At 33.3% G+C, this 72,089-nt stretch overlaps 4 protein-coding genes and 1 pseudogene across 4 annotated transcripts in view; 1 reads left to right on the top strand and 4 right to left on the bottom strand.

The window, feature by feature from the left end:
* The window catches only part of LOC18596355 (probable LRR receptor-like serine/threonine-protein kinase At1g56140), a 16,852-nt gene extending 14,272 nt beyond the window's left edge, over nucleotides 1-2,580 (bottom strand). Inside the window, exon 1 of the mRNA XM_018122837.1 lies at nucleotides 2,460-2,580. Coding sequence (XP_017978326.1) covers nucleotides 2,460-2,580 — 121 coding nt within the window. The remainder of the gene's footprint in view (nucleotides 1-2,459) is intronic.
* LOC18596356 lies at nucleotides 6,002-6,698 on the top strand. The gene is made up of 3 exons (XM_018123075.1): nucleotides 6,002-6,129; nucleotides 6,365-6,519; nucleotides 6,608-6,698. The coding sequence occupies exons 1-3, from the start codon at nucleotides 6,009-6,011 to the stop codon at nucleotides 6,647-6,649; spliced, it is 318 nt and encodes a 105-aa protein (XP_017978564.1). The 5' UTR covers nucleotides 6,002-6,008; the 3' UTR covers nucleotides 6,650-6,698.
* On the bottom strand, nucleotides 6,517-17,062 carry LOC18596357 (probable LRR receptor-like serine/threonine-protein kinase At1g56140). The gene is made up of 24 exons (XM_018123077.1): nucleotides 16,851-17,062; nucleotides 15,426-15,615; nucleotides 14,816-14,887; nucleotides 14,515-14,586; nucleotides 13,963-14,034; nucleotides 12,477-12,548; nucleotides 12,292-12,363; nucleotides 12,099-12,173; nucleotides 11,904-11,975; nucleotides 11,707-11,778; nucleotides 11,504-11,575; nucleotides 11,338-11,409; nucleotides 11,126-11,191; nucleotides 10,766-10,828; nucleotides 10,463-10,507; nucleotides 10,248-10,309; nucleotides 9,743-10,122; nucleotides 9,420-9,615; nucleotides 9,176-9,340; nucleotides 8,428-8,546; nucleotides 8,102-8,312; nucleotides 7,563-7,794; nucleotides 7,000-7,150; nucleotides 6,517-6,893 (listed from the first exon to the last, which is right to left on the bottom strand). Exons 1-24 carry the CDS (start codon nucleotides 16,996-16,998, stop codon nucleotides 6,546-6,548), a joined length of 3,099 nt encoding a protein of 1,032 aa, XP_017978566.1. The 5' UTR covers nucleotides 16,999-17,062; the 3' UTR covers nucleotides 6,517-6,545.
* On the bottom strand, nucleotides 36,392-48,756 carry LOC108662454 (annotated as a pseudogene).
* LOC18596354 (probable LRR receptor-like serine/threonine-protein kinase At1g56130) lies at nucleotides 54,432-65,896 on the bottom strand. Its single transcript, XM_018123076.1, has 24 exons — nucleotides 65,568-65,896; nucleotides 62,642-62,831; nucleotides 62,051-62,122; nucleotides 61,752-61,823; nucleotides 61,077-61,148; nucleotides 60,238-60,309; nucleotides 60,061-60,132; nucleotides 59,869-59,943; nucleotides 59,689-59,760; nucleotides 59,489-59,560; nucleotides 59,336-59,407; nucleotides 59,170-59,241; nucleotides 58,958-59,023; nucleotides 58,594-58,656; nucleotides 58,297-58,341; nucleotides 58,088-58,149; nucleotides 57,583-57,962; nucleotides 57,261-57,456; nucleotides 57,020-57,181; nucleotides 56,592-56,710; nucleotides 56,266-56,476; nucleotides 55,728-55,959; nucleotides 55,166-55,316; nucleotides 54,432-55,063 (listed from the first exon to the last, which is right to left on the bottom strand). Exons 1-24 carry the CDS (start codon nucleotides 65,749-65,751, stop codon nucleotides 54,680-54,682), a joined length of 3,168 nt encoding a protein of 1,055 aa, XP_017978565.1. The 5' UTR covers nucleotides 65,752-65,896; the 3' UTR covers nucleotides 54,432-54,679.

Below are 72,089 nucleotides of genomic sequence, written 5' to 3'. Positions count from 1 at the left end.
GATTGTATAAAATAGTTTTATGTACTTTACGTTTTATATTTAGTTTAAAAGAAATTATTTTTGAGTATTTAGTCTTTAAATAGTTTTATATTACGTTTTTTATTATTCTTATAATCGTACTTAATTATATATATTTTATACATTTTTCTTTTTTGTCTTTGGCTTTTTAGTAAAAGTTGGTTAGCTCACTTCTGAGTGTCAATGATGAAAATATTTCTATTCACCTTATTAAGTAGGGCTCAAATTAAAAATTTAGAAAACGACAATAATAGTTCCGCATCTGCCCAATATATATATATTTTTGCTTTGCTGAGAAGGTAATGACAACAAGGATAGGATTAAAAGGACAACTTTTTTACGTATAATGTTTAAACTTATAAATTATAATTCTGATGGTTTTATATTAATTTCTAGTTATTAATATAATAACTACCCTTAATTTGATGAAACTCAAAATATAATTTCAAATGATATTCAGAGTTTTATTGAGAAAAAATGTATCAATGTATTTTATTAAAAAAAGTTAAATGTTCTAACTCATTCGGATATTTTAATTATGGAAACCAAAGTACATGTTGTTTCATCAAGAATTATTTGTTAACATGTTAGGTTAACAAATTAATTGTGTAATGATGTAGACACCATAAGCTCAAAGGCATAATATCTAATGAAAATTTTGAATTATTTTGAAAATTTTAAATAAATTTTTATTCATTTATTACTCAATTAAATATTTGTATTTTTATTTTTGACTAAATAAGTTTTTATAATTAATAGTTGATTAATTGTTATTAATAAATAATATCACTTCTTATTTTTATATCACATGATGCTGACGTGATTATATGATATTTTTTACTTTTCATATTAAAGTCACATTAACGTCACATGAATTTAAAATAATAAGTGATTGATTAATGACAATTATAAGAGTTTATTTAATTTAAAATAAAAACATAAAATCATAATTAAATGTAATAAAAAATACATATTTATTTAAAATTTTTAAATAATTTAACGATTTTAAAACATTATATTAATTTTAAATAATAAATTTAGATACTTATCCGTTCATACTTATCTTTAAAAAAAAAGATAATTATACATTAACCAATTATATGCAAAAGAAAGTAACACTTTCCATCTATTAACCGTTAGATAACCAAAATTTCTCAGAGGTGCAATCTTGATAGGTTTAAAGAAATAAAGGCTCTGTGATGTCATTTTTTGTGTCTGGCATTCGTTGATATATGCTTTAGATGATTATGTCTCATACTGTGTGTGTTGCGGTGGAGCTGCCCTCTCTTGATGTTTATGTTTTGGTTTGAGCTGGATGGAGGGCTCTCATGGAGAAGGTGCGGCTTCGGGTGCTGGTTTACTTTTGTGTTAGACATGGACTGATTAGTTCCCTGTGTTGGTTCTGTTTCATCCCTCTATGTTGATTGGTGAATGGCTGCTTAGTTTTTGTACAGCATGTAAGATGGGTTTTTGACTGAAATTAGGATGATTGTATAACATGTTTGTTGGAAACTTTGTGTTGGCGTGAATCTGATTACGATTGTATAGTGATTACTTTTATAAAGGGAAAAATATGTTGTTTTTGTACAGGGGAGTGAGCAGGATGGGCAGAACATTTTGTTTGGCTCTTGTTTGGAAGGGTTATTTATTTTTGACAATTTGTGTATTCTTGTCTTAATCATATCATGTAAATATAAAGTATTAAATATTATTTAGATAAATATAAATACGACACAATTAATGAATCGTATCAAGATCTTAAATATATATATATAGATACGTTTAATAATCATGTAATACGATACAATACAGTTAACACGTTTATTAAATATATCGGATTAATTTTCATACGATATGATACAATTAAAATTATTATAATTTATAATATATTTATACGATTAACACGAATAATATAATTAAAATACGATTAACATGATTAATATACGATTAACACATTTATAATACATTATAAAAAAATTGTAAATTAAAAATTCAAGTAATGATTTCAATCACTCCAAGAGAAAGATCACTTGATGACTCCAAGTTTCAATTCTTACCATATCCGGTAAAAACCATTAGTACCTCCCCAATGACAAACAACATAACGGAAATGAAATGAAGAAGCAGAGCTGATCAACTATATTTAAACACAAAGGTTAAAGATCTAAACCAAATTCCGATTTCAATTCAGAAGCCAAATGAGTTCACTTTCTGGTGGAGATTAAATTTAAAGATAATCTTGGTACGGTACTGTTCTTTTATTTCTTTCTCTTTTTTTTTTTTTGTTTAAGCTCTTTTATTTCTTTGTATTTTCTTTCCATTTCTTTTTTTCGACTTACGTGCATGAATTTTTTCGACTTACATGCATGAAGTTGAAGATGTTCAGGCACGCCTAAGATTTTGCAAAGATGCAGAAATATAGTGGGAGAGAAAGAGACTACCTTCAGATGGATCCGTGGTAGCATTTTGAGTCTGGGCGTTGGATATGCTGAAAACAACAAAGAAAATCACGAAGAAGAAGAAGAAGCATTTGGAAGAAGATGGCGTCGTCTTTGTACTCATAATCATTTTTTTCCTTTCGTTCAAGAATAGAGAAATGGGAATATATGCACTTAGTGCCCACATTTAAAGTAGCATCTTCCGTTGCACCTTAGCTCAGAGCAACGACTAGGAAGGAGCTTGGTCAATTATAGACAATATCAACTGGTACTATATAGTAGTTAATTTTTGCCGTGTTGGTTGGTAAGGCCCTTTAGAGTCTTGCAAGAGGCCAGACAAAAACGCAAGGGAATATATGTTTTATATGCCCGTTGGTTTTTACCTGCTGGCCTTTTCGGATGGGAATAAGCGTGAACCAAGTTGGTGCATCATCCATGTTAAAATAATTGTGTAATTATTTTAACAATCCAAATTCCATTGGTTCGTAGAATTTTTAAGTGTTGGGTCACCGACGATCAGTGCTATATTGCTTTCGAGGTGATTTTTATATGAAAGTTTCTGCAAGTTAGGTGGATGATCCCAAATGAAAGTGCAGCCACCAGATTTGGGTGGTTAAGCCAAATAAAATAAAAAAAGTAGAAAAGAAAAGACAGGCCTTGGCAGATGCAGGGGTCAACGTTAGTGAATATTCTCCTCTTCAAGGACAGTTTCCAAGAAACAACAACCATCATCAACAACAACAAATAAAAGATTTCAATTTCTTTTTTTCCCTTCGTGGGTTACTTCTATAAAAGCTCCTCCTTGCTTTGCTTCTTGTGAAATTTTTTTGTATTTCTTTTTACCTTTCAAATTCAAATTCTTTTACTTTTTTTTCATCAAATTTTTAAGAGGAAAATGAACAGATATCTATTTTTTAAAAAGGTATTTGTGTTTTAAAATTGTTTATGTGGTATTGAGTTTTATTTTTTTTAATTGTACTAACATTATTAACAATTAAAGGAACAAAAACAGTTTTTTAAAACAAGAGGGTCAAAGTTTCATTTTAAAATAATTTAAGGAGGACTTTTGAATTTTACCTCTTTAGACTGCATAAAGTTGAACATTACGATGTAGAGGGATAACATGATATTTTATACTTTGAAAACTAATCCCTAATATTTATGATTATACATCAATAATCCAACGACCACAAGACTTTGTGCTCCGAAACTCAAAATATTGCCAACGTATGTTACAAGACAACTCACTCTATACATGTGCAGAAAGTATAGTTTCTAGGACCACAAAATAAGCAGTGGGAGAAACAACAAATAGGAAAGATATCTAGTTCTGTTTATAACATAGCGACATGATATTATCAGCATGGAACAAACAACTATACCTTCTTTCTCCAATAATATCAGTGAATTCAGTAACATTTACTAAAGAGAGAGAGAAAGAGAGAGAGAGAGAGAGCATTGGTTCTTTCCTTGGAATATTCTTGTTCTTAGTACCTTTGATGTCGCTATGATCGGATGCAATGGATGTTTGTGTTTCTTCATTCACGAATGCGTTTTATATCCTTAAAATCCCAGTTAGTTGTTTGTGGACCTAGGATAAAGACCACTAATTGAGCCATATGAATCTGACTCAGGGCCAGATGAATTGCACAGTATGGCCTACCCGTCCCACGCAGTTGCACCTGACACAGGCCCATCTGGTTCAATCCATGACAGATAGGCTCAAGCTAGCTCATTCCAAGACAACCAGCCCCATGAGGATCCATCCCCCGCTAACCCATTTTTCGATGGGCAATCACGACCGGCCCTAATCCATGATAGGCCACCACAAGGTGGATGACTTTAGAACCCATCAGATGTTGGGTTGACACAAATAGATCGAGGAGTTTAGATTGTTTTGACCATCAGACAGCCCACCCCGAAAACCCGATCTTGGTCTAAACAGGGGATGTCCGTGACACCAGCAGCCCAGATTTTGGGCACAAATTCCCGAATTTCAGCTCAGCCACCACAAAGCCTTCAACACCAAGAAACCACGGAGGGTGACATGGATGTTCCTATTGACACATGAATCGCGGATTTATTCATCAAGGGAGTAAAGACAAGGGACACAAAGAGATTCCGAAGGCTAACCACTACAAAGCCCTCAACACCAAGAAACCACGGAGAGTGACATGGATGTTCCTATTGACACATGAATCGCGGATTTATTCATCAAGGGAGTAAAGACAAGGGACACAAAGAGATTCCGAAGGCTAAGGAAGAAAGGAATCAAGGGCTTGAACAAGAAAATCTTCTCTTCCAATTCCAAGAGTTCGGCTGTGAATACATCGATCTCTGATGGTGACATTATCAATCGTGCTGAGAAAATTTCAAGGAAAGCACAAGACATTTGGTGCTTGGTCACTCACTTGGGATTTTCTCCAAAGGGCCTCGAGAAGCAAGTCTTGAGCAAATTGAAGGAAATGGAGAGACACGTTCGGAGAAGCAAGCGAAAATGAGTTTCCAGATTCTTTTGCAACCGATGTAGCTCATCGTTATGGGTTGCATATGTTTTCTACACATGTGCTAGTACTACGCTTTACCATTTCTCATTTATTGGGCAGATTGTATATGATTGGCTTTTACTTTCATCTGTTGGGATTATTTTAATGTTATTCGGGTCTAGTGGATTTTCTTTGCTTGCAGCATCAAAACTTTTTTGTTTGGCTATGTGGTGATTTTTGGGATATTATATTAGTCTTGTGGAATTTGTGGACTAAAGGTCCCCTGTTGCTTTGGTGTCATTACTGAAATCTCTCTCTATCGTTCATTGATTGCGCTAGTATGGTCCTTGCTGTTGCTTCTCATTACTGCAGGTGTTAAATTGGAGCCTTCATCATGGAATTTAAGGGGCTTAGGAAGCTCAGCCAAAACTAGAACAGTACGGCAAATGGTTTAGATAAGTGATTACAGGGGAAGCACAACATATTTGGTGCATGGGTAAGAATTTGGGTTTCTCTGCAAAATGCCCAGAGAAGAAGATCCTGGATAAATTGGAGGTTATGAAGAAAATGTTAGGAAAATGCCAGCTAAATGACGCTAGACACATATTGGCAGACTAACTAATTCCTTTCAGGTCGCAATTATTTTGGGTAATGCTGTGGCATGGCTTCTGATTTCTCTTTGTTTATTCCGCTAAACAGTTTTGTCTCATGTGAGTATCTATCATAAGTGCAAAATCAGCTTGTAAATACCTCTGCTGAAGTCTTTTTACATCAGAGTTTTGATAGTTTTTGTCTCTTCCCATGATCATGCAGCTACAGTATCATGTTTGGTTTTCTCATGGTGGTTTATTGCAGTTCTAGTTACATGTTCGGTTTTCTCATGGTGATTTAATGCAACACCGTTTTGTGGTCTTGGGTTCGTGTTGAGCTTATTATTGAAGGGTCTTTCTGATGTTGTGCACTTACTATTATTGGGTCTCTTTTTGCCTCCCTCTGTTTGTGTGTCTACTGCTTCCTTGCATTTTCTGGTGGACTTGTGCTTTTGGTAGGTACTAAGAAACCAATTATGGAGTTTGATTCGAAGGTTGCCATTTCATGGGTCCCTGGGCTAAATGGGCTGGCTATCTTCAACGAAATCAACATGCTAATTCAAACAATTGGTGAAGTTGTCCGGGAGGGTAATTTGGGTAATTCATTTACTGATACTCTTACTAAGTATGGTGTTGACAAGCAAAGCATATTTTCGGCTTGGTGGTGATTAGTTTGTGCATTTTTGGAGCTGTTTTATCTTCTTCCTTTATTTCCATGATGTTTTATAATGCTCTACTTTGGCTCTGCCATGTGTGGTTTTTATGCTCTTGGAATTGTTATTACGGCACTGTCAAGTGCACTTACATCTGTATTTCTTGGTGTTGTACACAGATATTATTGGTGGCTCTACTGCTCACCATACTGTTTATAGGGTGGCATTGCAAACCGGTACTGTTTTATCAGTAATATATAAAATTCCCACTTTGGCTGGGACAAAAAAAATAGAGAAGCACAAGGAAACGGTAGCAACGTTCTATCTTAATGAGGTAAGCAGCAAGGACATATACACCCCTCACCTTCCTTCAACAATGCCACTGAATTCGGTTTCATTTACTGAAGAAGGAATTGGTGCAGTATTCTCAGATGCAATGGAGTTTTGTGTATCTTCTGTCATAAAGCGGCCTGTTAAATCCTTAAAATCCCAGTCCGTTAGATAACTTGGTCTTGTTATAACACCGCTCACTTCAATATCTCCTGCAAGCATAGCAACGACACGGGACATTGGTGGCCGCATCGTTGGTGATCCCTGGGTGCACAAAAGTGCCACTCCCATCACTCGGAGAGCTTCATTTTCATCCAACTCCACTAAATTTGGATCAACCAGATCCAAGCTTTGGTTATTTTCATGTAGAGCCCATGCCTAGAAACATTGTAGAAATAAATTTCATGCATCATGAATTTTAAAGTCCTTTGAAGGCTTTAAAACAATGAGTACTACAAATGAAACAAAATTTCCTAGTACTTACCCATTCCAGAAGATAGATCTTGTCATCCTCCAAGCTATTATCAGCGTTAGGTCTACCACTGAGGATCTCCAAAGCAACAATACCATAGCCAAAAACATCAACTTTCTCAGTGAGATGTCCACGCATTGCGTATTCTGGCGCCAGGTAGCCACTTCAAGATAATTAAATCACATGGTGAATGTTTATCCAGAAAATTTTTATATCTAGTTATTCAGTTATTGAAACCTTGGAGTCAAATAATTAAGATAGAAGTAAGGTCTATGCTAAGCCTCCAAGCCTTTGAAATTCAGTACATGAGGCAATATGAGATTAGTACCATCAGCCTAACAATCCAATAATAATTACAAAAGACAAGGAAAGAAAAAAGGGCGACGGGGGGTCGGTAATAATTTAAAAGCTAACTTCAATCTGTCATTAATTGTGTTTATTGCAAAAGTTTTATCATTTTACTACTGGCCTAGTATAAGTGTGGTCAGTTTATAAAAAGAATATTATAATGATAAACAAATAACTAAAAAAGCCGTGAAGGAAGGACATTTGAGCTAAAGGCTTAAGAGGTTTACATGGTTCCTGCAACCCGAGTGCTGATGTGCGTTTTTTTGTCATCATATAGCTTCGCCAATCCAAAATCAGATATTTTTGGGCACAGTTCTGCATCAAGCAAAATATTACTTGCCTTAACATCTCTGTGTACAATCCTTGGCCTAGACTCTTCATGAAGATAAGCTAACCCTCTTGCAGTTGCTAAGCAGATATTGAAGCGGGTTGCCCAATCAAGATGCAAGTCGCTACGTCCTGCATTTATAGTGCCAGAAATCTTATTAAGTAGTTCACTAATGAGTAATCAACAATGGAATATATTGGCATGCGCATAATCGAATTTTCCTGCAAAAGACTGAACGAGGGAAAATAAATCTTGCACTTGTTAATCATATGATTAAAATCCATTCTTTTATGTTTTCATTTGTTTCAGCAACAGCCAGTAGTAAAATAATAAGTTAGATCCATTATCTAACAATTTTGTAAATGAAGAGAACCTATTATCTACGGTTCCAAAGTCCTAACAGAGGGAGCATGAGAGAATTATACAGCGTCGTCATACCAAAGAGTGCCTGATCAAGGCTTTTGTTCTCAAGATACTCATAAACAAGGAGATGCCTTTTCCCTTCGATGCAGCATCCATATAGTTTGACAAGATTGCGATGTTGCACTGCTGATATGGTAGCTACCTCAGCAATAAATTGACTTTTCCCTTGGTGAGATGCTACTGAAAGTTGCTTCACAGCTACTACCCTCCCATCAGAAAGTGTACCCTATGAGGTACCTTAACTTAGTAAGGTTGAAATATATGTCATCCTCTTAAATTTTTTTCATTACATGTCAGGCCAACATCATGATAACATGCTAAAAATGTAAAACATAGCTTACCTTGTAGACTGCTCCAAATCCCCCTTCTCCTAATTTGTTTGAAGGACTGAAGTCTTCTGTGGCGGCTTTCAACTCAGCATAGCTAAAAGTGTTTGGTCTAGTACCAATTGCGAGAAGCACTGAAAAGTCAAATGAGGCAAGGAGTAGGCTGTAAGTTGTAGTGATGCAACGCAAAAAACTCTCTAAGATTAATATTTAATATAATGTTGAAAGACTTGTACATAGTGCCAGCATTGGAGAAGCATCACAAATTTAAACTCAGAAGGCCCTTTAGAAGACCAGATCGTTCCCTTTTAAAAATTGATATTCAACAGAGATCTAAAGGTGCTAACAGATGTATCGGACCTATACAGAAGCTGTAGGTACGAGAGCAAGAAGGCTAAGAAATCAAAATGTTCGAGCTAATTTTCCAAGATATTAAGATTACTTTGTTTCTCTCGATTTAGTTATCACTAGATGATAGGGTATTAAGTTTTCTGAAAAAATATGGATTATTATATCTGCAAGAGTGTTGAGAATTCATGAACTGTGATTATTAAGAGTGTAGAAAATTACTATGTACAAAGTATCCACTAGTTATTCTCAACTGAAAAGTGAAAAATGTCACATTTTTTAAATTCTTTTTACAGAATCTAAAACCATAAATAAAATTACTTTGTATTTTTGAAATCAACTCGCATATTTTGTTGATATATAAAGACTATCACGAGTATGTACTTTGTACTTTTTGATGTATGGATGCTCTTACCTTCCTCATCGTCATCATATTTCTTTCTTCTCTTAATGAAAATAATCACACATATCAGTATCAAAGCCGCAACTCCAACAGGAACTATGATACCAACAATCAATGCTGTCTGGTTTTTCCTGTTAGAACTGCCCGCTGGTAACCCACTAACAGTTGGTATAAAGTCTGAGCAACAAAAAAGAGGCATCAGGAGCAGCAAGCGAAAGACAAGCACATTTGAAGAATCTTAAATAAAGATTCTTACCTGGGACAACACTAATAGCTGAAATGGATGGACCATAGTAACCGAATTCTGGTACACAGCAGGTCCCCTTACCAGCCCAAAACAGGTGAATTTCAAGATGGTTCTCTGTCACATTAGCAGTGAAATTCCTAGTAATTGCTCTCTCAGCTCCACCTGCCTCCTTTGAGATATCGAAATCCTTCACTTTGTGGGATCCCTAGGGAAGCAGTGGTGAGATCCAACATTAAAAGTCCTCAATGTAAATTTAAATGAACAGAATTGTATTCATAGAAACACTGCAAATGGGAGGAATGAAGTTTATGATATATAATTGAGAGAAATACCTGAATATAAATGTCAAAAACACGCCTTCCTAGACTCTTCCAAGACTGAGTGCTTCTCTCTGGGTAAGCTGTTTCTGCAAAGAACAAGTTTACAGTATAAGGTCCATTCTCAAGGCCTAGGCCATAGTATCTGAGTGATACAGGGGATATCCTTGAAGTTTGATAAATCGCTGGAGTGTTGGTGCTTTTCACTTGTGCAAAAGTGTTTTGCACATACAGTGGATTCTCCCTGTCTTCATACAAACCAACGTTGCTAACTGCCCATTTTTGTGTACTGGTTACATTAAACGTTGCAGCGCCCAGAGTACTGTTCTCAGCCTCAAACAATATCCCATCGGCAGTCATCTGTGGACCACCACACTTGATTGCAAAGTTTGCATCTGCCATGCCAACATTCAGATTTGGTTAGCAAATAAAAATGCAATTGTCATTACCTCCCCAGGATTCTATATATAATTATAATCTCAACAATATAGACTGATACAAAAGTTTTAGCTAAGCTTACATCGTGGAGCATTTCTGTTGCAAGGGAAACCTCTTTGAAGGCATTGCAATCCTGGTAAAAGTCTGGAATTTGAAAATATTATGGTTCATTTGGACTTGACATATGAAAAATAATGCATCGCATAGCTGCAACAGCAGCAGGCCGGTAGCCATTTACTCATGGGGAAAAGGTGGAAAGGGAAAGATAAAAACTGAGTGGTAGGGGCAATAACTCACCTTATGTCTGAGCTGTTGAGTGTGAAGTTGTTGGCCACCACATTCCTACATAGAATGCCACGAAACGATCTCTTATTCTCTTAATCCGAGTCTGTAAATATTTGATGAATGTCCTCATCCCAAATGTGTGTTTCAAATATGGGACCGGTTGACACATTCATTGTTTTTAGGCATATTACGTCTATATTAATGATGATTATTAAAAAACATGCTCCATTTGAGCACCAGAAAGCCTCATGCTCAAATCAAAGTATTAAAATTGGAAAACAAAGATACCGAAGTGTCATGGATTAAGAGACGTACAGTTGTAAGCTTGAGTCTATCCATGAGGGCAAATTTCCTGATAGATGATTGTAAGATATATCTCTGCATCAGAGAATTACATTAGTTAAAAGTAAGTAGCAACACCGAACACATATCCAGGATATAATTCAACGGCCTCTGTTCACTGGACTCTATGTAATGGCTTTACAATTATAGATATTTATCAAACGGTGGGTGTCCACAAGCAACATCATTCATCATTCATCATCCCCCTCTGACAAAACTTAAAAATCACTCCTCATGGACAGAGATGACTTTGATTGGGATTCAAAATGGTTCAATGAGTGAAAATTGCTGGCAACTGATTCAATAATACAGTAGTGTGATATGATGACTTACATATTCTTTAGACTTTGGCTCTTTTGACTAGGAAGGGTACCTGACAGACTATTATTTCCAAGAAACCTGGCCATTTCAACAGCATGAAAATAAAAAACAAAAGAAAGAACGTCAGTCAAGTGAAAAGCACAAGGCCAGAAACACATATTATAGATAAGCCTGACATAGATGAGATTTTCAAGTATTGAAGGGGATGGTTTCTTCGAATTTACAAGTACGTAAGCGAATTCATATTGAACAATTCACTTGGAATTTGGCCTGTTAAGTTGTTGAAACTCAAATCCCTGGATGAAAAAAGAAATTGCTAAAAATTAATAAAGCAGAGAAAACTTGTAATTAAGTTACACTACTAGCAGTTAATTTGTGAATAAAACTTACAGCTTTTGTAAAGATTGGAATTCTACGATATCAGCCGGAATACTACCAGTTAGTAAAACATTTCTTAGAACTCTATAGGAAAAAAGAAACCGAAAAAACAGTTTATTAGTCAATAAATTTAGGTAAGAGCATGAAATATTAAAGAAAAAAAAGTCACAGTCACAGATGACAGAACAAGATGTTAAAGAGTATGTTTAACTCACAAGTCGGCTATGTTCTTTAGATTTCTAACGAAATCAAGAGAAGAGCTCCCATTGTATATACCAGAAATTCGCCTACATGATTCAAAGACATACATATCAGATATTAAATGCATTGATGTGTGACTGTGTAGAGAAAGAGAGCCTTGGGGGCCTTGGAGGGTCGTGGAAGTAACATGAAAAACAAAATGTTTACTCACAGAATCGTCAGTGAGGTTAAGTTTCCAATATTGGATGGTATAGGCCCTTCGAAAGAGTTCCCCTCAAGTTTCCTGTTGTTTCATTTGACAGACAGTTCAAGAAAGTAGAAGGATAGGGCTAATTTTTCTTATTTGTTTTTTTTTTTTTTTTGTCTTTTTTTGAATATTACAAAGAAAAATGTTTTGATAACTTACAATGATGCCAGCTTTGTCCAGTTATTGCCAATAAAGTCAGGTATTTTGCCTGTTAAAGCGTTGTCTGATGCATACCTGAAATTCAACAAGCTGACTATTACCAAGCCAAGGTAAGCAAAGGCAATTTTCAAGAGCAGAACAAGCAAAAAGCAACAAGCATATAAAAGACTCATGATTCCTTGGTCTTTCTTACACAATTTGCAAATTTCGAAGGTTACCAAAGGTTGAAGGGATTTCACCAGTGAATCCACAACTGTTAATGTAACTGTCACGTACATTCATAAACCAATGCTGTCTTAATTTTCTATGATCATAAACATATATATTAATGAAATACTTACATGCCTAAACTGAAGTAGAGAGAAAGTTATAACTTACAGTTGTTGAAGTTCAACTAGATTACCCAGCTCTGGAGGGAGCGTTCCAGAGAAATTATTAATACCAAGAGACCTGCATGGCACACACCATCGGTTCTTTTTTTTTTTTTTTTTTTTAATTTTTTTTGTGAATAAATCAGAAAAATATGGGGTTTTACATGTATGGTAGTTACACATGCATACATAGATATAGGTGTATAGGCATGCATACATATTTAAATAAGGCAATATTAACATATAAAAGAAAGAACGAGAAATCACTTCTTTAGATTTTCCTACTCTTAAATCAAGAGCCTCGTAGGAAAGTCAAGTCTTTAAATATCAAGCGTCTTAAAGAAATTAATATATATTTTGAATGACCAAATACCTACTTTTCTCTTTTATGGTGCTTCTTTTTTAAACTATACCTCAGATTTAGATTTGTTTGTCACTTGGCTGTAAGTGTGAGGCGGGGATGCTACGAATTGGGTGACAATGGGTAAAAGAATAGAGTTCTTTAATTTATTCTGGGCTGCTTGTAATTCTTGGGAGCTATTATGGTAATTGTAGGTGTTGTTCTGGGTGGTATGAAACAGATTATGTACTGTTCTGGAAGACAAACACAATGCTGTTGGTGTTTATGCTTCAGCCTGTCCAGCCTCTTATTGAATCAATTGATGCATTAATAAAGCTTGGCCTTAACCAAAAAAAAAAAAAAAAGAATTTATATTTTAGAGTTAATAAAGCCGGATGTCTACAGTTACGTATCCAACTGCATTATCTTCTGATGAAAAACAAAAATTACAGTTATCCATAAAAGAAGAGAAATCTCACTTATTTCTTTAAATTTTGTGGAAAAGAGCTGATATTTTTCATGATATCACAGCAACACATCACTAAAGTAGATAGTCTAGAACCTATCTAGCAAATTACAGGCAGCAGTTTCCTTCCAAACATCAGCTAGAATAAATGAATTAAGCAACAATTAGTTAAGACACCTTACACCCTAAATTTTCACCTTGGACCATCTTATATACACACACGCACGTATTTGAAAAAGGAGTCTATTTATATTCTAGAACCTAAAATAATCTCTTCTTAAAATCATATATTTGTATTATAGCATAAGAAAATCATATATTAACCTTAATTCTAGAACCTAAAACTCTAAAATTTAACCTTAATTCAAGGGAATATGTATNTAGAACCTATCTAGCAAAATTACAGGCAGCAGTTTCCTTCCAAACATCAGCTAGAATAAATGAATTAAGCAACAATTAGTTAAGACACCTTGCACCCTAAATTTTCACCTTGGACCATCTTATATACACACACGCACGTATTTGAAAAAGGAGTCTATTTATATTCTAGAACCTAAAATAATCTCTTCTTAAAATCATATATTTGTATTATAGCATAAGAAAATCATATATTTGTTTGTACGAAGAAGTATGTTTTATGAACAAGATGATTCAAAATTCATTGTAGAGAATTTCTTCAAGTCTTACAGCATATAGAGTTCTTTAAGATTTCCAATCTCCTTTGGAATGGGTCCAGATAATGAATTCTGAGCAACTGACCTGTCAAATTATTTTAAGTGTTATTTAAAGAATCAACACCTCTTACTAAATAACAAAATACCAATAATAAATAATAATAATAATAATTTATTTTTGACAGTATAAAAGCCACCTTTCTTTTATACTAACACAACTATATTATTGCCTAACCTTCAGGATAAAATCAAGCTACCTTTCTTTTGACAGTAATTAGATTAAATATTTAAAAACTTTACTACTAGATTATAAGCCAATTACATGTATAGGAGATAGCAAAGACATCAGGCGACTCAAATTGAAGTAGAATTATGCATAAAATAAGGAGCACTCTATTTTCCTTCTTTCCATTGTGTTGTTAATTAATTCTTAACTACTGCTGCTGGAAACCCATTGAAGGCCTGAAAACCTACACAAAGTTTGCTAGACTTGGAAAATTTGTGGGAAATAATATCAACTGATAATGAAAATAATGCATTTATGGCATAATGTTTCAGTACTGACAGCAACGCTAGTCTGGACATATTTCCAATAAATGCTGGCAAGGGACCAGTGAAGAAGTTTTGATCAATCTTCCTGCATCAACAAACAATGAATGGTTATAATTAGATTCTCTAAAACTCCAATTGTAATTAGTATGTCTAATCTAACCAGTTTCCATGACTAAAAGACGTATATCCACATATATTAATATGTAAAAATAAAATTTGTATGTCATTTGTCATTTGTAAAATCTTAAAAGTTACTTTTTGTTATTGTCTTATAAAAATGATTTACATGAGGAGAAGAGAGAGAGAATTCATACAAGAAGGTCAGAAATCTCAAAGCTAAAAGCTCCTCCGGTATCTGTCCTCGCTTTTCTAGAGAAAATACCCTCCTGAAAGTAATAGTATAGGCACAATTTAAAATCACAACTATAGAGGTAAACAAAAATGAAAAAGAAAGAACACAGCTCAACATTACAATGAGGAATATCCAAGAATTCTATGATTATGATTGTATGTATAAGGTATCCAATTGCATGGTCCAAATGCTTTGTGTTAAAATAGGATCAGTCTTAGAACAATAATGTCGAGGGTAAACATGAATGTCAATTTGACATGTTATGTTAGAAATAATCATGAAATTTTCACTGTTTGTTAAAGTTCACGTGCAGAATAGTGTCATGAGAATTTCTTCCAACCATGTAAAGATTAGGGTTCAATGCCATTTAAAAGGGTTACTACAGTGAGAAGGGGTTACTGGTCCAATGCAATTGGAAGAGTTGCCCTACACATTCAAACGAAGTTCAAACATGAAAACCATAATTTCAAAAAGTTTCAGTGTGGCCTTAGCCTTATTGCATTCTTATAATAATGGGTTAAAATATTACTAGGGTAACTCTAAAAGGAGAGCAAGAGAGAGCATAAATATACAATCTAGTTATGTGACAGATAGTGCCATTTTCAAAAGAACAGTCACATCTAATAGCCGGGTTATTAGAAGAATCCTCGAATACAGAATCACTGTCACTAAGAGCACGTCCACTGCATGGCTCTCCGCTGATGTTCCAAGTGTCTGGTGCTTGTGTTTCCCATTGTTGGAATATTGAGTTCAACGCCCTCACTGTTAATTTTCCATTCATAAATATTGAAGAAAAAAAATATACATGTCAGCTAAAGTATTTACATATCTATCAAAACAGTCAATTATGGTTAACTAAGAAGTCAACAAAGAATTCTATGTCTCTTAACTATTACATTAATTACAACGAGCTTTTTAGGTACAAAAGACTGTCAAAAATGTAAAATTTGAGGTTTAGTTCGTTAGATTATTGTTATGAAAATTGCCCAAGAAATAACAAAGATAAAATTTAGAGAAATCAAGCAAATAGAAAAGCATAAGAATTTACGTGGTTCGGCTTCTTGCTTTTGTCCATTGCGTGAAACTATTCTTCAATTATTGAGAAATTAAATTACAATAAATTGACTTCTATGATTCCCCAAACCAATCCAAGATCCTTTGCACACCTTTTTTTCAGTAACCTCCCAAGAACACTCATCCAAACTACCTTAGCTTCATCAAGAGCAAAAGACAGAGTTACAATGTGTCACCTTTCTGGAGCTCTCAAAGCACTACTTACTATTCTAAAACCTAAAGATCGATCAAAATAGAATGTGATTAGGATTCGATGTGAAATAAGAAGTTTAAAACTATACAACTACTCAATGTTGTACACAAACAATACTATTCTAAAACCTAAAGATCGATCAAAATAGAATGTGATTAGAATTCGATGTGAAATAAGAAGTTTAAAACCATAGAACTACTCAATGTTGTACACAAACAAGAATCTTAGTAAAATAAGATTTAGAATTCTAGTCAACCTAAAACTCAATAAAGCTCCATCTTTGACTTGAATTCAAACTCCTTAAACCTGTTTCACTAGTTGCATCCAATTGCAACTTCCTAACTTCATCTACTTTTCAATACCTTTAACAACTCTTCAAGCAGAAGATTTTCTAAACTATTGGTCTTTAAAATTACCACGAATACAAATACTGAATTAAGTATAATTCAACACTCAATTCTACAGAACGATCAATGCAACTGTGTAACCGTAAAAAATAATGACACTAATTAACTTTGGAAAGGGACTTTGACTACCTTTCCAATTTAAAGAGTTGCAGTAAGTATATGAACGAGCTTGGATAGCTTCACTAGAATTCTAAGTATAACTATATTTCTTTGTATTTTCTTTCCATTTCTTTTTTCAACTTACATGCATGAAGTTAAAGATGTTCAGGCACACCTGGGATTTTTCAAAGATGCGGGGATATAGAGGGAGAGAAGGAGACTACCTTCAGATGGATCCGTGGTCGCATTCTGAGTCTGGGCATTGGATATGCTGAAAGCAACAAAGAAAATTACGAAGAAGAAGAAGAAGGAGAAGCATTTGGAAGAAGATGGCGCCTTCGTACTCATAATCATCATTTTCCTTTCTTTCATGAATAGAGAAATGGGAATATATATGCACTCAGTGCCGAAATTTAAATTAGCAACCTCCGTTGCACTGTAGCTCCTAGCAACGCCGTGTTGGAAAGAGCCTGGTCAATTATAGACAATATCAACGTCTTTATTGTTGTTAGAATACTTGATTCATTTATTATATGGGGACCCGCACCATTGACCTGCAGGGAAGCGGGCAGCGCCTTTCCAGATGGGGAATAAGCGTGAACCAAGTTTGGCCTTGGTGCATCATCCAAATTCAATTGTTCATAGAATTTCTAAGCGTTGGGTTATCAACAGTTGGTGCTATATCGCTTTCAAGGTGATTCTTATATGAAAGTTTCTGTACACGGATAAGCACGTGCTTTAGAATGTTGGTCGCAACTGCGTGCCAAGGCCGCTATCATGGTGGCTGTCCTTCTGGACTGCAAAAAGTTAACTTCACAATGCACAATGAATAGAATTTATTTAAAATAAAATAACGGATCATAATAATATTTAAATTAAATAAAATATTAATAATTAAATTATAAAATATTAATATTTAAATAATCAATTATTAATATTTAAAATAAAATAATTAATCATAATAATATTTAAATTAAATAAATTATTAATATTTTAAATATTAGTGATTAAATAATAAATAAAATATTAATATTTAAATGATCAATTATTAATATTTAAAAATAAAATAAAATAAAAATTGATCATAATAATATTTAAATTAAATAAAATGTTAATATTTTAAAATTTCAATAATTAAATTATAAATAAAATATTAATATTTAAATTATTAATTATTAATATTTTAATTAATTTATAAATTATTAATATTTAAAAATTAATAAAAATTAATAATTATATAGATAATAAAGGGTTTTTTTATTTTTTTATTTTTTATTTCTTTCTTATTCCAAAGTTATTGTTATCAACCAAACACTGAAATGAATTATAATAATTATTTCTGTTTTATTCCATTCGTCGTACCAAATTAAATAATAACTATTATATTTTATTTTATTTCTGTTTATTCTGCCAACCAAACGTACTCTAATAGAATTGGAGAAAGAGTTATCACTGTTCTTGGTAGGGAAAATTAAAAAAGGAGTTGGTGATGGGACGATGTGTAACAGCTGTATTGGGAAGGAGAATTTGAGAAAAATTTTTCAAATGGAGTTAGAGGCAAAAAAGGTGGGATAGTGTTAGATAGTTTGTTGATGTTGGGAAAAGTTGTGACTAAAGACTTATAAATAATTACCTTATTAAAATATAACTTTTGAAAGGTTATTAGATATAATTAATAAATAGTTGTATTATGAAAAAAAAAACAACTATTTGAAGAGTCATATCATGAAAAGAAACAAGTCCTTTCATCCTATTTGAAGAGTCATATTATGAAAGGATACAAGTTTTTTCATTGAAAGACGTATACATTGGCTTATTATATAAACAACGTTCTTACATTGCCAATTTCACAATTTTGATAAGTGTGTTAAGGACTTTGTTGTATCCTGAAAGTTAAAAAAATACCTTAAGGAAAGTGACAATTCATGCCCTCAAAGTCATACTCTTTCTTCTTCTCTAAATATTCTTCTTCTAAATTTCTAACAATCTTAAGGTATTTTTTTCAAAATACTTTTCGCAATTATTTCGTGATGGAGACTGGCTTGGATTCAAGTGTGAAAGTTCACTTCCAAAATCAAGAAGTGATTAAACTTGATAGATTTGACGGAACGAATTTCACTAGATAGAGGGATAATATGGTATTCTTATTAACCACATTGAAAATTTATTATGTTCTTTGGACGGATCAACCATCAAATCCAAAAGAAATCAAGTCAATAGAAGCAACATCTTCTGAAAATATTACTGCAACAACAACTACTACTTCAATTGATGTTAACATGGAGAAACGAAAACATGATGAGTTTATATGTCATGGATACATTCTCAATTCTCTCACTAATCGATTGTATGATCTCTTCAGACATAAGACTTCAGCAAAGGAAATCTAGACTGCACTTTAAAAAACGTACAAAAAGGAAAAGAAAGGTACAGATAAATTTCTTGCATTGAGATATTTTGAGTTTACCATGACGGATACCAAACCAATTATGGATCAAGTACATGAGTTACGAATTCTAGCCTCTAAATTAAATGAATTGGAAATCAAAATTTCTGACTCATTTCAAGTGGGAGCAATTCTATCCAAACTTCCACCTTCTTGGAATGGATATAGGAAGAAAATTTTGCACTATTCAAAAAGTTTTACTATTGAAGAGTTTCAAATTCGTTTGCATATTGAGGCAGAAAATCGTGCTAGAGATGCACTCATTCTTGCGTCAAATATAAATCTCGTTAGTGAAAAAGAAAAGGGTTCTGGAAAATTAAAAAAAATAAAATCCAAAAAATAGACTTCAAGAAATCCAAGAAATATAAAAGTGATAAAATGTGTTATCATTATGGAAAGAAAGGACATTTTATCAAGGAGTGCAAGTTCAGAAATTCTGAAAATCTTAAAAACAAGATTGTTGCTTCTGGTTCTGGAAACAAGGTAAACCTTGTTTAATGTGATGTCAAAGAGGTTATTGGAATGGTTATCGAAGTAAATAAAGCTACTGCAACAAAACATTCAGATTGGTGGTTAGATTCTGGTGTTACTATTCATATTTGCAATGACAAAAGACAATTCAAGAGTTATGAAAAGCTCAAGAGACCAGAAGAAATTCTAATGGGGAATCATAATCCTACTAAGGTGCTTGGCAAAGGAATGGTTGAGTTAAAATTTACCTCAGGGCAAAAATTAACTTCACTTAACGTATTCCATGTTCCTGAAATTAGAAAAAATCTTGTATCTGCACATTTATTGTGTAAGAATGGTTTTAAAATTGTCCTAGAATACGATAAAGTTGTAGTATCGAAAAATGCTGTATTTGTTGAAAAAGGATATTCTTGTGACGGAATGTTCAAACTCATTATCAATGAAATGAATTATTCTTTTGCGTATACTGTTGAGCATTCTTCTAATTTATGGTATGTTAGACTAGGTCATTTAAATTTTCAATCTTTAAAATTTATTTCAAACCATGGTTATGTTTCATGTCAAAAAGATAATTTTGAAAAATGTGAAATTTGTGTTAAGGTAAAAATGACTAAGATAACTTTTTCAAAAGTTGAAAGAAAATTAGAATTATTAGAACTTATACATTTTGATATTTGTAAACTAAATGGTTTACTAACAAAGAGAGGGAAAAGGTATTTTGTAATGTTCATGGATGATTATTCTCACTTCACTCATATTTATTTAATGAAAACAAAATATGAGGCATTTGACAAACTCAAGGAATTTAAAATTGTTGTTGAAAATAAAAAAGAAAAGAAGATTAAAATTCTTAGAAGTGATAGAGGAGGAGAATATTTTCTAGATTCGTTTTCTCTATTTTGTAAAGAGAATGGAATAATTATCAAAGAACAGCTACTTATACACCCCAACATAATGGATTAGCCAAAAGGGAAAATAGAATATTAGTAGATATGGTAAGTAGTATGCTGTTAAATGCAAAAGGTTCTTTTTAATCTTTGGGGAGAAGCACTTTGGACAGCATGTCACATAAGTAATAGAGTTCTTTTAAAGAAATTACTTATGACTCCATATGAATTATGAAATAATGGCAGAAAACCAAATTTGAATTATTTTAAAGTGTGGGGGTGTATAGCTTATTATAAAGTCACGGATCCTCAAAAAACAAAATTAGGACCGAGAGGCATTAAAAGTATTTTTGTTGGTTATGCACAAAATTCAAAAGCATATCGATTACTTGATTTAAATTTTAATGTTATAGTTGAATCTATACACGTTAATTTCTTTGAAAATAAATTTGTTTACAATTCCATTAATTTTGAAAAAGAAAAGCAAGTTGAAATGGCTCCAATTTTTGGTGGAAAAAGAAAAGCAATTAATGAATCATTGAGCCAATAAGAAGTCAAAGATTGAGAAAAGAGAAACATTTAGATTCTGATTATGTTTCTCCAGATTCAATTATTTTTCTAGTTGAAAGAGATAGAACCAAAATAATAAATAAAACACCATTTCTACAAAGTGTATATGAAGACCTCAAAACTTTTAGTGAAGCAATGTCTTCAAGGGATGCAGCTTTTTAGAAAGAAGCTGTCAATGATGAAATGGACTCAATAATGTCTAATAATACATGAGTCTTAGTTGATTTACCTTCAGGTTCTAAACCAATTAGATGTAAATGGGAGTTTAGAAGAAAATATAATACTGATAGTTCTGTACAAACCTTTAAAGCAAGATTAGTTGCTAAAGGTTTCAAACAAAAAGAAAGCATAAACTATTTTGATACATATGCTCCAGTAGCTTGAATAACATCCATTAGAACACTTATAGCATTAGCTTCGATTTATAAGTTACATATACATCAAATGGATGTTAAACACTTTTTTAAATGGTGATTTAAATGAAGAAGTATACATGGAACAACTAGAAGGTTTTACACTTCCTGGAAATGACGAAAAACTTTGTAAATTGGTTAAATCACTTTATGGGCTAAAGCAAGCTCCTAAACAATGGCATGAAAAATTTGACTCATCCATATTATCTTATGGTTTTGAACATCATGGAGCTGACAAGTGTGTTTACTCAAAATTTATCAAAGATTATGGAGTAATAATATATCTTTATGTTGATAATATGCTAATATTTAGCAATAACATGATCGGCATAAATAAAACAAAGAAATACTTAACCTCTGTATTTAAAATGAAGGATTTGAACGAGGTTGATACCATTTTGGGTATTAAAGTTAAGAAACATAATAATGGTTATGTTATTAATCAAAGTCACTATATTGAAAAATTGATCAATAAATTTAAACATCTCAATATAAAAGAATTTAGTACTCCATATGATTCAAGTGTGAAAATGCATGAGAACGGTGACCAAGTAATTACACAACTTGAATATGCTAGTGTTATTAGAAATATTATGTATGCTATGCATTACACTAGGCCAGATATTGCATTTGCAGTTTGCAAATTATCAACATATACAAGTATGCCTAATAAAATTCATTGGAAGGTCATTGGGAGAGTTCTTGGATATCTTAAAAGAACTAAAAATGTTGGCTTACATTATTCAAACTATCCAAAAGTATTAGAAGGATGCTCTGATGTAAGTTGGATTACTAGTGTAAATGATAATAAGTCCACTTCAAGTTGGATTTTTACATTAAGAGGTGGTGCAATTAGTTGGGCATCTAAGAAATAAACTTGCATCTCACATTCAAAAATGGAGTCTGAGTTTATAGCTTTAGCTGCAACAAGAAAGGAAGTGGAATGGTTGAGAAATTTCTTATTAGATATAGAGTTGTGGCCACCACCGATGCCAACCATTTCCTTATATTGTGATAATGCTGCTACAATGTCTAGAGCATACAGTGATGTTTATAATGGAAAATCTGGACATATTAGTTTAAGGCATGATTATATTAGAGAATTGATCTCCAATGGGGTAGTTACCATAGCATATGTTAAATCTATAAGTAATTTGGCAGATGCTCTAATAAAAGGTTTACCAAGGGATTTGGTAAGTAGTACTACAAAAGGAATGGGTTTAAGACCCCTATTAGACACCAATAGTGGGAACCCAACTCTTAATTAATAACCTCTAATTACAAAGTTCAATGGGTAAAAACAAGTTATTGTTATGTGTCTGTGATGCACTATTATAATCCATTTCCAAAAAAAAAAATCTTGTTTGAAAATAGTACAGTCCATTATGTATAGAGGTTGAGTTTATACTCTTAATGGAGTTTGAATATTTTATTATGGAATGAAAAATGTCTAGAGCAATGGGGACATCAATGAAAACTCCACCTACATAAACATAAGGAGTGATGCCGCTTCAACAAGAAGAATTTGGTGGATTCTCGAAGGTAAGAGCAAGGAGAAATGAGTCAATTTAAAAAAAAACCAAAGAAAGGTGATAAATCAAGAAAGGAAAAAAAATCACTAGTGAAAAAAGAAAAGGCGTTTAAGAAGAGGTTCAAGGATCTTAGGTTATCTACCTCATATGATATGGTCCTAGTTGAGTGGGTGAAGTCAATAGAAATGAAAAAAGAGAAAAAGGTTAAAAAGAAAAACAATGAGTAAAGGAATAAAAAAATGAAGAAAAAAGAAGAGTCAATAAAGGAAAAGCCATGAAAAAATGAGGTTGAAAAGAGAAGACTTGGAAACAAGAAGTCAAGCTTTATTTGGGGGAGAGAAACGATCATAGAACTAGCTTAGAATATTAGTAAGAGGTATCAATAAAGAGGGAAGTAGAGAGTAAGGCTTGGCTAACATTAATGTAAGTGAAGGGGATATAGAGAAAAGATTTAATAGATGGAGAAATGGGTAGCAACTTTGACATAGAGACCAGGAATGCAAGGGTGTGGAAAAAAGCTTTGGCCACTAGGGACATTAATAAAAGCTCGGTGGTTTAGAATTTCAAGTAGAAAAAGAAAAAGTCTTGAGGGAGGTGGCAGCATGGAAGGTAAGTGCTTTTTAACTCATCGTAGTAATTGCTACTCAATATTTGAGAGTGAGTTTTATGTTTGGTTATGATTATATTATCTTGGAACATAAGAGGTATTGGTAGAAAAGAGAAAAGAAGGGCTTTAAAGAGAGTTATAAGTATATATAAGCCAAATTTGGTATTGGTTCAGGAGACAAAGCTGCAAAGACCATATGAAGGATTGTGTGAAAAATTATGGCAGAGAGACAGAGTTGTAGGGAGGGCTATAAAGTTAAAAGGTAGATAAAAAGGCATGATATGTATGTGGAATTATATGATTATGATAGGTTTGGTAAATAAGTTAAATGTGAGGTGTGGTTTTGGTAATATTTATGCACTAAACAATGAAAGTGAGTGAAGCAAGGTATGGAATGAGCTTAAATAGATTGTGGATAGCCATTGTATAAAGTGGGTTTTGGGAGGTGGCTTTAATGTTGTAAAGAGAGAGTAAGAAAGAATAGGTAAAAGTGACATTGGGCGGGAAGTAATAAGGTTTGATGAATTCATCAACGAATTCATCAACGAAGTGGGGCTAATGGATTTACTGCTTGTTGGCAGTAAATTCACTTGGTGTAACAACGGAGATGAATCAACATTTAGTAGAATCAATCGTTTTTTAATAGATCTTAGTTTGTTGGATTTGGTGAAGGATTTGGTTCAAAGATTTATCTTTATCTCTGTATTTGACCATAGTCCAATTTTATTGGGACTGAGGGTTATCGATTCGGGGCTGAAGCTATTCAAATTCTTTAACTATCGGTTAGAGGAGGAGAGTTTCTAAACAATAGTAAAAAAATATTGGGATGCGCAAAGTAAGGGTGATTTGGGTAAGAGCTGTGTAAGGAGGAAATTAAAAAGATTAAAACTAGTTTTGAAGGAATGGCATAAGAGGGGTTTTGGGAACATTTAGGAAAATCATGAAGCTTAAGGCTAAATTACAAGATTTGAATTATAGATGGCAGGAAAAAGATTAATAGGATAGATTTAAGGCAAAAAGTGTTAGAAAGGAGAATGAAACTTTGAGATCATTACAGAATAGAGGAAAAGGAATGGCAACATAAGTCTAGAGTCAAATGGGTAATCGAAGGTGACTGAAACACACGATTTTTTTCATGCAATGGCATTAGCTAGGAGATGAAACGATATGATTTAGCAGCTTAAAGTAAGGATTAGGGAAATTAATGGACCAAAGGAAATAAAAAATGAAGTGGCTAGATACTTTGCTAATATTTATAAGCAAAAAATGGTTTTTCCACTAAGGGAATTTAATTGTTAGTTTAAGAAACTTAGCAGGGGGTAGTCGAGTCATTAGAAAAATGATTTTCAACTGAAGAGGTCTTGGATATGATTTGCAACTATGATGGGAACAAAGCTCCCAAGTCAGGTGAGTTTAATATGAGGTTTTTTTTTTTAAAAAAAAATCAGTGGCCAATAGTAAAAGATGAAGTAATGGGATGTTTAGAGAAGTTCTTTGAAACAGGTTCTTTGGAGGAACGGGCAAATAATTCCTTCATGTCACTTATTTCAAAGGTGTTTAACCTGAGTGTTATTATGAAATACAGACCGATCAACCTTGTAAGGAGTCTTTATAAAATTGTGGCAAAGTTACTCGTTAATAAGCTTCGAATGGTGATTGATGAGGTTATAAAAGGTAAACAAATTGCATTTATGATAGGTAGACAACTTATGTGATACTTTACAACCTACATCTAATGTGAATGTGATTGTTAAGACCTATATAACAATTCAAGTCCATTACTACTTGCGACTTGAGTTTGAGTTTTTAAAGGCCACGTGGTTTAGGCCCAAAAAGTTGTTGGGTCAATGCTTAGACTTGGGTCATTACAAATGGTATTAGAGCTTACGCTAGTCCAATGTGGGCTTCCATATTACTCTGGTGAGATTTTAGTCCTATGAATGATTTGTGGCCTTGATAAGGACATTCAAGATTTGAGTAGGTGAGATTAGCCCACATCTAATTTGAATGTGATTATGAATACCTATATTATAATCCAAATCCATTACTAGTAGCAACTTGAACTTAAGTTTTTGAGAGTCAGGTGGTTTAGACTTGAAAAGCTACTAGGTCAGTGCTTGGACATGGGTCGTTACAAATGATAGCAGAGCTTGCACTAGTTCGATGTGTTGGTTGGTCTTTCTTTGAGGAGAGTGGTAATTGTTCGTTTTGATTGTTAGACATTTTCAAATAAAAGATATGATTTCATATCAAAATATGAGGAAAAATTAAACTACTGGAAATTAAAATTAAGAGAAGGGTTATGTCTGTTGAAAATAAAAATAAGAAATAAAGTCATGTTTGTTGAAAAAAACCAACATGAGCAACTCTTTGAAATAGACACAAACAATGTAAGTCGGGAACAGGCATCTCTGCCTATAAAAGTGGACCCTCTTTATCCAATAAAATGTACATCAGAAAACAAAACTTTCCTTCCTTTATCAAATTTCTAAGTTTTTCCAATTTGGTGTTCTAACAATCTTAAGGTTTTATTTTTGTTCCAATAATGGCTGCTGTAAGTGGAACACTAAGAGAATTGACTTCTGACTTTGTAAAATTGGATTGGTTTGATGGTGACAACTTTTTAAGATGGCAAAAGAAAATGTATTTTGTATTATCAACCTTGAAAGTTGTTTATGTTTTGACTACACCTAAACCAGAAGAAAGAGAAAATGAGTCTGTTACTGCAACGAAAGAGAGGCAAAAATGGGACAATGTCGACTATATGTGCAAAGGTCACATCTTGAATGGTTTGGCTGATGGTTTAATTGACACATATTAGAACAAGTCTACTACAAAAGAATTATGGGACAAATTGGAAGCCAAATATATGATAGAAGATGCAACAAGTAAGAAATTTCTTGTTAGTCGCTTTATTAATTATCAAATGGTTGATGGATGTTCTGTTATAAGACAACTACGAGAAATTGAAAGAATGGTTAATCAGTTTAAACAATATAAAATGAAAATGGATGAAACTATAGTTGTATCCTTCATTATAGACAAACATCCTCCATCATGGAAATACTTTAAAAGAAGTTTGAAACACAAAAAGGAAGAAATAACTCTTGAGGCTTTGGCAAATCATTTTCGAATTGAAGAGGAATACAAGAAACAAGAACAAGTTGTTGTTTCTGGTGAAGCCAAAGTACATGTTGTGGAGGAAGGATAGACCACTAAACCTGCCAAAAATAGGTTCAAACAGATTGCTAATGGTCCAAAATTCAAACGACAAAACAAAAGCAACTATTTCTACTGCGAAAAACCAGGACATTTCAAGAATGAATGTCAATTATTGAAGAAGAAAAATAATTCTTCAAGAAGAAAAGCTTCTGAAAATGTTGTAGCCATGATTTTTGAAATCAATGTGCTTGAAGAAAATAATGCTTGGTGGATTGATTCTGGAGCAACAAAATATGTGTGCAATGACAAGAGTCTTTTCAAGAATTTTACACCAAGTGAGTGTGGAATTTCCTATACATGGGATATTCTTCTACAACAATGATTAAAGGCAAAGGGATTATTGAACTCGAATTTACTTTTGAAAAAACTTTAACTTTGAAAGATGTATACTATGTTCCAGAAGTTAGGAAAAATTTAGTGTGTTGAAGTCTATTAAATAAGTTTGGTTTCAAACTTAAATTTGAGGCAAATAAATTCATTTTGTCCAAAGGGGACATTTTTGTTGAGAAATGTTACATGTGTGATGGAATGTTGAAATTAAATATTGTTAATAATAATAAGAATAAAACAGTTGTTTTTGCTTATATGATTGAATCTTCTTATTTATGGCATTATAAATTAGGACATTTAAATTATAGAAGATTGGATGACATGTATAAAATGGACTTAATTCCAAAATTTAATCCACATATTGATAAATGCAATACATGCATGCTAACAAAAATAACTAGAAATCCTTTTCCTAAAGTTAAAAGAAATATCAAATTACTTGAATTAATATATAGTGATGTGTGTGATATACATAGTACACCTACATTAGCTAAAGAGAAATATTTTGTCACATTCATTGATGATTTCTCTAAATATTGCTATGAATATTTATTACATTCTAAAGATGAAGTGCTTAATAAATTTAAGATTTATAAATCAGAAGTTGGATTATAATGTGAATCTTTTATCAAGTGTTTAAGATCGGATAGAGGTGGAGAATATTATAGTCCAAGTTATATTGCCTCCATTGGAATAATCCTTCATATTTCAGCACCTTACACACCGCAACATAATAATGTAGCAGAAAGGAAGAATAGGGTCTTGACCGAAATGGTAAATGTTATGTTATCATATTCAGGTCTTGGAAAAGGTTTTTGAGGAGAAGCTTTGTTAACAGCTTGCCACATATTAAATAGAGTTCCAAAAAAGGAAACTAAAATGACCCCATATGAGTAATGGAAGAAAAGGAAACCAAACCTTAGTTATATGAAGGTTTAGGGATGTAGAGCTATAGTTAAAGTTCTGGAACCCAAAAGAAAGAAATTGGGTGAAAGAAGAATAATGAATATTCATAAGATATGCACAACATAGTAAAGCATATAGGTTCATGGTAATTGAACCAAATGATTCAATTCCAATCAATATTGTTATTAAATCAAGAGATGCAATATTTGATGAAAATAGATTCAAATCTATTTTAAGACTACTACAACCACTACAATCAATTCAATCAACTGTCATTCTATGGGAACAAAATGAAAATAATGATGAATCTAGACCAAAAATAAGGAAAAGCAAAAGGGCTAGAAAGGTAAAAGATTTTGGTCCAGACTTTTATATATTCATTGTAGAAGGAACAAGAGAAAATATTGAAAATAAGATTCCTTATTGTTTTAATTTGGAATCAAACCCTATTACATATGACGAGGTAATAAAGTCTTAAGATTCTGCATTTTGGAAGGAAGCAATCAATGATGAGATGGACTCAATAATGGGAAATAACATTTGGATTTTGGTTGATTTTTCACTAGGTTCCAAACCAATAGGTTGTACAAGGATTTTCAAAAGGAAAATGAAAATAGATGGAACCATAGACAAGTTCAAAGCAAGATTAGTAGCCTAAGGCTTTACGCAAAAGTAAGGGATTGACTACTTTGATACTTATGCTCTAGTAGTAAGAATTGTTACAATTAGACTTTTAATCTCCCTTGCATCAATTTATAAGTTGGTAATTCACCAAATGGATGTCAAAACGTCATTTTTAAATGGTGAATTAGAAAAGGAAGTCTACATGGAACAACCAGAAGGGTTTGTTGCTTCAAGACAAGAACATAAAGTTTGTAAACTTGTTAAATCATTGTATTGGCTTAAACAAGCACTAAAAAATGGCATAAAAGATTTGATGAAATTGTTTTAGCTAATGGCTACAATAGAAATGAATCCGACAAGTGCATGTATAGCAAATTCCAAAATGGTAAAAGTGTTATAAATTACTTATATGTGGATCATATGCTAGTTTTTTATACAAATTTGGAATAAGTCGAGGAGACAAAGAAGTTTTTGTCAAATAACTTTGCAATGAAAGATATGGATGTAGCAGATGTCATTTTAAGAATTAAAATATTCTGAGATGAAAATAACATAACTTTATCTCAATTGCACTACATTGAAAAAAGTGCTTGAAAAGTTTAATCTTACTAATTGTGTACCAGCATCTACACCTATGGATCCTTAAATTAAATTAATACCTAATGCTGGTAGAGTTATTAATCAATTACAATATGCAAGAGTAATTGGTTGCTTGATGTATGCAATGACATGTACCAGGCCAGATATAGCATTTGTTGTTGGAAAGTTAAGTAGATATACAAGTAATCCAAGTACTTTGCATTGGCAAGCCATAAATTGAGTACTAAGATATTGAAAGAAAACAATTAATTAAGGACTTTGCTATAATGGATATCCATCAATACTAGAAGGATATTTGGATGCTAGTTGGATTACAAGTTTTGAAGATCATGCTTTCACAAGCGGATGGATCTTCATGCTTGGTAGGGGTACCATTTCTTAGGGATCCAAGAAACAAACATGTATAACTGATTCTACCATGGTAGCCGAATTTATTGCATTGGCTGCTGCCACTAAGGAAGCTGAATGTCTAAGAAATTTACTTTATGGTGTGCCTTTATGGCCTAAACTAATTTTTTCAATTTCTATCCGTTGTGATAGTGAAGCAACTCTAGCAAAAGTATATAGCCAAGTGTATAATGGAAAATCTAGATATATTGGATTAAGACATAGCTATGTTCAACAATTAATTTCTGATGGAGTGATCACTATAACTTTTGTGAGGTCCAGTGAAAACTTGACAGATCCTTTAGCAAAAAATCTTACTAGAGATCTTGTAAATAAGACATTAAAAGGGATGGGGCTCAAGCTCATAAATTGAAAGTCACCCATGGTGGAAACTCAACTCAACGATTAGTATAACGTCAAGTCTTGAGTTCAATGAGACAAAGTACATCATTTGTATATGGTTGCTAGCACTATAATATAATATATTATATTCTATCCTAGGTAAAGTGCTAGGTACCCGTAATGGTAAGGAAAAGATGAGTTATACATCTTAATAGACCCATAACATAATTTGTTAGAATGCTTTAGTTATGGAGGCATTAATGGGATCTACCTATGTGAGTGTGAAGTTTGGCCGTTTCTAGGAGTTTAAGAGGTTGGCTCTAACAACATTCATGAAAAGAGGATACAGATGCATGGTCATAAAAGTGTCGCCAGATACTGTGCATTCATTGGTGTTGAAATCATTGTGTGAGATGTGTTCGATTAACCAAATGGAATAGCTGGTTTAAAGTATAGTCTACCATGCAATTTCGATTAACTGTAATAGGTTTTCACTAAATGAAGGTTCAATCGAAAGACACCTTCATTTATGTAATTGATTTCCAAGATTATCAAAAATTTGGATTAATTTGAAAATGTTGGGAGATTGTTGGACATTTCAAATAAAAGATATGATTTCATATCAAAATAAGAAGAAAAATTGTGACTGCTGAAAATTAAAACTAAAAGAAGGGTTATGTCTGTTGGAAATAAAAATAAGAAAAAGAGTCACGTTTGTTGGAAAAGACCAACATGAGTAACTCTTTGAAACAGATACAAACAGTGTCTGTTGGGAATAGGCATCTATGCCTATTAAAGAGGACCCTTTTTATCTAATAGAACGTACATCAGAAAACAAAACTTTCCTTCATTTCTCACATTTTTAAGTTTTTCCAGTTTGGTGTTCTAACTTTTTGATGGGTTCGTCTGACGATTCTTGCAAAGCAAGGTTCTATATGCTTCGGACAAGTGTGTCGCTTTAATGTGATGAGTTCATTCAAAGTTTGTGAAGCGTGTGCATTTGTTAGGGCTTCCCAACTTCTAGCCACTATTGCTCTGACTTGTCTTGGTTTTGATGGTCATGTTTTGTGTTAATCTTCATGGTACCTTTGTAGCTTTGGGCTTTGTTAGTTGCTTGAGGCCATGATGTTACTTTTGTCTCCATTGGCGTTCTATTGTTGCTTCCAAATTACTCCCCATTCTACTTCTAGATCAGAGGATGGGTTTCCTAGTTGATGTTAAAGGGCTTTTTCTTGGCATGCATTCTGTTTCAGGGTGTTTCCTTCTCATGGTTTGGTGCGTCAACTTTTTTTATGCTTTTGTTTTTATGTTTATAGTGGCAATGTTGTTTGTGTAGGCTGCCAACCTTTTCTCTTTTGAGCATGTTACTTTCTTTTGTGTAGCTTAGTTTTCTAGGTCCTTATCTAGCGAGGTTACCAATTTTGTCCTCGTTGCTAGTTTTTATAGGAACCTGTCTAGGCTTTATCTTCTCCACTTATCGATTATGCCATGAGAGTCTTTTGCAATTCATGCTTAAGACTTGAAAATGGCATTTTGGTGAGGTGATTAATAAAATCTACCTTTCAATAAAAAAGATGACTTTTGGAACAACACGGTATGCTTGAATTTATATTGAGAAAATTGTAAAGTCATATGGCATTCTAGTGACTATAATGTTCGACAAGGGATCATAGTTTACCAACTAATTTTAGAAGAAGCTATAAAAAGCCTGAGGCATACACTTGATTTTAGTATGACTTATCATCCACAAATTAACGACCAATTTGAGCACACGATTCAAACGCTTAAGGATATGCTAAGGGCAATTATACTAGACTTTGAAGATTCATGGAAACTTTTTTAGCCATTAGCCAAGTTTGCGTATAACAATAGCTATCAAGCTAGCATTGAGATGGTGTCAGTTAAGGCCTTATACAGATGTAAATGTAAGGCACCCATTAGATGGCTTGAGGTCAGAGAAAAGAAGCTCTTAAAATCAAAGATAGTCCAAGAAGCTAAAAAGGGTGTTCATATAATTTGAGATCAGATGCTATCGACTCATAGGCGGCAAAAAGCATACGTCGATAATAGGCAAAAACCATTGGAGTTTGAGTAGAAAACTATGTTTTTGAAAGTTTCTCCAACCAGAGGAGTCAAGCAATTTGGCAAAAAAGGGAAATTAAGTTTAAGATACATCAGACCCTTTGAGGTTTTAGAGCATGTAGGCGCAGTTCCATATTAGTTGGCATTACTGCCAAATATTTCTGATGTTCATCCAATTTTCCATTTGTCCATACTTAGGAAATATATTCCCGATCCTTCGCATGTGATTCAGTGTGATGAGGTTTAATTGCTAGATTGATTAACGTACGACATACAACCCATAGCCATATTATATTAGCAAGTAAAACAGCTTCGCTCAAAAGATATTGCTTTAGTAAAAGTTTTAGGGCACTCGGTTGAGGAAACAACTTGGGAATTAAAGGAGGAAATGTAGTCAAAATATCCCCATCTCTTTGAGGTTTAAGGTACAATGTTGCTCCGTACACTTGAGTTAGATTTAGGGACCAATTTTTTATAAGGAATGGAAGATGTAACACCTTCAACTTTGACTAAGGTTATGTATGACTTGTGTTGAACCATTTGGTGACTTGCCAAGAGATTTCAATATATGTACTTAGTATATGAACAAAAAACTATGTGTTTAAGGATCTTGAATGGTAAAATATTATGTTTTGATGAGATTTTAAGACTTAAGCTATGTGTTTATATGTTTTGGCATTGAATATTGGCTAATGTGGTGCATAGTAGCTACATTAAGATGAGTGTTGAAACAAGAAATGGTTTTGGAAGTCTAAATTTGGAGTTAGGCAGCTAAAAGTGTTGAAAAATTACTTACTGAAGAAAATATATAGAAAGATTTCCTGATTTATCGATATTCATGGTAGAATGCCTTGGGGAAGTATTTTGTAAAATTTCTATTGATACATTCTTGAATATATCGATAGATTTGGGCCAAGAGGCATTTTGTTAAAAATCTATCGATAGAATCATTAAATGTACCAATAGATTTTGCAATAGGGACATTATGTGAAAAATGTGTCAATAAATTCCTTAATCTATTGATAGAAATTAGGCAGAGAGCATTCTATATAATTTCTATCGATACATTGACAAATGTATCAATAGATTCCTAAATCTATCAATTCATTACTGTGAATAGGCAAAAATAAAACAAGGCTTTAGGCATTCCGTCCATTTGAAACCATAAGGAAATAAAAGCTTTTTCTCCTTCCATTTGAAACCCTATAATTCCCTTTGAAGATTAAGGCTCATTTGAAGTATTTGGAGCTTGGAAAAATCTTACTTGAGGTAAGATGAAGCTTCCTAACACTTTGAACTACATTTTATTCGATTCAAAAATAAGAATTGTCTATGGTTTCAACTCAATTGGTTTTCCCCTTGAGTTGTTGAAATTTTGGAGCTTTAGGAGAGTTGAATCAACTATAAAGGTAAGATTCTAACGACCTTAACCCTTGGAACCTAGAAGAAGAATAAGTAGTTAAACTTAAAATTTAACTAGGTTGTGAAATGCTAGAAATGGTTTGAAACTAAGAGTTTAGCTCTTGAATTCTTTTTAAGGGAAATTTAAGCTTCAAGAATTGTTGTTAAGTTGGAAATCAACTAGAATTGAGAATTCGTAAGTTATTGGTCAGCTATGTTGGCAAATTTCAGGTGAGTGAGCTATTTTGTTTGAATCTTTAGATTAATGCATGTAACACATAACGCATATAAATGCATTGCCATGAAACATGATAGGGTGATATATTGCCTAGATAGATTATGCCTTGGCTAGATATTAAGGTTTGATGTAGGCATACATAAATGTGATTGTGCACTGCCATGTTATATGTTTGATTGATGAAATGCCTAAATGCACTAATTCTGTTTGATGTTTGATAAGCCATATGGTGGTGATTGAGCTTTATTGCTTTGGTATTCAAGGTTGAGGTCTAGTGACCTCGCCTATGTGCTTGCACAAATGTTAATTTGGTGCCCTTATCACAATTACAACTTCTACGTGACAAGGTCATTAGTGAACTATGGTGAATATGAAATGTGAAGGCTAATTATGCTACATTCTCGATTATGTACAAATGATGTTTAATGGCCATGGGAATGATCTCTGCACATGAAATGACAACAATTAACTGATGTTGGCGTGGTTACATATGATGAATGCTTGTAGGATGATGATATGGTCTAGCAATAAGGTGTTATAGCCCCTAAGGTCTTGTTTACCATCAGCAACCTCGGCCCTAGATGTATCTTGTTTACCAGGGAGGACTTATTGACTTAACTCCGTCCGATGAAAGTATTCAAGACAATGATACAGACTAGTAAGAAAGTGTTACAGCCCCTGTGGTCTTATTTACCGTCAGATACCTTAACCCCAGACTTGTCTTCTTTTCCTAAAAGGACCTTTCTCTTGTTACTGTCTTGTTACAATTCTTGGATGTTTAGAGACTATGAGTAAGAATATCGCGTTCTTGCGTACTTTGATGAGTCTTGATTGACATGGTAAGTATATGGCAAATCTTGGATTATGCTTAACAGAAGGTAAGTTGGTTAAACGTAAACTTACGTACTCTGAGGAGTTTTGATTAAATATCATGCTTAAGTACATTTAAATTGTTATTTCTTATATCATTGTGTTTGAACAATATACCTTTGTTGTACTTGTTTATTCTCCACTTGCTCACTGAGTTATTGGAGACTCACCCCATTGTTTGTTGCCATATGCAGATAAATAGATTGTGGGTTTCTAGTGTGATAGCATTGATTGGATAAATCAACAATTTTGGAACCCGGTAGGAATCTTGTCTACAAGTCCACTCCATTAGTTTTTGTACAAATGTTGGTAGTTTAATTTTAATGGCATTGTATAGCTTTTAATATGTATAAACCTTTGTTCATTTTGTACAGGCTTAGACCCACCATAATAGCCAATGTATGGCTTTTGTAAATAGTACATTGTTGTACTCTTGTTGGTTGAAATGTTATGGGTAGTATGTTATGGACATATTTGGACTTATGTTATGAAATGTGCCATTTAGGCTTCATGAAATATTGGTAATGTCTACTTGACTACCCGATCTTTGTGAGGCTTGCTCAGGAATCATCGACTTTGCCTGCATGACTCATGCATTGGTCACAGCCCTTTGGTTTGGATCGTGACATATACACCTCTCATTTACCTTCAACAATGTCACTGAATTCAGTGACATTACTGAAGAAGGAATTGGTGCAGCACCTAGGTTAATGTTGATATTACTATTGTTAGTATTCTTAGATGCAATGGATATTTGTGTATCTTCTAAAATTTAGTGATTGATTACATTTTATATTAACGAAATCAATACACTAAACACTCATCGACATATAACAAGATTATTAAATTTTTAAAGAGTTTTTCTTACAATAAAACAATATAGAAACAATACGAAAAAAATTTGGAAAAGGTAGAAAAAGTGATTACAAAGTTTTTCTGTTTGTCCATTTTCTAAAAACCAAATCTTATTTATAAATAAAGATATGTCTTTTTGTACAGACATGAGTTTTTAGATATACAATTCTATCAAAAGATTTTCTTCTTCTCATTCTTTCCTTGTTATCGTTGATAATGTCCAACACTTCTCACCTTCCTTCGATAATGTCACTAAATTCAATGACATTTACCGAAGAAAGATTGGTGCTACCCTTGGGTTAATGTTTTTTTTTTTTTGGATTGAAAATTCATTTCATTAAAATCAATTGACAAAAAACATAGAGATTAACAATATTCGACCAAAGAACACAGACATCCCAACCCAATTGTTACTCACCCCATGGAATTAAGCCTCGTTAAAAACCTTATCTTAGTAAACCCAAAGGGACAAACCAAAAATAAGAAAAAAAAAGTACTCATCAACCATGGGATAGGATAATCTCACAATCAAATTCAAATTACCCTTCATATCTTATGAAAAGATCTCTATCAACATCAATAGCTTCTTGAATCAACACTGGCAAGTGTGAAGAATTCTTCCATTCTATCATCTCATCCATCATTCTTTTAGCAATTTGGGCAATTGAATGTGCTGTCTTGTTTGACTCTCTTGGGCAGAAATCAATGGCTTGACAATTTATCCTTTCCGTTAAAATTGCACAATCCTCAATAAGATGTCCCAAAGCTCCAAAAAATTGTTGCTTTTTAATCCATCCCGTAACTACTTGACTGTCCAGATAAATATCAGCAATCGTAATTTGTTTTTTAACACAAAAACTCAACGCCCAAACCAAAGCCCTCAACTTAGCTTCCTCCACACTCGCACAATACTGTATTTTCCTTCCAGCAGCACAAAGAAAATCATCATTCGGTCTTCTTATAATAAATCCAGCACCTACTCTCAAAGATCCGTCGACATGGTCCATTGCTGCATCTTATTACTATTGTTGTCAAAATTCTCGGATGCAATGGAGTTTTGTGTATCTTCTCTCATAAAGCTGCCTGTTAAATCCTTAAAATCCCAGTCAGTTAGATAACTTGGTCTTGTTATAACACCGCTTGCTTCAATATCTCCTGCAAGCATAGCCGCATCGTTGGTGATCCTTGGGTGCACAAAAGTGCCACTCTCATCACTCGGATTGCTTCATTTTCATCCAACTCCACTAAATTTGGATCAACCAGATTCAAGCTTTGGTTATTTTCATGGATTGTTTTTATTTCAAGGAAAATGGCTTGAAAAATGATGAATTAAGGTGAAACGGTTATGTAAAAAAAATTTTTGTGCTAGTGCATCAAATGATCGAATTTTTCTATAAAGAACTGTAAGGGTTATAATGCTGAATTTGACTTTATTTAAATGGTATGTGGTAAATTAAGGTATTAGAGGAGAAATGGATTAATTTGGAGGTGATTTGAACACAATCGCCAATTAATCGGGTGATCAGTCAAATTTAATCGATACCGCGATTAAGCGGTAATTGGACGTATTTTGTATTTACATATCAAGTATTAGTAATTTAAATTAATTTATATCAATTTAGGGACAATATAGTAAATTTCTCAACTTTGTTATTTGTCATTGTAGAAATAAATCTCATGCATCATGAATTTTAAAGTCCTTTTGAAGGTACACAAAACTACTAAATATGAAAAAAGATTTCCTAATACTTACCCATTCGAGAAGATAGATCTTGTCATCCTCCAAGCTGTTATCAGAGTTTGGTCTACCACTGAGAATCTCCAAAGCAACAATACCAAAACCAAAAACATCAGCTTTCTCAGTGAGATGCCCACGCATTGCGTACTCTGGCGCCAGGTAGCCACTTCACGATAATCAAATCACATGGTGAATGTTTATTTAGAAAATTCCTATATCTAGTTACTCGGTTACTGAAACCTTGGAGTCAAATAATTTAGATAGAAGTAAAGTCTATGCTAAGCTTTCAAGCCTTTGAAACTTAGTACATGAGGCAATAGTGAGAGTAGTACCATCAGCCTAACAGTTGTTTAGTAATTACAAAAGACAGGGAAAGAAAAAAGGGCGACGGGGGGGTCGGTAATAGTTTAAAAGCTAACTTCAATCTGTCATTAGTTGTTTTTATTGCCAAAGTTTTACCATTTCACTACTGGCTTAGTGTAAGTGTGGTCAGTTTATAAAAAGAACATTATAACGATAAACAAATAACTAAAAAAGCCATGAAGGAAGGACATTCGAACTAAAGGCTTACGAGGCTTACATGGTTCCTGCAACCCGAGTGCTGATGTGCGTTTTTTTGTCATCATATAGCTTTGCCAATCCAAAATCAGATATTTTTGGGCACAGTTCTGCATCAAGCAAAATATTACTTGCTTTAACATCTCTGTGTACAATCCTTGGCCTAGACTCCTCATGAAGATAAGCTAACCCTCTTGCTGTTGCTAAGCAGATATTGAAGCGGGTTGCCCAATCAAGATGCAAGTCACTGCGTCCTGCATTTATAGTGCAAGAAATCTTATTAAGTAGTTCACTAATGAGTAATCAACAATGGAATAAATTGGCATGTGCATAATCGAATTTTCCTGCAAAAGACTGAACAAGGGAAAATAAATCTTGCACTTGTTAATCATATGATGAAAATCCATTCTTTTATGTTTTCATTTGTTTCAGCAACAGCCAGTAGTAAAATAATAAGTGAGATCCATTATCTAACAATTTTGTAAGTGAAGAGAACCTATTATCTACCGTTCCAAAGTCCAAACAGAGGAAACATGAGAGAGTTATACAGTGTCGTCATACCAAAGAGTGCCTGATCAAGGCTTTTGTTCTCAAGATACTCATAAACAAGGAGATGCCTTTTCCCTTCGATGCAGCATCCATATAGTTTGACAAGATTGCGATGTTGCACTGCTGATATGGTAGCTACCTCAGCAATAAATTGACCTTTCCCTTGGTGAGATGCTACTGAAAGTTGCTTCACAGCTACTACCCTCCCATCAGAAAGTGTATCCTATAAGGTGCCTTAACTTAGTAAGGTTGAAATTAAGTCATCCTCTCAATTTTTTTTCATTACATGTCAGGCCAGCATCATGATTACATGCTAAAAATGTAAAACATAGCTTACCTTGTAGACTGCCCCAAATCCCCCTTCTTCTAATTTGTTTGAAGGACTGAAGTCTTCTGTGGCGGCTTTCAACTCAGCATAGCTAAATGTGTTTGGTCTAGGACCAATTGCGAGAAGCACTGAAAAGTCAAGTGAGGCAAGGAGTAGGCTGTAAGTTGTAGTGATGAAATGCAAAAATCTCTCTAAGATTAATATTTAATATAATGTTGAAAGACTTGTAAATTGTGCCAGCATTGGAGAAGCTGCCCAAATTTAAACTCATAAGGCCTTTGAGAAGACCAGATCGTGCCCTTTTAAAAATTGATATTCAATTGAGATCTAAAGGTTCTAATAGATGTATCGGACCTATACAGAAGCTGCAGATACAAAAGCAAGAAGGCTAAGAAATCAAAATGTTCGAGCTAATTTTTCAAGATATTAAGATTACTTTATTTCTCTCGATTTAATTACCACTAGATGACAGGATATTAAGTTTTTTCTAAAAAGATATATTATTATATCAATAAGAGCGTAGAAAATTCATAAACTGTGACTATCAAGAGTGTAGAGAATTACTACGTACAAAGTATCCGCTAGTTATTTTCAATTGAAAAGTGAAAAATGACAACTTTCTTAAATTTTTTTTACAAAATTTAAAACCATAAATAAAATTACTTTGTACTTTTAAAATCAACTCGCATATTTTGTTGATAAATAAAGACTATCACGAGTATGTACTTTGTACTTTTTTATGTATGGATGCTCTTGACCTTCCTCATCATCATCATATTCCTTTCTTCTCTTAATGAAATTAATCACACATCAGCATCAAAGCCGCAACTCCAACAGGAACTATGATACAAGCAATCAATGCTGTCTGGTTTTTCCTGTTAGAACTGCCCGGTGGCAACCCACTAACAGTTGGTATAAAGTCTAAGCAAAAATATAGAGGTATCAGAAGCAGCAGAAAATTGATAAGCACATTTGAGGAATCTTAAACAAAGATTCTTACCTGGTACAACACTAATTGCCGAAATGGATGGACCATAGTAACCTAGTTCTGGTACACAGCAGGTCCCCTTGCCAGCCCAAAACAGGTGAATTTCAAGATGGTTCTCTGTCACATTAGCAGTGAAATTCCTAGCAATTGCTCTCTCAGCTCCACCTGCTTCCTTCGATATATCGAAATCCTTCACTTTGAGGGATCCCTAGGGAAGCAGTGGTGAGATATAGCATTAAAATTCCTCAATGTAAAATTAAATGAACATATTGTATTCATGTAAAAACTGCAAATAGAGGGAATGATGTTTATGATCTATACTTGAGAGAAATACCTGAATATAAATATAAAAAACACGCCTTCCTAGACTCTTCGAAGACTGAGTGCTTCTATCTGGGTAAGCTGTTTCCGCAAAGAACAAATTTACAGTATAAGGCCCATTCTCAAGGCCTAGGCCATAGTATCTGAGTGATAGAGGGGATATCCTTGAAGTCTGATAGATCTCAGGAGTGTTGGTGCTTTTCACTTGTGCAAAAGTGTTTTGCACATACAGTGGATTCACCGTCTTCGTATAAACCTACGTTGCTAACTGCCCATTTCTGTGTACTGGTTACATTGAACGTTGCTGCGCCTAGAGTACTGTTTTCAGCCTCAAACAGTATCCCATCAGCAATCATCTGTGGACCGCCACACTTGATTGCAAAGTTTGCATCTGCCATGCCAATATTGAGATATGATTAGCAAATAACTAAGCTATTGTCATTATCTCCCCAGGATTCTATATTTAATTAAAATATCAACAGCATAGACTGATACCGAAGTTTTAGCGAAGCTTACATCGTGGAGCATTTCTGTTGCATGGGAAACCTCTTTGAAGGCATTGCAATCATGGTAAAAGTCTGTGGAATTTGAAAATATTATTGTTCATCTGGATTTGAAATATGAAAAATAATGCATCGCATAGCTGCAACAGCAGCAGCCATTTACTCATAGGGAAAAGGTGGAAAGGAAAAGATTAAAACTGGGTGGTAGGGACAGCACCCAAGAATTTAGTTTATTGGTTGATGCATTATCTCCTGTCTAGAGAGTAAGGTTCGAATTTCCTTTCTCCTAAGTATAAAAAAAACAAAAATCTGAGTGGTAGGGGCAATAACTCACCTTATGTCTGAACTGTTAAGTGTGAAGTTGTTGGCCACCACATTCCTACATAGAATGCCATGAAACGATCTCTTATTCTCTTAATCCGTGTCTGTTAGCATTTGATGAATGTCCTCATCCCACACGTGTGTTTCGAATATGGGACTGGTTGACACATTCGTTGTTTTTAGGCATATTACATCTATATTAATGATATTATTAAAAAAAAAAAGCTCCATTCGAGCACCAGAAAGCCTCATGCTCAAAGCAAAGAATCAAAATTGGAAAACAAAGCTAAGGAAGTGTCATGGTTTAAGAGGCATACAGTTGTAAGCTTGAGTCTATCCATGAGGGCAAAGTTCCTGATAGATTATTGTAAGATACATCTCTGCATCAGAGAATTAGATGAGTTAAAAGTGAGTAGGAACGCATAACCACGATATAATTTTCGACTGCTTGTGTTCACTAGACTCTAACTAATGGCTTCACAATTATAGATGTTTATCAAACGGTGGGGTCTACAAGCAGCTTCACTCATCACTCATCATCCCCCTCTCATATAACTTAAAAAACCCACCTCATGGACAGAGATGACTTTGATTGGGATTCAAAGTGATGCAATGAATGAAAACATCAATCACCATAATAATTTCTGGCAACTGATTCAATCATACATTAGTGTGATATGATGACTTACATATCCTTAAGACTTTGGCTCTTTTGACTAGGAAGGGTACCTGATAGACTACTATTTCCAAGAAACCTGGCCATTTTAACAGCATGAAAATAAGGAACAACAGAAAGAATTGTCGTTAAATGAAAAGCACAAGGCCAGGAACACATATTATAGAGAAGCCTGACATAGATGAGATTTTCAAGCATTGAAGGGGATGGTTTCTTCGAATTTACAAGTATGTAAGAGAATTCATATTGAACAATTCACTTGGAATTTGGCCTGTTAAGTTGTTGAAACTCAAATCCCTGGACGAAAAAAGAAAACTTGTAATAAAGCAGAGAAAACTTGTAAGCTACAGTCAGCACTAGTAGTTAATTTGTGAATAAAACTTACAGCTTTTGTAAAGATTGGAATTCTACGATATCAGTGGGAATACTACCATTTAGTAAAACATTTCTTAGAACTCTACAGGAAAAAAGAAAACAAATGTTTGTTAGTCGATATATAGGTAAGAGCATGAGAAATTAAAGATATAAAGTCACAGTCAAAGATGACATAAAAAGATGTTAAAGAGTATGTTTAACTGACAAGTCGACTATGTTCTTCAAATTTCTCATGAAATCAAGAGAAGAGCCCCCGTTGCATATACCAGAAATTCGCCTACATGATTCGAACACATACGTATCAGATATTACATGCATTCATGTGTGAGTATCTAGAGAAAGAGAGCCTTGGGGGGGGGGGCTGGGGCTTGGAGGGTGGTGGGAGTAACATGAAAAACAAAAATCTACTCACAGAATCGTCAGTGAGGTTAAGTTTCAATATTGGACGGTATAGGACCTTCAAACGAGTTCCCTTCAAGTCTCCTGTAGTTTCATTTGACAGACAATTCAAGAAAGTAGCAGAATAGGGCTAATTTTTCTTATTTGTTTTTTTTTTAATATTACAAAGAAAATTGTTTTGATAACTTACAATGATTGAAGCTTTGTCCAGTTATTGCCAACGAAATCATGTATTTTGCCTGTGAAAGCGTTATCTGATGCTCCCCTGAAATTCAACAAGCTGATTATTACCAAGCCAAAGGTAAGCTAAGGAAATTTTCAAGAGCAGAAGAAACAAAAAGCAGTAAGCTTATAAACTAATCATGATTCTTGGTCTTTCTTACACAGTTTGCAAATTTCGAAGGTTAGCAAATGTTGAGGGGATTTCACCAGTGAATCCACAACTGTTAATGTAACTGTCACAGTCATAAACCACTGTTGTCTCAATTTCCTATGATCATAAACATAACAATGAAATACTTACATGCCTTAAGAGAATTAGAGAGAAAGTTATAACTTACAGTTGTTGGAGTTCAACTAGATTACCCACCTCTGGAGGGAGCGTTCCACAGAAATTATTAACACCAAGAGACCTGCATGACACACACCATCGGATTTTTTTTTTTTGAATAAATCAGCAAAATATGGGGTTTTATATGTATAGTAGGTACACACGCATTGATAGATGTAGGTGTATAAGCACGCATACATATTTAAATAATGCAATTCTAACATAGAAAAGAAAGAACAAGAAATCACTTCATTAGACTTTGCTACTCTTAAGATCAAAAGCCTCATAGGAAAGTCAGGTCTTTAAAAAATCAAGTGTCTTAAAGAAATTAATATTTTGAATGACCAACACCCACTTTTCTCTTTTATGGTGCTTCTTTTTTTAACTATGCCTCAAATATTGTTAATCTTCCATTGAAAATATATGTTTGAGAGTTAATAAAGCAGGAAATCTACAGTTGTCCAACAGCATTATCTACCAAGTAGAAAAAATACGGTTGTCCATAAAAGAAGAAAAATGTCACTTATTTCTTTAAATTTTGTAGAAAAGAGCTGATATCACCTTTTTTTTTTTTCATGATATTAGACCAACACATCTCTACAGCAGATAGTCCAGTACCTTGCTAGCAAATTACAGGCAGCAGCTTCCTTCCAAACAGCAGCCAAAATAAATTATGAATTAAGCAACATTTAATTAAGAAATCATTGATATTAACTAAATCTTAACCTTAATTTCATGGGCACACACACACATATATATCATATATTATAGCACAGAGAATTTCATGTTTGTTTATATGACAGAAGTATGAAATATGAACAAGATGATTCATGTTTCATTTTTGAGAAATTCTTCAAGTCTTACAACAGATAGAGGTCTTTAAGATTTCCAATCTCCTTTGGAATGGGTCCAGATAATGAATTATGAGCAACTGACCTGTCAATTTTTTTTTAAAGTGTCATAACAAAGAATCAGCACCTCTTATTATATAAGAAATTACCAATAATAGTAACTTAAATCAGTCGAATTTTACTATTCAAATAAGTACAATTACCATTTTTAGAAAGTAAAAATGAATATACATCAATGTAAAAAGAGAAAAAAAGAGGATGAGGTTGTACCATATGTCAAAAAAAATGACTTCATTCGTACTAAGAAACATTTTACTCCAAGTTTTAGTAACACAAGCTTATTATTGCCTTTCCTTCATTATAAAAGCCTCCTTTATTTTGGTAGTAATTCGATTAAATCCTTAAAAACTTTAATACTAGATTATAAGCCAATTATATGTATAGGAGATAGCTACTAGCACAAGCTTATTATTGCTAGACACTGAAAATTTGTGGGAAATAATATCTACTGATAATGAAAATAATGCACTTATGGCACAATGTTTCAGTACTCACAGTAACGTTAGTCTAGACATATTTCCAATAAATGCTGGCAAGGGACCAATGAAGAAGTTTTGATCAATATTCCTGCATCACCAAACAATGAATGGTTATAATTAGTTCCCCTAAAACTATCGTTGTAATTAATATGTCTAATCTAACCATTTTCCATGACTAAAAGATGTATATGATCCATATTAATATGTAAAAATAAAATATGTATACCATTTGTCATTTGTAAAATCTTAAAAGTTGGTATTTTTTATTGGCTTATAAAAATGGTTTACATGAGGAGAAGAGAGAGAGTATTCATACAAGAAGGTCAGAAATTTCAAAGCTAAAAGCTCCTCTGGTATCTGTCCTCGCTTTTCTAGAGAAAATACCCTCCTAAAAATAGTAGTATAGACATGATTTAAAATCACAGTAGAGTTAATGAGGTAATATATATGGAGGACAAAAAAAGAAGAAGAAAGAACACAACTTAACATTACAATGAGGAATATACAAGAATTCTATGATTATGATTCTTTATAGAAGGTATCCAATTGCATGGTCCAAATGCTTTGTGTTAAAATAGGATTAGTCTTAGAACAATTATGTCGAGGGTAAATATGAATGTGTACTTGACCTGTCTTGTTAAAAACAATCATGAAAATTTTACTATTTGTTAAAATCCACGTGCAAAGTAGTGTCATGAGAATTTTTTCTGACCATGTAAAGGTTATGGGTTCAATGCCGTTTAAGAGGGTTATTGTAGTGAGGAGGAGTTACGGGTCCAGTGTAATTGGAAGGGTTACCCTACACTTCAAACGAACTTCAAACATGAAAATCATAATTTCAAAAAGTTTCAATGTGGCCTTGGCCTTATTGCATTGTTATAATAATGAGTTAAAATATTACTAGCTTAAATCCAAAAAGAAAGCGAAAGAGAGCATAAATATACAATCTAATTATGTGGCAGACGGTGCTATTTTCAAAAGAACAATCACATCTAATAGTTGGATTATTTGAAAAATCCTCGAACACAAAATCACTGTCACTAAGAACATGTCCGCTGCATGGTTCTCCGCTAATGTTCCAAGTGTCTGACGCTCGTGTTTCCCATTGTTGGAATATTGAGTCCAATGCCCTCACTGTTAATTTCTCATTCATAATATTGAAGAAAAAAATATATATTACATGTCAACAAAAATATATATATGTGTACCCAAAACAATCAATTATGGTTAATTAAGAAGTTGAACAAAAAATTTTATATCTCAATTAACTATCACGTTATATTAATCGTGTGTACATTTGAATGTATGACTATTCGATCGTGTGGAAGCAACAAAACCTATTCAGAACGAACTTCTTTACCTTTTGTCTAAGATTATATAGAATACCCATTTTCATAATTTCATTTATATAATATATATTTCATTTAAAATCAAGCTTATTGCAAAATGTATGAGATGAGTCTTTCTACTGTCTATTTAAATTTTGCGCATAAATCATGAGCAATGATTTTTAGGTAGAAGTGTTCAAAGGTTTGTGTTACTTATCAAATTTTGAAAGATTTAATATTAGACAGAAGTGTTGGATTTGGGTAAAGAAATTTTAGATTTGAATTTAGTCTAGTTAAACTATTATATTGATATTTATCATAAAAAACTATTATATTGCTAACAATGTATTTTTTTAATTTAAAATATATTTTTAAATGTAAAATGTTTATATAAAAATTAGTCCGGGTTTTGATTTTTAAAAAAACAAGGCCAGATAAGTTCGGGGCAAATAAAAGAAAATAGGATTATCTATTAACTAACCTTTGCATCCAAATGTCAACCATATTATTGAGAAAGATTTTCTTAATCTTATAAAGTTGAATTGTGGGATTCCAAATTAGTTTCAATGATGAAAATATTTCTATTCACCTTATTAAGTAAAGCTCAAAGGATTCAGAAAACGACATTTAACAATATTTTCACATTTGCATAATATATATTCTTTTTTTAATTTACTGAGAGGTAACGACGAAAAAAATATGATTAAACTGAAACTTTTTTAAATGCATAAGATTAAAATATATAAATATAAAAATTTTATATTAATTTTCTGTGATTAATTATAGCAATCAATGGCCTCCAATAATAAAATGTTTGATGAAGAAACCACGGAGAGACCTACCCTCATGTCTGATATAGAAATCAAGGAGATACCTACTAAGCTACCTTTCATTCAATGGAATCAAAAGTCATAATTAAATTAAAAATGATTTTGAATTATTCAAAAAAAATTTGAATAAATTTTTATTTTTTATTACATTTAATCAAAATTTTTAATATTTTTTAGATCAAATACTTCTTTATAATTAATAATTGATTAATTACCGTTACTCATAACGTGACATGTTAATAGGTTATTGTGGATAATGATGTGGTATGATGAATAATCATATGACATTTTTTACTTTTTACTTCAACATCACGTGAACATAAAAATAACAAATGATATTTTAATTAATAATAATTAAATAACTATTAATTATAAAAATCTATTTAACTCAAAATAAAAATATAAACATTTGATTGAGTTTAAATTAATAAAAGAAATAAGAATTTATTTGAATTTTTTAAAAAATTCAAAAAATTTTAAAAACATTATACCAAATCAAAATATAATTGCAAATCATACAAAAATATATCAGGGAAAAATGTATCAATTTATTCTAATATTAAAAAAAATTAAGTCTTGTAACTTGTTCGGATATTTTATAAAACCAAAGCATACATTGGTTCATCAAGAGTTATTATTGTAATGAATGTAGATATTATAAATTTTAAATAATTAAATTAGATAGTTATCCGTATCCGTTTCATATTTATCTTTTTAAAAAAATAATTATACAGTTAGCCAATTATATGAAAAAGATAGTATCACTTTACATCTTTAAACAATTAAATAACCAAAAAATTTCTCATAGGTACAATCTTCTTATTAGGAGCATAAGCCTAAAACAGTAGCCGAATTGTAGCAGCTCGACAACCAAGTATAACCCAACTTTTTTATTTTTTATTTTTGGATAATTTGACCCAACAGTATTAGCTCAACAAATGATAGGACTGGCCGTAGAGGGAGAGAGTTTTGTTGAAGATTTGGATTCATGCAGTGCCATCGTTATTCGAAGACTAGAGGAAATAGCAGTTATCTAAAGAGCTGCAGTAAGTATACGAAAGAACTTGGATAGTTTCACTAGAATTCTAAGTATATATTTCTTTCTATTTTCTTTCCATTTCTTTTTTCAACTTACATGCATGAAGTTAAAGATGCTCAGGCACACCTGGGATTTTGCAAAGATGCAGAGATATAGAGGGAGAGAAAGAGATTACCTTCAGATGGATCCGTGGTCGCATTCTGAATCTGAGCGTTGGATATGCTGAAAGCAACAAAGAAAATCACGAAGAAGAAGAAGGAGAAGCATTTGGAAGAAGATGACGTTTTCGTACTCATAATCATCTTTTTCCTTTCTTTCACGAATAGAGAAATGGGAACATATGTGCACTTAGTGCCCAAATTTAAATTAGCATCTTCCGCTGTACTGTAGCTCAGACCAACGCCGTGTTGGAAGGAGCCTGGTCAATTGTAGACAATATCAACTTCTTGATTCATTTACTATATGGGGACCCGCACCATTGACCTGCAGGGAAGCGGCCAATGCGTTTCCGGATGGGGAATAAGCGTGAACCAAGTTTGGCCTTGGTGCATCATCCAAATTCAATTGTTCATAGAATTTCTAAGTGTTGGGTTATCAACAATCAGTGCTATATCGCTTTCAAGGTGATTATTATATGAAAGTTTCTGCACATGGATAAGAACATGCTTTAGAATGTTAGTCGCAACTGTGTCCAAAGGCCGCTATTATGGTGGCTGTTCTTTTGGACTGCAAAAAGTTGAACTTCACAGTGCAGAATGACAGGGATAATGTGGTATTTTATACTTTGAAAATTTCTAATCCCTTATAGTTATGGTTATACATCAATAATCCAATGATCGCAAGTCTTTGTGGTCTGAAAATCAAAATATTGCCAACGTATATCATAAGACAACTCATTGTATATATCTGCGGAGAGTACAACTCATTGTGTATATCTGCAGAGAATGTAGTTTCTGTTGAAGATTGATGAATTCTGGAAAATTTGATGAACAGAATAACAGAGGGAAGCTAATCGTGAAAGAGGAGAGAGAAAACTTTGTTGAGCGTAAAGCGGTGCACTTTTACCGTACTTCATTAAAACAAAAAGAACCGTTTTTATAGGTGGTTACATAAGAGAGAAATACAAAAGCTTTGCAAACCAGGTAAGGGCACTTGGCTCACCCAAAACAACTGAGGGAATAATGCACAGGCATCCGTGCTTAGATTCCCAAGACAGCCACACATGCCTAACGACCATAACAAGCAAACCGACACAGTATAAGTAAAGAAATAACAATCCCTAACAATATTTGGGAAAGTAACTTGGTAACCAAAATGTAAAACACTGGTAAAACACTTAAAACATAAAACGACTTCACTAAATGCTCAAAACGGCACAACCACTCCATCTTCTTCAACTTGAATTTCCCGTGACCTTCAGCCTTTGAATCAGCTTGACAGCAAGATGAAGCCATTCTTCAACAGTTTCTAGGGCCACAAGTAAGCGGTAGGAGAAACAACATAGACGAAAGGTACCAAGATCTGTTTGTAACATAGTGACATGGTGTATTAGCAGCGTGGAACAAACAACTCTATCTTTCATCTCCAATAATGTCAGTGAATTCAGTAACATTTATTGGAGAGAGCATTGGTTCTGTCCCTGAAATATTCTTGTTCTTAGTGCTTTTGATGTCGCTGCTATCGAATGCAATGGATGTTTGTGTTTCTTCACTCATGAAGGAACAATGGGGTGAGAGTGCAGTAAGTAAGGTGGTTGGGGTCAAACATAATGGAAATGGGCCAGGATACTATTTTAATAGGAATGGGACATCATTTAAGGGGAAGGAAATATGCATGGGAACATTAAATGGGCTAGAAAGAAATCCAAGGGAAAAATTGGAATAGAATTGGGTGGTGGGGCTCAGGAATGGTTTTAGGCCATCACATGGAGTTGATTATTGGGATCTAGCAAGGGAAACAAAGGCTAGGCCAAGTGGGATTAAGACCCAACGACAAAATGAGTTAAGTTTGAGTAGTGAATAGAGTTCAATGTGAAGAGATGGGGATACAAGTGGGAGAGCTTTCACTGTAGGTTGTAGTTGGACAAACCTTCCAAGGAAGGATAGAGAGAGATTGAGGAATCCAAAGAAGGTAAGAGCAAGGAGAAAGGAGTCAGATTCAAAAAAATCAAAGGAAGGTGATAAATCAAGAAAGGAAAAACAATCACTAGTGAAGAGAGAAAAGGCGCTCAAGAAGAGGTTCAAGGATCTTGGGTTATCTACCTCATATGATATGGTCCTAGTTGGTTGGGTGAAGTCAGTAGAAAAGAAAAAGGAGAAAAAGGTTAAAAAGAAAAACAATGAGTCAAGCAAAGAAATTTTGAAGAAAAAAAAGAGTCAACAAAGAAAAAGCCATAAAAAAGGGAAGTTGAAAAGAGAAGACTTGGAAACAAGAAGTCAAGCTTTATTTGGGGGAGAGAAACGATCACAGAACCAGCTTAGAATATTGATAAGAGGTATCAATAAAGAGGGAAGTAGAGAGTAAGGCTTGGTAACATTAATGTAAGTAAAGGGGAGATAGAAAAGAGATTTAATAGACAGAGAAATGGATAGCAACTTTGACGTAGAGACCAAGAATGTAAGGGTGTGGAAAGAAGCTTTGGCCACCATGGACATTAGCAGAAGCTTGGTGGTTTGGAATTCCAAGTAGAAAAGGAAAAGATCTTAAGGGAGGTGGCAACATGGGAGGTAAGTGCATTTTAACTCATGGTAGTAATTACTAGTAAATATTTGAGGGTTAGTTTTATGTTTGGTTATGATTATATTATCTTGGAATATAAGAGGTATTGGTAGAAGAGAGAAAAGAAGGGCCTTGAGGAGAGTTATAAGTATATATAAGTCAAATTTGGTATTGGTTTAGGAGACAAAGTTGCAAAGACCATATGAAGGATTGTTTGAAAAATTGTGGTAGAGAGAGAGCTGTAGGGAAGGCTATAAAGTTAGAAGGCAGATCAAGAGGCATGTTATGTATATGGAATTATATGATTATGATAGGTTTGGTAAATAAGCTAAATGCTACTTTTTTGTCCATTAGCGTTCTATTATTGCTTCCTACTTACTCCCCATTCGACTTTTGGATCAGAGGATGGGTTTCATGGTTGATGTTAAAGGGCTTTTTCTTGGTATGTATTCTATTTCAGGGTGCTTCTTTCTCGTGGTTTGGTGCATCAACTTTTTTTATACTTTTGTTTTTATGTTTATAATGGCAATTTTGTTTGTGTAGGCTGCCATCTTTTTCTCTTCTGAGCATGTTGCTTCCTTTTGTGTAGCTTAGTTTTCTAGGTCCTTATCTAGCAAGGTTATCAATTTTGTCCTGGTTGCTAGTTTTTCTAGGAACCTTTACAAGCTTTATCTTTTCCACTTACCGATTATGCCATAAAAGTCTTTTGCAATTCATACTTAAAACTTGAAATGGCATTTTGGTGAGGTGATTAATAAAAACTACCTTTAAAAAAAAAAGATGACTTTTGGAATAACTCAGTATGCTCGAATTTATATTGAGGAGATTGGAAGGCGACATGGCATTCTAGTGACTATAATGTCCTACAAGGGACCATAGTTTACCAACTGATTTTAGAAAAAGCTACAAGAAGCCTTGGGCATACACTTGATTTTGGTATGACTTATTATCCACAAATTGACGACCAATCTAAGCGCACGATTTAGACACTTGAGGATATGCTAAGGGCAATTGTACTAGACTTTGAAGATTAATGGAAACTTTTTTTGCCATTGGCCGAGTTTACGTACAACAATAGCTATCAGGCCAGCATTGAGATGGTGTCATTTAAGGCCTTATACAAGTGTAAATGTAGGTCACCCATTGGATGGTTTGAGATCAGAGAAAAGAAGCTCTTAAAATCAAAGATGGTCTAAGAAGCTAAATAGGGTGTTCATATAATTCGAGATCGGATGCTATCGACTCAAAGGCGGCAGAAAGCATACACCGATAATAGGCAAAAGCCATTGGAGTTTGAGTAGAAGACTATGTTTTTTAAAGTTTCTCTAACCAAAAGAGTTAAGCAATTTGGCAAAAAAGGAAATTAAGCCCGAGAAACATTAAACCCTTTTGAGGTTTTGGAGCATGTAGGCGCAGTCGCATATTAGTTGGCATTATTGACAAATATGTCTAATGTTCATCCAATTTTCCATTCGTCCATACTTAGGAATTCTCGATCCTTCGCATATGATTCAGTATGATGAGGTTCAATTGCTAGATTGACTTACGTATGACAAACAACGCATAGCTATATTATATTAGCAAGTAAAACAGCTTCGCTTCAAGGATATTGCTTCAGTCAAAGTTTTAAGGCACTCAATTGAGGAAGCAACTTGGGAATTAAAGGAGAAAATGTAGTCAAAATATCCCCATATCTTTGAGGCTTAAGGTACAATGTTGCTTCGTACACTTAAGTTAAATTTAGGGACCAAATTTTTATAAGGAAGGGAAGATGTAACACCTTTAACTTTGACTAAGGTTATGTATGACTTGTGTTGAACCATATGGTGACTTGCCATGAGATTTGAATATATGTACTTAGCATATGAACAAAAAAACTATGTGTTTAAGGATCTTGAATGGTGAAATATTATGTTTCGATAAGGTTTTAAGACTTAAACTATGTGTTTATATGTTTTGACATTGAATATTGGCTAATGTGGTGCATACTAGCTACATTAAGATGAGTGTTGAAACAGCAAATGGTTTTGGAAGTCTAAATTTGGAGTTAGGTAACTAAAAGTGTTGAAAAATTGCTCACTGAAGAAAATGTATCGATAGATTTCCTGATTTATCGATACATTCATGGTAGAATGCCTTGAGGAAGCATTTTATAAAATTTCTATTAATACATTCTTGAATGTATCGATAAATTTGGACCAAGATGCATTCTGTTGAAAATCTATCGATAGAATCACTAAATGTACTGATAGATTTTGCAATGCGAACATTCTGTGAAAAATGTGTCGATAAATTCCTCAATTTATCAATAGAAATTGGGCAGAGAGCATTCTATATAATTTCTATCGATACATTGACAAATGTATCAATAGATTCCTACATCTATCAATTCATCACTATGAATAGGCAAAAATAAAGCAAGGCTTTAGGCATTCTATCCATTTGAAACCATAAGGAAATAAAAGCTTTTTCTCCCTACATTTGAAACCCTATAACTCCCTTTGAAGATTGAGGTTCATTTGGACCATTTGAAGCTTGGAAAAATCATACTTGAGGTAACATTAAGCTTCCTAACACTTTGAACTACATTTTATTCGGCTCAAAAATAAGAATTGTCTATGGTTTCAACTCAATTGGTTTTCCCCTTGAGTTGTTGAAATTTTAGAGCTTTGGGAGATTTGAATCAACTATAAAGGTAAGATTTTAACTACCTTAACCCTTGGAACCTAGAGGAAGAATGTGAATTAAGAATTAGTAGTTAGACTTAAAATTTAACTAGGTTGTGAAATGCTAGGAATGTTTTGAAACTAAGAGTTTAGCTCTTGAATTCTTTTTAAGGGAAATTTAAGCTTCAAGAATTGTTGTTAAGTTGGAAACCAACTAGAATTGAGGATTTGTAAGTTATTGGTGAGTTGTGTTGGTAAATTTCAGGTGAGTGGGGTATTTTGTTTGAATATTTAGATTAATGCATGTAATGCATAACGCATGTAAATGCACTGCCATGAAACATGATTGGGTGATATATTGCCTAGATTGATTATGCCTAGGCTAGATATTAAGGTTTGATGTAGGCATGCATAAATGTGATTGTGCACTGCCATGTTATATATTTGATTGATGAAATGCCTAAATGCACTAATTTTGTTTGATGTTTGATGAGCCACATGCTGGTGATTGAGCTTTATTGCTTTGGTATTCAAGGTTACGGTCTAGTGACCTCGCCTATTTGCTTGCACAAATGTTACTTTGGTGCCTTTATCACAATTACAACTTCTACGTGACAAGGTCATTAGTGAGCTATGGTGAATATGAAATGTGAAGGCTGATTATGCTACATTCTCGATTATGTATAAATGATGTTTAATGGCCATGGGAATGATCCCTGCACATGAAATGACAACAGTTAACTGATGTTGGCATGGTTACATCTGATGAATGCTTGTAGGACAATGATATGGTCTAGTAAGGAGGTGTTATAGCCCCCATGGTCTTGTTTTCCATCAGCAGCCTCGGCCCTAGACGTGTCTTGTTTTCTCGGGAGGACTTATTGACTTTACACTGTCCGAAAAATGTATTTAGGACAATGATACAGACTATTAAAAAAGTGTTACAGCCCTTGTGGTCTTGTTTACCATCAGAGACCTCAGCCCTGGACTTGTCTTCTTTACTTAAAAGAACCCTTCTCTTGTTACCTTCTTTTTACAATTCTTGGATGTTCAGAGACTATGAGTAAAGAATATTGCGTTCTTGCGTACTTTGATGAGTCTTGATCGACGTGGTAAGTATATGGCAAATCTTGGATTATGGTTCACAGAAGGTAAGTTGGTTAAACGTATACTTACGTACTCTGAGGAGTTTTGATTAAATATTATGCTTGAGTACATTTAAATTGTTATTTCTTATATCATTGTGTTTGAACAATATACCTCTATTGTACTTGTTTATTCTCCACTCACTCACTGAGTTATTGGAGACTCACCTCATTGTTTGTTGCCATGAGCAAATAATTAAATAGATTGTGAGGTTCCCGTGTAAGAGCAATTGATAATGTTGATTGGATAAATCGACAATTTTGGCACCCAGTAGGAACCTTGTCTACAAGTCCACTCCATTGTTTTTTGTACAAATGTTGGTAGTTTTATTTTAATGGCATTGTATAGCCTTTAATATGTATAAACCTTGGTTCATTTTGGATCGTGACATATACACCTCTCATCTTCCTTCAACAATGTCACTGAATTCAGTGACATTACTGAAGAAGGAATTGGTGCAGCCCCTAGGTTAATGTTGATATTACTATTGTTAGTATTCATAGATGCAATGGATGTTTGTGAATCTTCTAAACTTTAGTGATTGATTATATTTTATATTAACGAAGTCAATATATTAAACACTCATCCCCATATAACAAGATTATTAAATTTTTAAAGAGTTTTTCTTACAATAAAACAATATAGAAACAATATGAGAAAAATTTGGAAAAGCTAGAAAAAGTGATTACAATTTTCTTCTATTTGTCCATTTTCTAAAAACCAAATCTTATTTATAGATAAAGATATGTCTTTTTGCACAGACATGACTTTTTAAATATACAAATCTATCAAAAGGTTTTCTTCTTCTCATTCTTCCCTTGTTATCGCTGATAATGTCCAACACTTCTCACCTTCCTTCCATAATGTCACTACATTCGGTGACATTTACCGAAGAAAGATTTGGTGCTGCCCTTGGGTTAATGTTGATATTACCATTGTTGTCAATATTCTCAGATGCAATGGAGTTTTGTGTATCTTCTGTCATAAAGCTGCCTGTTAAATCCTTAAAATCCCAGTCAGTTAGATAACTTGGTCTTTTTATGACACCGTTCACTTCAATATCTCCTGCAAGCATAGCAACGACACGGGACATTGGCGGCCGCATCGTTGGTGATCCCTGGGTGCACAAAAGTGCCACTCCCATCACTCGGAGAGCTTCATTTTCATCCAACTCCACTAAATTTGGATCAACCAGATCCAAGCTTTGGTTATTTTCATGTAAAGCCCATGCCTAGAAACATTGTAGAAATAAATCTCATGCATCATTAATTTTAAAGTCCTTTTGAAGGTACACAAAAGTACTAAACATGAAAAAAGATTTCCTAGTACTTACCCATTCGAGAAGATAGATCTTGCCATCCTCCAAGCTGTTATCAGAGTTTGGTCTACCACTGAGAATCTCCAAAGCAACAATACCAAAGCCAAAAACATCAGCTTTCTCAGTGAGATGCCCACGCATTGCGTACTCTGGCGCCAGGTAGCCACTTCAAGATAATTAGATCACATGGTGAATGTTTATTCAGAAAATTCCTATATCTAGTTACTCTGTAACTGAAACCTTGGAGTCAAATAATTTAGATGGAAGTAAGGTCTATGCTAAGCCTCAAGCCTTTGAAATTTAGTACATGAGGCAATAGTGAGAGTAGTACCATCAGCCTAACAATTGCATAATAATTACAAAAGACAAGGAAAGAAAAAAGGGCGACGGGGGGTCGGTAAAAATTTAAAAGCTAACTTCAATCTGTCATTAGTTGTGTTTATTGCAAAAGTTTTACATTTTACTACTGGCTTAGTATAAGTGTGGTCAGTTTATAAAAAGAATATTATAATGATAAACAAATAACTAAAAAAGCCATGACGGAAGGACATTTGAACTAAAGGCTTAAGAAGTTTACATGGTTCCTGCAACCCCAGTGCTGATGTGCGTTTTTTTGTCATCATATAGCTTTGCCAATCCAAAATCAGATATTTTCGGACACAGTTCTGCATCAAGCAAAATGTTACTTGCCTTAACATCTCTGTGTACAATCCTTGGCCTAGACTCCTCATGAAGATAAGCTAACCCTCTTGCAGTTGCTAAGCAGATATTGAAGCGGGTTGCCCAATCAAGATGCAAGTCACTGCGTCCTGCATTTATAGTGCCAGAAATCTTATTAAGTAGTTCACTAATGAGTAATCAACAATGGAATATATTGGCATGCGCATAATCGAATTTTCCTGCAAAAGACTGAACAAGGGAAAATAATTTTTGCACTTGTTAATCATATGATTAAAATCCATTCTTTTATGTTTTCATTTGTTTCAGCAACAGCAGTAGTAAAATAATAAGTTAGATCCATTATCTAACAATTTTGTAAATGAAGGGAACCTATTATCTACGGTTCCAAAGTCCAAACAGAGGAAGCATGGGAGAATTATACAGTGTCATCATACCAAAGAGTGCCTGATCAAGGCTTTTGTTCTCAAGATACTCATAAACAAGGAGATGCCTTTTCCCTTCGATGCAGCATCCATATAGTTTGACAAGATTGCGATGTTGCACTGCTGATATGGTAGCTACCTCAGCAATAAATTGACCTTTCCCTTGGTGAGATGCTACTGAAAGTTGCTTCACAGCTACTACCCTCCCATCAGAAAGTGTACCCTATGAGGTACCTTAACTTAGTAAGGTTGAAATATAAGTCATCCTCTCAAATTTTTTCCATTACATGTCAGGCCAGCATCATGATAACATGCTAAAAATGTAAAACATAGCTTACCCTGTAGACTGCTCCAAATCCCCCTTCTCCTAATTTGTTTGAAGGACTGAAGTCTTCTGTGGCGGCTTTCAACTCAGCGTAGCTAAATGTGTTTGGTCTAGGACCAATTGCGAGAAGCACTGAAAAGTCAAGTGAGGCAAGGAGTAGGCTGTAAGTTGTAGTGATGAAATGCAAAAAACTCTCTAAGATTAATATTTAATATAATGTTGAAAGACTTGTAAATAGTGCCAACATTGGAGAAGCATCACAAATTTAAACTCAGAAGGCCTTTTAGAAGACCAGATTGTGCCCTTTTAAAAATTGGAATTCAACGTGCTAACAGATGCATAGAACCTTTACAGAAGCTGCAGGTACCAAAGTGGGCTAATGACATGACTCATTGTTGATATAGAATTACTCTGTACTTTTTGATGTACGCATGCTCATACCTTCCTCATCATCATATTCTTTTTTTCTCTCAAAGTGAATAATTACACATATCAGTATCAAAGCTGCAACTCCAACAGGAACTACGACACCAACAATCAATGCTGCCCGGTTTTTCCTTTTAGAAGAGCCCGGTGGTAACCCACTAACAGTTGGTATAAAATCTGAGCAAAAAAATAGAGGTATCAGAAGCAGCAGAAAATTGATAAGCACATTTGAAGAATCTTAAATAAAGATTCTTACCTGGGACAACACTAATTGCTGAAATGGATGGACCATAGTAACCTAGTTCTGGTACACAGCAGGTCCCCTTGCCAGCCCAAAACAGGTGAATTTCAAGATGGTTCTCTGTCACATTAGCAGTGAAATTCCTAGCAATTGCTCTCTCAGCTCCACCTGCTTCCTTTGATATATCGAAATCCTTCACTTTGAGGGATCCCTAGGGAAGCAGTGGTGAGATATAGCATTAAAATTCCTCAATGTAAAATTAAATGAACATATTGTATTCATATAAACACTGCAAATAGAGGGAATGAAGGTTATGATCTATAATTGAGAGAAATACCTGAATATAAATATCAAAAACACGCCTTCCTAGACTCTTCGAAGACTGAGTGCTTCTATCTGGGTAAGCTGTTTCCGCAAAGAACAAATTTACAGTATAAGGCCCATTCTCAAGGCCTAGGCCATAGTATCTGAGTGATAGAGGGGATATCCTTGAAGTTTGATAAATCTCAGGAGTGTTGGTGCTTTTCACTTGTGCAAAAGTGTTTTGCACATACATTGGATTCTCCCTGTCTTCGTATAAACCTACGTTGCTAACTGCCCATTTCTGTGTACTGGTTACATTGAACGTTGCTGCGCCCAGAGTACTGTTTTCAGCCTCAAACAGTATCCCATCAGCAATCATCTGTGGACCGCCACACTTGATTGCAAAGTTTGCATCTGCCATGCCAACATTGAGATATGATTAGCAAATAACTAAGCTATTGTCATTATCTCCCGAGGATTCTATATTTAATTAAAATTTCAACAACATAGACTGATACCGAAGTTTTAGAGAAGCTTACATCGTGGAGCATTTCTGTTGCATGGGAAACCTGTTTGAAGGCATTGCAATCCTGGTAAAAGTCTGTGGAATTTGAAAATATTATTGCTCATCTGGATTTGACATTTGAAAAATAATGCATCGCATAGCTGCAACAGCAGCAGCCATTTACTCATAGGGAAAAGTTGGAGAGGGAAAAATATAAACTGAGTGGTAGGGGCAATAACTCACCTTATGTCTGAGCTGTTGAGTGTGAAGTTGTTGGCCACCACATTCCTACATAGAATGCCATAAAACGATCAGTTATTCTTTTAATCCGTGTCTGTAAATATTTGATGAATTTCCTCATCCCACGTGTATTTCAAATATGGGACCGGTTGTCACATTGTTTTTAGGCATATTACATCTATATTAATGATGATTAAGAAAAAATATGCTCCATTTGAGCACCAGAAAGCCTCATGCTCAAAGCAGAGTATCAAAATTGGAAAACAAAGATAAGGAAGAGTCATGGTTTAAGAGACATACAGTTGTAAGCTTGAGTCCATCCATGAGGGCAAAGTTCCTGATAGATGATTGTAAGATACATCTCTGCATCAGAGAATTACATTAGATAAAGGTGAGTAGGAACGCATAACCAGGATATACTTTTCAACTGCCTCTGTTTACTGGACTCTGACTAATGGCATTACAGTTATAGATGTTTATCAAGCGGTGGTGTCTACAAGCAGCATCACTCATCATCCCCATCTCATATAACTTAAAAACGCTCCTCATGGACAGAAATGACTTTAATTGGGATTCAAAATGATGCAATGAGTGAAAACATCACTCATCATAATAATTGCTGGCAACTGATTCAATAATATATTAGTGTGATAGGATGACTTACATATTCTTAAGACTTTGGCTCTTTTGACTTGGAAGGGTACCTGACAGACTATTATTTCCAAGAAACCTGGCCATTTCAACAGCATGAAAATAAGAAACAAAAGAAAGAATGTCAGTCAAGTGAAAAGCACAAGACCAGAAACACATATTATAGATAAGCCTGACATAGATGAGATTTTCAAGCATTGAAGGGGATGGTTTCTTCGAATTTACAAGTACGTAAGAGAATTCATATTGAATAATTCACTTGGAATTTGGCCTGTTAAGTTGTTGAAACTCAAATCCCTGGATGAAAAACGAAATTGATAAATATTAATAAAGCAGAGAAAACTTGTAATTAAGTTACACTACTAGCAGTTAATTTGTGAATAAAACTTACAGCTTTTGTAAAGCTTGGAATTCAGCGATATCAGTGGGAATACTACCAGTTAGTAAAACATTCCTTAGAACTCTACAGGAAAAAAGAAGAAAAAATGTTTGTTAGTCAGTCACGGATGACATAAGAAGATGTTAAAGAGTATGTTTAACTCACAAGTCGGCTATGTTCTTTAACTTTCTAACAAAATCGAGAGAAGAGCTCCCGTTGTATATACCAGAAATTCGCCTACATGATTCAAACACATTGATATCAGATATTACCTGCATTCAAGTGTGACTATGTCGGGAAAGAAAGCCTGGTTGGTGGGGGCTTGGAGGGTGGTGGAGTAACATGAAAAACAAAAATCTACTTACAGAATCGTCAGTGAGGTTAAGTTTCCAATATTGGATGGTATAGGCCCTTCGAAAGAGTTCCCTTCAAGTCTCCTGTAGTTTCATGTGACAGACAATTCAAGAAAGTAGCAGAATAGGGCTAATTTTTCTTATTTGTTTTTTTTTTTTAATATTGCAAAGAAAATTGTTTTGATAACTTACAATGATTGAAGCGTTGTCCAGTTATTGCCAATGAAGTCAGGTATTTTGCCTGTGAAAGCGTTATCTGATGCTCCCCTGAAATTCAACAAGCTGACTATTACCAAGCCAAGGTAAGCTAAGGAAATTTTCAAGAGCAGATGAAACAAAAAGCAATAAGCATACAAAAGAATCATGATTCTTGGTCTTTCTTACACAATTTTCAAATTTCGAAGGTTAGCAAATGTTGAGGGGATTTCACCAGTGAATCCACAACTGTTAATGTAACTGTCACAGTCATAAACCACTGTTGTCTTAATTTCCTATGATCATAAAAATATTAATGCAATTCTTGCATGCCTAAAACAAACTAGAGACAAGGTTATAACTTACAGTTGCTGAAGTTTAACTAGATTACCCAGCTCTGGAGGGATCGTTCCCGAGAAATTATTGGTACCAAGAGACCTGCATGACACACACCATCGGATTTTTTTGTGAATAAATCGGCAAAATATGGGGTTCTATATGTGTAGTCGGTATACATGCATAGGTAGATATAGGTGTATAGGAATGCATACATATTTAAATAATGCAATTTTAACATAGAAAAGAAAGAACAAGAAATCACTTCATTAGATTTTGCTACTCTTAAGATCAAGAGCCTCATAGGAAAGTCAAGTCTTTAAAAATCTAAGTATCTTAAAGAAATTAATATTTTGAATGACCAATACCTACTTTTCTCTTTTATGGTGCTTCCTTTTTTAACTATACCTCAAATATTGTTAATCTTCAAGTGAAAATATATGTTTGAGAGTTAATAAAGCAGGAAGTCTACAGTTGTCCAACAGAATTATCTTCTGATAAAAAAAATACGGTTGTCCATAAAAGAAGAAAAATATCACTTATTTGTTTAAATTTTGTAGAAAAGAGCTGATATCACTTTTTTTTTTTTCATGATATCAGAGCAACACATCACTACAGCAAACAGTCCAGTACCTAGCTAGCAAATTACAGGCAGCAGCTTCCTTCCAAACAGCAGCCAGAATAAATGAATTAAGCAAAATTTAATTGAGAAATCATTAACTAAATCTTAACCTTAATTACATGGGCATGCATATATATATATATATATATTATAGCAGAGAGAATTACATTTTTATTTATATGATGGAAGTATGCTATATGAACAAGATGATTCATGTTTCATTGTAGAGAATTTCTTCAAGTCTTACAGCAGATAGAGATCCTTGAGATTTCCAATCTCCTTAGGAATGGGTCCAGATAATGAATTCTGAGCAACTGACCTGTCAATTTATTTTTAAGTGTCATCCAAAGAATCAGCATCTCTTATTAAGTAAGAAATTACCAACAATAGTAACTTAAATCAATCGAATTTTACTATTCAAATAAATACAATTACCATTCTCAGAAAGTAAAAATGAATGTATGCACATCAATGTAAAAAGAGAAAAAAAGAGGATGAGGTTGTACCATATGTCAGAACAAAAAAATGACTTCATTCATACTAGGAAACATTTTACTCAAGTTTTACTAACACACGCTTATTGTTGCCTTTCCTTCATTATAAAAGCCGCCTTTCTTTCGACAGTAATTCGATTAAATACTTAAAAACTTTACTACTAGATTATAAGCTAATTATATGTATAGGAGATAGCAAAGAAATTAGGCGACTCAAATTAAGCATTTGCGAGGACCATGCATAAAATAAGGAGCACCCTATTTTCTTTCTTTTCATTGTGTTGTTAATTCTTAACTACAGCTGCTGGAAACCCATTGTGAGGCCATGAAAACCTGTACAAAGCTTGCTAGACACTGAAAATTTGTGGGAAATAATATCAACTGATAATGAAAATAATGCATTTATGGCACAATGTTTCAGTACTCACAGCAACGCTAGTCTAGACATATTTCCAATAAAAGTTGGCAAGGGACCAGTGAAGAAGTTTTGATCAATCTTCCTGCATCACCAAACAATGAATGGTCATAATTAGTTTCTTTAAAACTCCAATTGTAATTAGTATGTCTAATCTAAACAGTTTCCATGACTAAAAGACGTATATCCATAGATATTAATATGTAAAAATAAAATTTGTATATCATTTGCCATTTGCAAAAACTTAAAAGTTAGTAGTTTTAATTGGTTTATAAAAATGATTTACATGAGGAGAAGAGAGAGTATTCATACAGGAAGGTTAGAAATCTCAAAGCTAAAAGCTCCTCTGGTATCTGTCCTCGCTTTTCTAGAGAAAATACCCTCCTGAAAATAATTGTTATGAAGGATTAAAAAAAAAAAAAGAAAGAACTCAGCTCAACATTACAATGAGGAATATCCAAGAATTCTAGGATTATGATTGTTTATATAAGGTATCCAATATGCATGGTCCAAATGCTTGTTGCTAAAATAGGATCAGTCCCAGAACAATAGATTCAAGGATAAACATGAATGTCAACTTGGCCTGTCATGCGAAAAAAAATCATGAAAATTTCACTATTTATTAAAATTTAGGTGCAAAGTAGCACGATGAAAATTTTTCCCTACCACGTAAAGGTTATGGGCTTAGTACTGTTTAAAGGGGTTATTGTCGTGAGAGGGGGTTACGGGTCCAGTGCAATTGGAAGAGTTTGGAAGGGTTGCCTTAAATATTCAAACAAGCTTTAAACATAAAAACCATAACATAAAAAAAAAAAATCGAAGTGGATTAGTTTCGACCTTGGCCTTATCGAATTGTTATAATGAAGGGTTAAAAAGAGAGCGAGAGAGAGCATATATATATACAGTCTAGTTATGTGGCAGGTGGTGCCATTTTCAAAAGAACAGTCACATCTGATAGATGGGTTATTAGAAGAATCCTCAAACACAGAATCGCTGTCACTAAGAGCAAATCCGCTGCATGGCTCTCCGCTGATGTTCCAAGTCTCCGGAGCTAGTGCTTCCCATTGTTGAAATATTGAGTTCAATGCCCTTACTGTCAATTTCCCATACATAATATTGAAGAAAAAAAATATTATATGTCAAAAAAAATATATACATATCTACCTAAAATAATCAATTATGATTTTTTTTTTTTAATAATTGAGGAAGAGAGATTGGAATATTATTCTTTAAGTAGAAAATCATGCACTAACTAATAAACTAAATACTCAAGTACAAATAATCAATTATGGTTAATTAAGAAGTCGAACAAAGAACTCTATGTAAATGTCTGACTATTCAATCATGTGGAAGCAGTAAAACCTATTCAAAATGAACTACTTTACCTTTTGTCTAAGATTATATAGAGTAACTATTATCATAACTTGATTTATACAGTATATGTTTCATGTAAAGTCAAGCTTATTGCAAAAAGTATGAGATGAGTCTTTCTACTGTTTATTTAACTTTTGCGCATGAATCATGAGCCCCGATTTTTAGGTAGACGATTGTGCTACTTATCAAGATCTACAAGATTTGATTGACACTGGGTACGAGACACTGGGTACGATAAGGGTCTGAAATTTTAGATTTGAATTTAGTCTAGTTAGATTATTACATAGATTTTTAAAAAAAAAAAACAACGTATTTTTATTTAATTTTAAAATGTAAAATATTTATATAAAAAGTAAATTTTTATAGTTATTTTAATAATAAAATAATAACTAAATGAGTTGATCGGATTATGTTCGGATTTGATTTTAAAAAACAAGGCTTGATAAGCTCAGGGCAAATCCAATTTATTACTACTTCTATATTTTATCCAAATAAAAAAAATAGGATAATCGACTAACTAACAGTCACATACAAATGTCAACAATATTATTGAGAAAGATTTTCTTAATCTTTTAAAGTTGTATTCAGTGGGATTCCAAACTAGTTTCAATGATGAAATATTTCTATTCACCTTATTAAGTAAAGCTCAAAGGATTCAGAAAACGACACTTAACAATATCTCTACATTTCCATAATACATATTCTTTTTTTGATTTATTGAGAAGGTAATGACAGCAAAGATAAGATTAAACAGAAACTTTTTGAAAGGTATAATGTTAAAATATATAAATATGAAAATTTTATATTAATTTTCAGTGATTAATTATATAGTCAACAACCCCAATAATAAAATATTTGATAAAGAAACCACGGAGATACCTAGCCTAATGTTTGATATAGAAACCAAGGAGATAACTACCCTTCATTTGATGGAAGTCAAAAGGTATAATAATTAAAAAAATTTTTGAATTATTTAAAAAAAATTATTTTTTATTACATTTAATCAAATCTTTATATTTTTATTTTATATCAAATATTCTATTATGCTTAATTCGGTTGATTAATTATTATTAGTCAAAATGTGACATGTTGATATGTCATAATGAATGATGATGTAATATAATAACATGATTTCATGATATTTTTTATTTTTTATCTTAACGTTACGTCAACATCATATGATCATAAAAATGATAAGTGACATTTTGATTAATAGTAACTAATCAACCGTTAAAGATAAAAACTTATTTATTTAAATTTTTTAAAATAATTTAAGAATTTTTTAAAACATTATACCAAATTGAAGTATAATTACAAATCATATAGAATTGTCTTCAGAGAAAATATATCAATGTATTCTATAAAAACAAAATTGGGTATTGTAACTCATTANAAATGATAAGTGACATTTTGATTAATAGTAACTAATCAACCGTTAAAGATAAAAACTTATTTATTTAAATTTTTAATAATTTAAGAATTTTTTAAAACATTATACCAAATTGAAGTATAATTACAAATCATATAGAATTGTCTTCAGAGAAAATATATCAATGTATTCTATAAAAACAAAATTGGGTATTGTAACTCATTAGGATATTTTATGAAACCAAAGCACATGTTGGTTCATCAAGAATTATTAATTAACATGTTAATTTAACAAATTAATTTGTAATGATGTAGACATCAAAAATTTTAAATTAAATAATTAACTTAGATAGTTAATTATACAATTAACTCATTCGGATATTTTATGAAACCAAAGCACATGTTGGTTCATCAAGAATTATTAATTAACATGTTAATTTAACAAATTAATTTGTAATGATGTAGACATCAAAAATTTTAAATTAAATAATTAACTTAGATAGTTAATTATACAATTAACTCATTCGGATATTTTATGAAACCAAAGATAATTATACAATTAGCCAATTATTTGCAAAAGGAAGTAACACTTTCCATCTTTAAATAATTAAATAACCAAAAGCGCGCGGTGCAATCTTCTGATCAATTAAGAGTTAAGAGCATAAATCGTAAAACAGTAGCCAATTATAGCAGCCCGACAACCAAGCATAACCCAACTTTTTTATTTTCTTTTTTTGGATAATTTGACCCAACAGTATTAGCCCAACAAATGATAGGACTGGTTGTAGAGAGAGAGTTTTGTTGAAGATTTGGATTGATGCACTGCCATCGTAGTTCGAAGACTATAGGAAATAGTAGCTACCTAAAGAGTTGCAGCAAGTATACGAAAGAGCTTGGATAGTTTCACTAGAATTCTAAGTACAACTATATCCTGGATAAAGATGATCTTGGAACGATACTGTTCTTTTATTTCTTTGTATTTTCTTTCCATTTCTTTTTTCGACTTACATTCATGAAGTTGAAGAAGTTCAGGCACACATGGGATTTTGCAAAGATGCAGAGATATAGAGGGAGAGAAAGAGACTACCTTCAGATGGATCTGTAGTGGCATTCTGAGTCTGGGCATTGGATATGCTGCAAGCGATAAAGGAAATCACGAAGAAGAAGAAGAAGAACCATTTGGAAGAAGATGGCATCTTCGTACTCATAATCATCCTTTTCCTTTCTTTCACGAATAGAGAAATGGGAATATATATGCACCTAGTGCCCATTTTTAAATTAGCATCTAGCGTTGCACTGTAGCTGAGAGAAACGCCTAGGAAGGAGCCTGGTCAATTATGGACAATATATATCAACTTGACAACTTCTTTATTATTGTTAGAATACTGGTAATATATACTAGTAAATTTTTGTTGTGTTAGAGACTTGCAAGAGACCAGACAAACCCAAACGCCAACGGAATTTCAATACCTATATACAAAAGTATGTTTTATATGCCAGTTGATTCATTTACTATTTAAGGACCCGCACCATTGACCTGCAGGCAAGCGGGCAATGCTTTCTCGGTTGGGGAATAAGCGTGAACCAAGTTTGGTCTTTGGTGCATCATCCAAATTCAATTGTTCTTAGAATTTTTAAGTGTTGGGTCATCAACAATCAGTGCAATAATGCTTTCAAGGTGATTATTATATGAAAGTTTCTGCAAGTTGGGTAGTGGATGATATGAAATAAAAGTCAAGCCACCAGACTTGGGTGGCTTGACCCACTTCTATGTCCATCCACCATTCCACTTGCAAAAACTTACGTGATCGGTTTTTCTTTTTCTTAAAAAAAAATATTACGAGGATGGGAGCCAATCTTGTACAAAGGTTCCCCACCAACAATATTTTTTACATGTTTTTTTTTTAAAGTAATTTTATTAACCTCACAACCGTGTTATAAGTCCACTGAAAACTCCTCTTGACATAAAAATCAATTTGAGTGAAGGAAGCTTGAACAATACCATGAAGGTGGTTGTAACGATCCCAAATAACACAAACAAGAACAAAAATTTTTTGCATGTTAATTAGTTTCACAAGTCAAATTTGTATAGTTTAGTTATGAATGAGTGGAAAATTATCCGGTACTTCGATTAACAAAAACATTCGAGATCTTTTTCAAAACTGAATTGTTAGCTCTCAAGCTACAGTCAAGAGGAGAGAATTTTTATTGATAATTTCATTTATAAAGACAAAAACAGAAGCTGTAGTCACCTCAAGTACAGCTATTGGAAAAGTCATATTTCGACAACTATTGAAAAAGGAAATGAGGGAAGCTGCCTAGCATGGATAAGAACATACTGAAGAATATTTGCCGCAACTGTGTCCCAAGACCGCTATTCTGGTGGCTGATCTGTGACTGCAAAAAGTTGAACATTACAGTGCAAAATGACAGGGATAATGTGATATTTTATACTTTGAAAACTAATTCCTTATATTTATGTTGGATATTTTTAAATAAATATGAGACATAATTTCATATTAGAATAAAAGGAAAAGTTATGATTATTGAAAATTAGAAAATAAAGGAAGGATTATATATGTTAAAAAAAAGTCACCTATATTGGAAAAGATAGTTGCGACTGTTTGAAATAAATACAAACTATGTCTGTTGGAAACAAGCGTCTAAACCTATAACAAAGTACTCTCCTTTACAAACAGAACATACAATAGAAAATAATAATATCTTTTCTTTCTTTCTCAAATATTCTCCAAGTCTTCATCTTTATCATTTTGTTACAGAAAATTTTTATAAAAGTTTGATAATCTTGTCATACTCTAGTGAGTACTCAATGGATTGATTTCGTCAGTACAAAATGTCGTCAATCATTGAGTTTCATTGTATTTTCGATGTTTATACGCCAGTAACTTTTTTGCACACTACAAGTGAGGGTGAATACAGTGGCACTGTCACAGCCTAATTTTCGGATCATGACCGACTCAAGGGCCCAATGGACTCGGCCCACTAAGCTCAAACAAACCTATTTACATGATCTTATACATTAATCCATATTCCTTTAGAGTCCGAAATTCATAATGCTCAATTACAATTCTTTTGAAAACAACTCATAAAACTCAGTCATGTATTCATAGTGGCATCATCAACTATTATATACATACATATAATTTGAGAAGTGAATCTCAGCATTTCACAACAAGTAGTCATATACACGTAATTAGAGCTTGACCGTTAGCGGAGTGACTCTGGGCACAATTGATAACACTTAGTGTTACGTTAAACCTACCAAGTAATGTATGGGGAAAAGCACCTCGTCCTAGGATCCAATCACCTTTAACTTAGAAAACCTAAAACATGAATTTTAAAAACGTGAGTACAAACTCAGTGAGTGAACATAGGAAGGGAACAAGCAACGTTAAGAAAGTTTAGAAATCATGATGCATTTAAGTTCGAAAACAATACAACTTAGTTCAAGTTCTTATTAAAATCCCTCCATTTAACCCCTAGTTATTAAATCATTTAATGATGAAGGAACCATATCCAGCATGAAATTGGAAAGAGAGGAAATTTTCAGCAATCATCCAAGCAAGGCAGTATAAACAGAATGTTTCTTGCTGCAATAAAATCAATTTACAAGTAAATGGAAAAATTTCAAGATTCNCAATCGAGTCCGCCAAGGATGTTAAAACGACATATACCCATAAAACATGTTTTTACTTTTAAAATATAGCCATTTCTTGGCATTGGCTGAGTTTCATCCTCACGTGGTGGTTCGGTATAAAACGAACTCTAAACTTACCTTAGGAGATACCCTCCGCACCTTTCATACTAAGGTAAAATATAACGAGGTTTATCGTGCCTCTCTAATAGGCTGATCCACGGAAACCCACCCACTACAGTAAGCTAATCAAATAACCCACCAAATCAATAAAAATTTTGACAGCATGACATGGCTAATATAATATTACCCAGCCTGTCAAGGTAAAACAAAACAGTTTAAACAATCCACAAACCACAAATCCAGCCATTCATGCCATCACATTATCATAAGGCATCAATTCAAACCATATATATATATATATATATAATATATATATATATATATATATATATATATATATATCTCCACATTATACATAAGCATATGAATTCATCACACTATCCATTTTATAACATAAAAACATTTCATAAAGGTTTGTTCCTGTACAAGTTGTGGAAGAAAAACCAATAAAACATTTTAGAGGATTTAATCAAACATAAATGTGTATATCCTAAAACATTTTAATGCAAGTTCACTCACCTGGCAGCAACGAGATATTAAATCGTTATTTGTTCAGAGGTGTCTCTAACTATTTTCACTGGCCGGTTGCTCGATGTTTACTCTGGCACGCCACCACAGTACTCTAACCTTATCTTTGCACTTCCTAACAATAATACGAACTCAATATATTTAATTATATACGTATACGGGCAGCACTTCAATCAATTAATCCTTACTCAAATTTATATTTTTCATCCTATCATGAAACCATCTTCAATTAACTCACATCTTAATACACTTTTTACTAAAATTGCTTATATCCATTGCTTATGTAATTTCTTAAATTATATCACCGACAACTTAATTATGATGTCACGTGTCTACTTTAACCTTTCTAAATAATTTCCACTCAAATCCATCTTATATTTCCACATATAATCCACATACATGGCAGCAACAATCATTCTCACTTTCACTCGATTATTTTCTAGTTTACACGCTTGGTTATCTATGTAACTTTCAATACTTTGTTTCTCAATCCTCCATCCACAATATTCCTTTTTCATTTCTTTCAAACAACATGCCATACAATCTTAATAATTTTCAACTAGCTTAGACAAATAGATCCTTTCAACAACTGTAATTCCTCACAATATTCAACTAACCGTAGGCTTAAAAACATAGTGTTAAGCTTACCGTTTTCCTTTTCCACTTTGAGTCTTTCATGTACCCATGGGTTTATTGGCTTACATGTTACCAATTTTTCTCCAATCAAGCCAATTTTTGCTGCCACAAGACATTTCTCTAAGTCACTAACTCATTTTCAAAGACTACTCAAGCCAAAAACAAGAATTCTTACCGTTCCTTGCTTGAATCACCAAAATCAAGCTTTTTCTTCATTTCTCTCTTTTTCTTTCTTCTCCTCCTAGGGTTTAGATATGTTGAAAATTGGGGTTAAAGGCTGTAAATTTAGTGCTTAAGAAGTTTGGAGAAGAAAGGAAAAGAAAACATGGAAAGGAAAGTGAAGAAAACTTGATTTCATGGTGGATAAAGAGAAAATGGCATGGAAGCTTCAAGAATGGCATGGAGCATGGAGGAGAAGAGGAAAAAATTTTGCTGGAGGAGATAAGAACGGTTTTGGGTTGAAAACAATCAGAGTCAAAGCTTCCTTTAGAAGCTTGGACCAAACTTCACATAAAATTATCGTTTTGCCCTTTTTGTTTCTTTCCATTTTAATTTAGTCCTTCCAACACTCATTTAACTCTAACTTCCTTCTATTATCTTCTTCTACACATGTACAAACAAAGTATGAAGTTTGTACTCCAATGTGGTGTCTCCGTAATATTTAAAATATTTATTGACCCGCATTATCTTTACTTAATAAAGACACGCGGCCCCATTAACATCATTTTTTCTCCAAAATTTTCTCATTCTTCTTCTCCCCCACTTAGATTGACCATATACTCCTCCTTCATGGAATATTCTAACACTGAATAAAATATTATTTTATTCTAAAAATTTTCTCTTGTCTCTTTTTATCTCCTTGGTACCCAAAATACCTTATTATGCCTCAATTCACTTTCGAATCACTTTTTATTTCGTAAATTCTTCTACGATAAAATATTATTATTTTATTATTATTTCTTCTCGTGCAAAATATTTTATTCCAACTGTTCCTTTTATCTTTCATCACTTTTAAACATTATAATTAACCTCAATTGGCATCTAATAAACTTTATTAGTCACCACATCAAGTACAGGGTATTACAAGCATTGATACGCATTTTGAACCCAATTTTTACATTTTTCAGTTCGGTGTCCTAACAATCTTAAAGTTTTATTTTCACTTAAACAATGGTTGCCGCAAGTGGAACACTAAGAGAATTGATTTCTAACTTTGTGAAATTGGACTAGTTTGATGGTGTTAACTTTCTATGATGGCAGAAGAATATGCATCTCCTACTGTCAACACTAAAAGTCGTCTATGTCTTGACAAAGCCTAGACCAAAAAAGGTGAAAATGAATTTGTTGCTACAACCATAGAAAGGAAGAAATGGGTTAATGCAAATTATATATGCAAGGGTCACATTTTAAATGGTCTGGCTGATGGCTTATTTCACACATCAGAATGAGGCTATTACAAATGAATTTTGGGACATATTAGAAGCTAGATACATGACAGAGGATGCAATAAGTAAGAAATTTATTGTTAGTCGCTTTAATAGTTATCAAATGGTCATAGATATTCTGTTATTAAACAACTACGTAAAAATGAAAAAAAATGCTTAATCAGTTCAAACAATATAAAATAAACATGGATGAAACCATAGTTGTATCCTCCATTATAGACAAACTTCCTCCTTCATGGAAAGACTTTAAAAGAAGTCTAAAACACAAGAAAGGAGAAATAATTCTTGAGGTTTTAGCAAATCATCTTTGAATTAAAGAGGGATATAGGAAACAAGAACAAGTTGTTGTTTCTGGTGAAGCTAAAGTATATGTTGTGGAGAAAAGGTAAACTGCTAAACTTGCCAAAAAGAAGTTTAAACAGATTGCCAATGGTCCAAAATTTAAAAGACAAAACAAAAATGCATACTTCCATTGCAAAAAACCATGACATTTCAAGAATAAATGTCAATTATTGAATAAGAAAAATGATTCATCAAGAAGAAATGCTTCTGAAAATTTTGTAGCCATGATTTCTGAAATCAATGTGCTTGAAGAAAATCATGCTTGGTGGATTGATTCTAGAGTAACAAAACATGTGTGCAATGATAAAAGTCTTTTCAAGAATTTCGCACCAAGTGAGTATGAAAATTTCCTATATATGGGAAATTCTTCTACAACAATGATTAAAGATAAAGGGATTGTTGAACTTGAATTCACTTATGGAAAAGTTTTAACTTTGAAATATGTATATTATGTTCCAGAAGTTAGGAAAAATTTAATGTTTGGAAGTCTATTAAATAAGTTTGGTTTCAAGCTTGTATTTGAGGCAAAAATTCATTCTGTCCAAAAGGAAAATTTTTGTTGGAACATGTTACATGTGTGATGAAATGTTCAAACTAAATATAGTTAATAATAATAAGAATAAAACAGTTATTTCTTCTTATATGGGTGAATCTTCTAATTTATGCGATTGTAGATTAGGACATCTAAATTATAAAAGATTGGATGATATGTATAAAATGGACTTAATTCCAAAATTTAATCCAAATATTGATATATGCAATGCATGCATGCTAACAAAAATAACTAGAAATCCTTTTTCTTAAGTTAAAGGAAATACTAAATTACTTGAACTAATAAATAGTGATGTATGTAATATGCATAGTACAGTTGCATTAGATG

This window comes from Theobroma cacao, chromosome 6 (assembly GCF_000208745.1).
Source record: "Theobroma cacao cultivar B97-61/B2 chromosome 6, Criollo_cocoa_genome_V2, whole genome shotgun sequence".
In the NCBI taxonomy this organism is placed as follows: domain Eukaryota; kingdom Viridiplantae; phylum Streptophyta; class Magnoliopsida; order Malvales; family Malvaceae; genus Theobroma; species Theobroma cacao.
Note: the sequence above shows the minus strand (reverse complement) of the source record. Positions and strands in the feature narration are given on the sequence as shown.

Bases quoted from the DNA above. Each gene is read 5' to 3' on its own strand.
- LOC18596356 (XM_018123075.1), top strand. From the start codon at position 6,009: ATGGAGTTTGATTCGAAGGTTGCCATTTCATGGGTCCCTGGGCTAAAT. The intron at 6,130-6,364 runs GTAATTCATTTA...TGTTGTACACAG, and splicing joins TGTCCGGGAGGGTAATTTGG to ATATTATTGGTGGCTCTACT. The intron at 6,520-6,607 runs GTAAGCAGCAAG...GAATTGGTGCAG, and splicing joins CAACGTTCTATCTTAATGAG to TATTCTCAGATGCAATGGAG.
- LOC18596357 (XM_018123077.1), bottom strand. From the start codon at position 16,998: ATGAAAGAAAGGAAAATGATGATTATGAGTACGAAGGCGCCATCTTCT. The intron at 11,410-11,503 runs GTAAGTTTTATT...TTTTTCATCCAG, and splicing joins TTCCAATCTTTACAAAAGCT to GGATTTGAGTTTCAACAACT. The intron at 10,310-10,462 runs GTGAGTTATTGC...TTCAAATTCCAG, and splicing joins CTCAACAGCTCAGACATAAG to ACTTTTACCAGGATTGCAAT.
- LOC18596354 (XM_018123076.1), bottom strand. From the start codon at position 65,751: ATGGGCACTAGGTGCATATATATTCCCATTTCTCTATTCGTGAAAGAA. The intron at 62,123-62,641 runs GTATATATATAT...AATTATTTTCAG, and splicing joins ACCTGCCACATAACTAGACT to GAGGGTATTTTCTCTAGAAA. The intron at 59,561-59,688 runs GTAAGTAGATTT...TGAATCATGTAG, and splicing joins TTAACCTCACTGACGATTCT to GCGAATTTCTGGTATATACA.